Source organism: Acartia tonsa, chromosome 9 (genome assembly GCF_053477335.1).
Source record: "Acartia tonsa isolate MP-2025a chromosome 9, ASM5347733v1, whole genome shotgun sequence".
NCBI classification, from domain to species: domain Eukaryota; kingdom Metazoa; phylum Arthropoda; class Copepoda; order Calanoida; family Acartiidae; genus Acartia; species Acartia tonsa.
In genome coordinates this window covers 41,727,558-41,785,835 of record NC_137268.1, presented here as the reverse complement: position 1 = coordinate 41,785,835, position 58,278 = coordinate 41,727,558, and the positions used below count along the sequence as shown (strand labels likewise).

Genomic DNA, 58,278 nt, shown 5'->3' with positions numbered 1-58,278 from the left:
CGAGAAACTTGATGAATGAACTGACCAATAAATGATATCCATATTAGCCACCTAAATTGACAACAATTTTTCCCAGGTCAAAATATCCACGAATATTGAGGCGTACATATAAAATGACTTCGAAACCGATTTTCATCTGCTGGATTAGAACCGGTTCTCAGTCATGTTAAAAGATCACGTATAACATCATATTACAGACAATTTTCCACAAATATTAAAATAAAATTATAAATTTAATACCAATTTTGTTAGCCCTGAATCTTTATTTTAATAACCGCGGAATGTTGTCTATAGTATATACGAAGCGATAGACAAATTATTCTATGTAATAAAAATAAATATAAAAACACATTTAAAATTGTTTATTGAAACCATAACATCGATGTATGTTACAATATTACAACTAAAAAATAAATAAATAAAATATAAATGACTAGGCCCCTCAATAAATTATGCTAAAACAGTTTTTTTTCTCTCGAAATAAATCATAATAAATACTTATAAATGAGGTCAAATGCCCAAGGTATTAGAATGCCTTTATTCAAACCAGCATTTAAAATTTGATAAATTCTATTTGGTAACTATAATAAAGCTCAAAAATGAACTTTGTAATCTTTGAATTTAAGTCTATTAATATAAATTAGATAAATAATAAAAAAAGGTTTGATTTGCAGATATGGCAGTGAAAAAATGGCCGCTTTAAATATGGCTTTTGAAATATTTGTACAAAATAAAATTTTTAAGATTTTCTAAAAACGACAAAACAACGGCAATAAGGCGCCATTTTCCCGTCACATTGCCGTTTTTAGTAAATATTAAAATGTTGTGTTGTGCGGCTTTTGTAAAATTGGGTCGGCCGGCCGTTTAGCCGTTGAATCTGCCGGAGGGAACTGTGCAGGGGCCACGTTCATTCAGGGGGGAGAAGGTGAACTTGAGATGGAGATATTCACGAACAATCTTGGGCACTTTGCACCACCAGGGCTCGATAAAGGGGTTCAGGAAGGCCCTAGAAAACAATATTATAGATGAATCCTTATAATAAATTAACAGGATGTCTGTCTGTTTGTCTGTACCGAAGGTTCTAACTAACCGCTGAACCAATCGGGTTCTCCTTTACAGGGCAGCTTCTAATAGGTCCTGGGAAGGTATATGCCTATTTCGGGGAGGGTACCATCACCACCCCCCCCCAAAAAAGTTTTTATTTAATTTTTTAAATAAAAATAAAATAGAGGGGTCGTCAGCCCCCCTCCCCAATTTTTTTTCTTTAATCTAAAATAATATCTAAAAAATAGTTATCAAATTTTACTCCAACCGCCTCAAGTGCTCATATAGGCCTCTAGGGGGCGTATCCGCTAGTAGATTATAAACAAACAAGGATGACAATAGTCATATACATATGAACATTAACACTAATAGTAAAAATCAGATAAATAGGATAATTACTTCAAATAAAAAAATGTTAAAAGCTAAAAAATCAACATGGATGTACGAACCTTCTGGTAACGATTATAGAGTTGCTATGCTTTACAAATTGTACCTTATCATTGTACGAACCATCATAAAAAGTTAAAATTTATAAAAAAAAATGTCTAAATTAACGAAAAGAGATAACTGTTACGGACGGACGGACCGACCCTGATTACAAAATCCTCACTTTAAAAAGGATCTAAAATGTCCATCATAAAGACTTTGCTTCTTAATTAATTTTAGTCTGGTGTTGAATTTTTCTGGAGGGATTTGAGGATATTTCAAACCTCCCCTCCAACCCCCCGTAAAAAATAACTAACCTTGGATCGCCGCGGGGAAATGGAGCGAAGGCACCCACCACAAAGATAAGAACCAAACAGCTTATCAACAGTGTCTTATTCATCCTGAAACAGAAAAAATTGCTATCAGTAAAATGTAAATAAAACTCTGTTGATGACAATAACAGCATATTGTAGAAGCGCTAGAAAGTTTCATGTGTAAAAATACGTCTAAAAAGGAAAGAGAGGGAGAAGTTAGAAAGAACCCCCCCCAAAAAAAAAGAAAAAAGAAAAAAAAGATGGATAATAAAAGTATTTTTATGACGTCACACATGACTTAATAATGAACCACAAGATAAATAAATATGCAAATCAGAATTTTCAGATTAGCGGCTACGATATTAATATTCAATTACTGTACTATAAATATAACATGTAGATGTATCCTTTGGTTACTAATTTCCAATGTTATTCTTACTAAAAATCAATGCTATTGAAGCACAAGAACTAAAAAATCTTCTTCGAAGGGAATATAGGCGATCCAAAAAGATATGCAAATCCAAAGAAAATTATGAATGTAGTATTTTATAACTTATTCAATTTAAAGTGGACCTTCTTGGAAAATAACTAGAGAAGCTGCGATCTTTAAGCTTATTATGACCTTACTGGGACCTTTGAAAAAAACAGTAAGTGATCATTATCTATAATTAAGATGGATAGATAGGCAAATATATGGATAGGTAGGATAATAGATAGATGGATATTCAGATATGCAAAAAAGTGTTGTAGTAGTAGATGGATAGATGTACTGGGACGTCCAAGGGGGGGGGGGGGGCGGTTAAAGGAGTGACCCCCCCCCCCAAAAAAAAAATTTAAATTTCTATCCTCCCAAATAAAAAAACTTGGACGTCCTTGCTCGTCCCACCTGACAATAAAAATATACAAAAAAAAACAAGAAGAATCGACCCCCCCTCTCCTGGCAAAACTCTCTGCACGCCACTGGCTCGTGACAATAGTTTCTTGTCTACTAATTACAATGAATAATTATATGCCAACGACTAAATACATATGTCCATACTTTCAAATCTATTAATCATTAACTCCCCTATACTAATAATTCTTTGTTGAAATTTTGAAAGATTTATTGACCGGGCGCCAAGCTATAAACAATACAGCGTTGTTGGTTAGTATTCATTATTTTTCAGATAGATAGGTTTGGGATAATAGAATTATTATTTATCATTTATTGCATCGTATTATAAACAGCTTTACGTGGATATTTAAATTGAAAATTATAATATTAAAACCAGTTTTGCTAGAACGGGCCTGGGTCCCTCTTAAAATCTTGATTTTTTATTAAATCTTTGATTGGTCCAAAATTACAGTGTCCAAAATTTTCAACCATTAATACAAGAGACGAACAAATAAAAGTAGCACTGTTTCTTCATGATAATTACAAATGCCATTTTCATCTCATTTAAATTATACATTTAAAATATAAAACATGGTTTTTGAAGTACTTTTATTAGACTTGAGCACACATACTAGAGAACGGTTTCAAAATCAATGTAAATAAATTATTTGTTTGTTTATGTAAGTCAAATACATAGATATCTTACTTGCAAGATAGATAGATACTTACAAGGAAAGTAGATAGATAATTGTTTGTTTTTAAAAGAGAAGCTTTAATTAGGGTCAGTCCGTCCGTCCGTCGGTCTGTAACGGATAGCTTTTTTCGTTAATTTAGGCATGTTAAAATTGTCCTATCGATTTCAAACTTTGCATGGTGATTCCTGTAGTATTTAGGTACGATTTAGAAAGCGTAGCAACTCTATAATCGTTACCAGAATGTCCGTACGTCCATTTTAAACATGTTGATTCTTAACTTTTTTAACAACAAATTTGTATGTGATAAAATCATCCGATTAATTTGATTTTTGGAATACTGATTCCTAGGACAACAAAGTACAATGTTATAAGCGAAGAATCTCTATAATCTCCTAAAAACGTAAGTATGTCATAAAACATTATCCTGCATTAAAGCAGTTTTTCAACAAATTTAATTAAAATTTTGGTTCGACATTTATAATTACGTTCTGATTTTTCAATTCTGACACACTACAAGTATGAATGTTCGTTTGTCCTACCGTTTCAGAGCTTCGCTTTTTTGGATGTTGTCATCCTTGTTAAAAGACAAATTACCATATATATTTATATGTTTAAGAACTAATTTGGAAGTCCATACAAACACTTTTTACTTGCGTTTGTTAAGGTTGAATGGGAATTCATTTATTTTATTTTTTTAAAGAAATAAAAACTATTAGAATAGTTATATATCGCATCGTATTACAGACAGCTTTACGCGAATATAAAATGAAAAATTATAAGATTAAAACCAGTTTTGTTACCCCAGAGGTGTTTAAGAAATATATTTAAGTTTTCAAAATTTAGGTTTAAAAAATAGACTAAATTTTAGACTTTCCTTTGAAACAATTGTATATATCATACATATATGGTAATTCAGCCGCCGATAAGCCGCATAAATAACGTCATACTGGCCTACCATTGGTCAATTAAAATGTATACTGGCTTGTCATTGGTTATCAGTCTGTGTCGGTGCATATAATTGGTACATTTGTATTGAATGACGTCATTCTTTTATAGGCACTATAAACAGCTTTTTAATCTCTAGATGATAAAAAAAAATAGACGTCTATTTTCAAGTAAACCAGCGGCTGCAGATCCCTGATTTTAAATACAAATTGAATGTGTGAGAAAGCGGATATGATTATATCAATTTTCATGTGTATTTTGTATGTCAGACTATTTATATTTAACTATGACATATAGTTTTACAAGAAGTATAACAGTAAAGACTTTTTCACATTTTATATTTTTTAAGACAAGCGCCTTCTCCCCTATAGTAATCTTGAGGATATTGAAGTAACAAGGGTGGGGGGGGGGGTATAGACGTCCAAGGGTAGGAATAAAGGGGTGTTTACCACCTTCAGACTTTGAAATCGCTCATTTTACCCCCTTCAAAATTTTAAAAAATAAATAAGATTACCTACCTTAAACCTTTCATATTAACCTCGTGTAAATAAAGAGTGACCCTGCAAGGGGGTGGTGGGGGACTCGACCCTCCAATTTTAATTCTAGTTTCGGGAGGTTGAAGGTACCCTACCCCAAAATATCTATATAGCTTATAGACCTAAAATATGCTTTACTGAAAAGGAGGATTGTATCGGTTCAGATATAAGTGAGATCCTTTACAACAAACACACACAAAGAGACAGACATCCTGTTGCTTTTGTATAATGATTACCAATTGCCAATAATGTTGGAAAGAAATACATTTTTGATTTTTTAAAACTACTCTTTCATATTTTAATTCTATAATATAAATTGATAATGTTTTTTTCTGTCTGAAGCTTAAGTTTTCATTAACTACTGAACCAATTGCGTCTTCTTTTAATGGAAGCTTAAAATATGTCTTGAGATAGTTTTAGGCTATTTTATTGGTAGATTTAAGTATTGAGTGTTTTCAGGCTATTTTTTCTATCTTATAATGGAGTGCCCTTTGGAGGCAAATGGAATAGACACTTGTTTCAAATAAAACAATGAAGAAATAAATGATATCAATGGTTTTTAGGGTCATTTATAGTGTTAGAGAGTAAACAGGTGTTAGGAACATTGTTGTAAAATGTGAAAAACACGTAACATATGAAAAAAGTCCACACTTTTTAGTAATTCGAGGTTGCAACCGTGGAAAGGATTCATTATTACTTGGATCTTACACCAGATTATCATTGAATTGACAAATAAATGATGTTCATGTTAGTAACCTCAATTGACTACATTTTCCCCCCTGTTATAATATCCACTTATATACTACATCCAATAGGCGACTTTAAAACAGGTCATTAGATTAAAATTCAGTAAATTTATATCTTATTATTTTAAAAACTGAACATATTTCCATTTATTTAAAAGCAAAAAATGTATGAAATGATATCTTATGTAATAAAAATAAAATAAATCAAAATGGTTTTAAGTAGCTTATTGTTCGACACATAAAACTGGTGTAATGGTTGTATTGTATTCTTATTACATTATTCATTTCAAACAATATTGGATATACAATATGTGGATAATGTGGGAGATTCTTGCCTACCCTGATAAATGTTTCTACCAGCTAGCTAATATAACGACTACCCCATCCTCCTAACATTCATGACTTTACCCCATCCCCTCAACTGACCTTGGAGGAACGTATTGACCAGTATCTAAGGACTATATTGGCAAACTAAATTGACGACAAAAATTCCCCTTTCACATACTCCACTGTATTCTATATCCATTAAAACAAGTAAATGCTTGTCCAAAGCAATGTTTTCATAAAATTTAAAAATACATATTAGTTATTTCTCGTATCGTATTATAAACGGCTTTCCGCGGATATAGAATGTACAATTATAAGATTAAAACTAGTTTTTTAGCCCCGTGGTGCCGAAGGCACCGGCTAAAAAAACTAGTTTTAATCTTATGATTGTACATTTCTATATTCGTAGAAAACTGGATATAATACGATGCTAGACATAGTTTTTTCGTATGGATGAGAACCGGTTCCTTTCCACCGGATTCGAATGAATACGAGAAAATGTTTTTTTTGATCAACAAATTAAAAATCAGATACTGAATGCTAAACTATTTTTTAATATGCTATTGAAAGAGCAATTAGTTTTAAAGTTTGTATAAATTTTAATTGGGCATTAATTGGGCGTTACAATTTAGTATTTTAGACTAGATGCTTTGCTAAATTTTAAAGTAGGACAATCAAGATCTAAAACTCGTATTTTCTTTCTTTGTGATTTATTTTTGGGGAATACGTTGAACTAAAAAATATACGTGTTATAAACATTAAACATGTCTATATTTGAACTGTTCAAATCCTTAATCCTAAAGTAACAGGATGTTTGTGTGTCTGTGTGTTTGTGTGTTTGTATGTACCAAAGGATCTCGCTAACCACTAAACCGATCGGGTTCTCCTTAACAGGGTAGCTTCTCATAGGTCCCGGGAAGGTTTATAACTATTTTTTGAGGGGTGGGACACCCCCCACCCCCCTTAAAAATGAAAAATCCCCCCCCAAAAAACATTTTTTAAAATTTTTTAAAACTAAAATTAAAAACTAGGTGGGGGGGCACCCCCCCCCCAAAAAAAAAAAAAATTTCGCCCCCCCCCCCAAATTTTTAAAAAACTTTTTCTTTTAAAATCTGAAATAAGAAATTGGGTTATCAAATTTCACTCTCCTCTCCTCAAGTGCCCCTAGAGGCCTCTAGGGGGCGTAGCCGTTAGTTGATTTTTATGATACTAGCTGCGGAGCTCATAGCTGTGAATTCAACTGGGCAAGAAGAGGGCAGAAAAATAGCCTATAACCATGATAAAAAAATTACCCTAAAACAATCATGGGACATAATAAAAGCTTTTCTCAAAAGGAGAACTCAATCGTCTCAGTGGTTACCGAGATCTTCAGACGCTTCAGACGCACAGACATAAATAGTTCTACTTTGTATTATAGATTAATGCATTAAAAAAATTAATTCAATGCACACAAATATAAATCAATGACTAACCAATGTTTTATAGTTTTTCTTGTTAGTAAAGATGTAAGCTACTCTATTATTTTAAATATCCGTTTCACTGTCTGTTGTAAATAGAAAGCACCAAACTTTAAATTATTTCCATGTTTTTTATTTATGTACTTCGCTACTTATGTGTGTTATTATTCTTGTTTTAAATCCAGTTATTTTTTTATATTTGTTACAGAAAACTCTATCAAAATGAGATAAAACAATTTTATTGGGTTGTCAGAAAATGCATAAAACCAATACGATACCAATAAATAGTCTGTAAAAACATTCATTTGATCGACTTTAGATAAAAAATGCATAAAAATGAATGGAAATTTAAAAATTGATGATTCTTATAAATTATTTTTTGACTTTATCATAAGGAATTGATGGAGAATATAAGTAAATATTATGACAGGGAAATTGTCGTCAATTTAGGTTGCTATTTCCCCTAATATTCATTGGGTACTTCGTTGATCCAGTAGGAGGGGATGGAAGTAGCCAGCTACAAGTTTCACTTTATTAGAGTACATGATAATCAGGTGTATGATCCAAGTAATAATAAAATCACTCATAAATGTTTAATAAAGACAATATTTTTTTAAATCTGAAGTTGGGACAGACACACAAATACATCAAATCAGATAAAAGACAGAAAGACAGAAAGACATACAACATACAGATATAGCATAATATAGATATGCATACAGACTGACAATTACAGACAAATTTACAAACGGACAGTCTTACATAAAGCCAGACATAACAGAGATGGGGTACAATGAGTTGTTTATTACACTAGTACCCACAGTTTTATAACAACTTTTTTTTATTTTCTAGCTTAACAACTTTGGGGACTATAGTGAAATCGAATTGTTTGGTTTATCAAGTTGAGTGTTCAAACGTTTCAACCACTAATTTTGCACTACAGAAATGGTAATTTTGTTTATCATCATTGAAGATATATATCAAATTATCGGCTATTGTCTTATCCCTATAGATCCCTGCAGTCATAAACAAATTAAATGAGTCTTAGAGACAGACAAAAGCTGACATACGTGTTATAAAGTTTATTTGGGCAATGCCTAAAAATACATAACACATGTTAAAAGTAAAATATATTTTATTATGAAACATAAAAATCGTGCCATAAAGTTTATATCTAACACAGAGCAATAATCATAATTTTCATCAGGGCTCGGCAGCCGCGCGTAAGCCACTTGTAAAATTCAGGGAAATCCTATTATTCAATTTTAAAAATCGACTAGAAGTCTAAAACTGACCCAATTATGGCAATCCCCCAAAAAATTCTAAGGTTTGAACATGTTTATATTTGAGGCTTTGCTGCGGCTAGTTGCCTCTAGGTGAGGTGGTGGGGGATTAAATACGATCCTCCTATTTTTCATTTTTGTTTAAAAAAGAAAATGGAAAAACATGGACCCTCCCCTGAAATGGCTATAAACCTTCCTAGGACCTATGTAAGCTTAACTGAAAAGAAGAACCGTATCAGTTCAGTGGTTATCAAAATCTTTCGGTACAGACAGACACAGATCCTGTATCTTTTATATGATGATTTTTTAAAAAAATCTCAAATTATTCCATCTATTCATTCACAAAATTACTTAAATTTTGACGACTTTTGTTTTAAATCTGACATTGAAAAGAAACATCTTTTTATTCTATCAAAATTGAATAAAACCAAAAACATTCATATTTTGTCATTAATATTTATAGCATAAAAAATCAATTCGTGATTATTTATGGGTTTTTATATAAATTACACCATGGACTTTTTTGTTAAAGCTTCGCAAGCCCAGATTGCTGAAGCCAGAATTGTATTGCAAATTATGGGTGTTTAAGTTATTTTAAAAAAGTATAAAAGAACAAATCATTTAATATATTTCAAGATTCGAGCTTTTATCATTAAAATTTCAGCCTCTATGTACATATATCGCACCAAAATAAACCAATAATGAAATCGGATTACATTTTATTTTGCTTGCTCATATTATTGAAATTCCGCCAAAAATCCACTGTGCCCATTCGTTGTTCTGATAAAAGTTGTCTACATCATAGATTATAGTTTTGATATGTCCCTTTGTTTTGGTGCCAAATTCTATCAAAAAGTTTTCATTAACGTGTTCCATGACCCTGATAACGTTAAGATAACATTGTAATAACATGGTTATCAAAATATAAAAGATTATTGTAACAGTAGGAACTTTAAAACAATCCTATCAAGCAGTTATAAACGATAAAATTTTATTGTGGATCGTGTCATCGTGAATAATTAATGGTATTGAAATAAAAAGTTTTTGTAGTTGTCTAGTCGTATAAAAGAGAATCTATCTATACACGAAATAGCTCTAATCCCAAAGGATCCAATAAGAGTTTACATAACACTAGCTGTTATGCCCCTAGAGACCTCTTGTATCACTTGAGGGCAAGGCGGGCTAAATGTCCTTCCTCCCCTTCCAATACATATTTTTTGGAGGTATGGTAATTTTTTCTAATGGTGTCTTCTCTTAGGAGTGTGAAGTTACCCTCCCCTAAAATAGTTCTACACTTTTTTGTGCATATGAAAAGCTTAACAGTAAAGAACAATATGAATAATGCGGTTACCGAGATCTTTCACAACTGACACACAGATAGACATCGGATTACTTTTATATACAAATAGATTTGTTTAAATGCAGTTCAGTTGAACATACCTATAAAAAATAAATAAGATTAAAGTATAAAAATCAAATAACCTAAAGAACATAAAATCTATTTAAGTTAAAAAGCGTTTTTCATTTCGTAATTTAATATGTGATCTTAAAAAACTGATATTTACATATAAAAGTCTTTTGTTTGGGTGGGTTAGATTTTTTCTATTTCCCCTTCACTGTATCCCTAGTTTTAATCTAAGATGGGAAAATCTTCTAAGAAATGTTAATATTTTCGATGGATCTTAAGGGATAAGACAATGGACGATAAATTGAGGTATAGTCCCAATTACGACAAACATACATCCCATCTGTAGGTTTATAAAAGTTTTACTATGCTATAATTTATGTCCAAATGAAGATTAGATAAAAGTCATCAATGTTTTTTAGCCAATTGATAAAAAAAGATTATAAAACTTTAGCAACTGGTCTAATTATCAGTAAGTTATCCCATTCCGCCCTGGCATTTTTATAAAAAGAATTATTACAAGAAAGCTGTTTCATTTTGACCTAATCAAATTTTTGAAAGCGAAGCTTTTCTATAATTAGGGTCGGTCCGTCCGTCCGTAACGGATAGCTTTTTTTGTTAATTTAGGCATGTTAGAATTGTCCTATCGATTTCAAATTTTGCATGGTGACTCCTTTAATAGTAAGGTACGATTTAGAAAGCGTAGCAACTCTATAATCATCAACAAAATGTCCGTACGTCCATTTTAAACATGTTGATTTTTTTACTTTTTTAACAACAAATTTTTATGTGATCTAATCATCCGATTGATCTGATTTTTGTTATATTGATTCCTTGGACAACAAAGTATAATGTAATAAGCGAAGCAACTCTATAATCAAGTCCTAAAAATGTAAGTATGTCCATAAACATTATCCTGAATCAAGCAGCTTTTCAACAAATTTACTTACAAATTTGCTTTGACTCTTATACATTTTTATTATGATTATTCACTTCTGACACTATCAAGTGTTAATGTCCGTTTGTCCTACCGTCTCAGTGCTTCGTTTTTATGGATGTTGTCATCCTTGTTTTGTTATAATAAAACAAAAATGACTTGATCCTAAATAGCGCAGCTTTTTTATTGGAAGCAGTTTGTCGACTTACAATTAAAATTTTGAGTAATTTAGAATAATGAATATAAAAATCTGTATGTAATGACAAGGAAAAATTTATCGTCGACTTAGGTTGCTAATATGGCCCTCATATTATTCAGTTAGTTAATCCAGTACAGGGGAGGGGGTGTAAAGGGGTAGATGGGGTGATCGTTATTTTAGCCAGCTACACGTTTCACTTTATTAGAGTACAAGATAATCTGGTGTAAGATCCAAGTAATAATCAATCCATCTACATATATTGATAAAGATATTATGACTTTGTTTTATATATAAACACCACAAACGTCAATCCTTAAGACAGTGTGAATTATTTTATTTTAATAATTTAAGAACACAGCTTTACTTGCTATTTGCATTTTTAATTGATTATAAGAACACCATATTATTTGCATATAAACTTTACCTCTGCGCAGGGAGGTAAGGGATATTGGGCTGTTTATAACACTAGCCCCCAAAGTTTTAAAGTAACTTTTTCTTTTTCGTCACCTTAATAACTTTGGGGACTTTTATTGAATTTTAATTGTTTGTTTCATTAAGTTGATTGTCTAATTGCTTCAACCACTAATTGTAATCTACAATAGTACAATTTTGTGTATCATAATTGGGGTGGTACATTAATTAGCCATTATCTTATCCCTTTAGATCACTGCCTTTGCGGCTTTACTGAGCAAATTTGCTTACCATTTTTGGCCAGATTTGGGCAAAATTAGGCAACAATTTTAGGCAATTTGTTTTATCTAAAAGATTTTAAAGTTTATGTCTGTGAATAAGGATGATAATAAACATAATTACCTTCAAAAATAAATATAATTTAATTTTTCAAAAGAAACATTATTTGAAACAATTTCAAAACAAGGATGATATCCTATGAAGCGAAGCTCAAAAATCATACGAACATTAACAATTATAGAGTAACAAATTAATTATCCTATAATTAGTTTAATACAGGATTCTTAATATGGACATACTTACATTTTAAGACTTCAGTTTAGAGATGCTTCGTTTACATGTAGAGTTGTACTCTTTTTCTAAAACTATTGAGTAAATTTAAATAAGGTTATGCTAATATTTATTTTATGAAAAATATAATTTTAAAAATCTATATTTCTATGTTTTTTATCGTTGCTCGGCCGCCGCGCCTTAGCTACGCATTAGCCTTTAATTTAAATCGGTAGTTTCCGAAGAAAAAGGATTGTCTGTATAGGGACAGGTTTAGACAATCATTTAGTTTTAAAGTTATAATATGACGAATTAACTGAGGCTAACACGTGGCTGGCGCGTGGCTGCCGAGCCCTGTTTTTTTTTTATATTTTGTATTTTAAAATTGTTTGCCATTTAACAAAAACATTTACATTTTAAGAAAAGTTTAAATTACGGAATTTGTAATCCTATTGTGATAAAAATTAGTTATCTTCCAAAAACAGAATGTTTATAATAGCAAAAACATGCTTTACAAATGTTTATTTACTAAAATATTTGTTGCAAATTTGTTACAAGTCGAAAAAACTAGTCTGTACACTTGTCACTTCTACCTTTTACTTAAAACTAAACATTTCCCACAACCGTAGCTAAACACGTAGTGTATACGTTCATTGTTGGGGAGGTCATTGGTTCGAATCACGGACCGACACTGTGTCATAACTAAAGATGTTTTTTAAAATGGTTCCTACTGGTGTTATGTTAGGTACGCGAACTAAATAGTTAGAGATGGGGGAAAGCCATGGCCCGTAAACAGGCGTACGTTTCAGACCAAGGTCGTGCAATCAAAAGTTTGTTTGTCTGTTGGATGTTACTTAACCTAATATACTTGGGTGTTAGAGTATCGCAACCCATTACAAACTAATGATGCTCTGGATTCTCTAGATGTAAAGTAAGTAAAAATGGATATTCCCCTTTACTTAAATAAAATATTTTGTTTTATGTTTTATCTGTAAAAAATTATAATCCTATATGTAAATAAATCTTATTACTTCCTTAAAAGTAATTATTAATTTATTCTAATATTTCATTGATAGCATATAATGTTAGACTGAAATTCATCTGTGATTTCATATTAATAAGTGATATTAGAAACCATTTTTCTAAAGAAATGCGACAAAAATAAGTAGGGTCCCTCCCTTTGATAGATGTGTTAATTATATTCTAAGCAGCAAAGCTACTCTATAATTTGTTGAAATTTATCACCAAAACTTTATAATACATAAATTAGGCACTAGTCAATCGTTGAAACTACTTCCCCTATTTTTGATATAAATTGAAAATAAATGGGGAGGTATTTTTTGTGTCTCTGTTTATTACATCAGGTAAGGTTAGGTTATGTTGTTTTGGGTATTGGCCCTGGTTTTCCCCGCGGGGTTATAGAATTGCAGTCTTAGACCCTGCAAGGTTGGACCCACAACTTTATATAATGCCTGCATATTTCAATTTCTTCAAAACTTTATTTTATATATAAATAGTTCGTCTGCAAGCATCATTCTTTGAAATTTGACAAAGAATACAATTGTTTAATTTTAGCTGGATATGTATGTTAAGATACTTGTTAACTACGAATTATGGAATATTTGCAGGAATAAGGGATATAAGACATTAGACCTTAATTTCATCATTTAAATCATAGAAATCATTTTTAAAAATAGGGTGGGGGAGGAGTAATTTTTTCAGGGGGCTTCGGCCCATGTTGAAGGGAGGCCGTCACCTCCTAAGGGCCATGAGGCGTATTTTCCTTTTGGGAGTGTTAGTCTTGGGTCCCACACCTCAATAAAATAGCTTAAAACAAGCGGTTACCGATATCTTAGGCTTCAGACAGATGGACAGACGGACTGGCGAACGTAGATGTATTAGAACAATATGATCACTTTTGAAATAAAGTGGAATGACGGCGTAATGTCATCTATGACAACATTTAATGAATGCAATACAGTCGACGTCAATAACCCAGTAAAAATTGTGAATTTTAAGGGTTTATGTCGACAGATGGATAGACGGACTGACGAACGTAGATGTATTAGAACAATATGATCACTTTTGAAATAAATTGGAATGGCGGCATATGTCATCTATGACAACTTTTATTGAATGCAATAAAGTCGACGTCCATAACCCTGTGAAAATTGTGAATTTTAAGGGTTTATGTCGACTATGAGGCTTTAATAAAAAGTGGTGGCGGCTGATGTAATATCGAAATGCTATCTTTGTCTTAAAAGAATTTTCGACAATTTTACGTCGAATGACAAAATTCCACATCCCTTAATCCTGATGCATATTGAAGAAAAGTAATTATAGGTCGGTGACATTGAAAAATTGACAGACATACTAATTAAATTTGCATTAATTATGTACAAATGTATTTACATGTATAACATCTAACATAACAACTTACTTACAAGTATTATTCTCTATTTTTCGATTATAGAGCGTTAAAGAAAAAAAATTGACTAGAATAAACGCTAATAATTAACTATAACACTATAATCTGATATTTACGTCAACATTATTAATATCATCAACACGGCATTAATACTAAAATTCTATATCTACTATAAGTTGATATAATAAAAAAAACCAAAAGACTTAAAAACTTAAAATTTTTAAACTAAAATTTTTACGATGCCTTTTTCTGTTTCGCTCAAATTTCTGTTATAAACCCTAATTAATTCGGACGATATCCATATTGTTTTAAATTATCAAATATCCTGATATCAGATATCATAGATAATTATGGCGAACAAAGTTACAAGAAATGTAAAATTAAACTGAAGTAATTGATGGAGTCATCTGGGCACTTTTCTTGTACGACCTAAACAAGCCAACGAATAAGAGATTTTTTTTAGAAAAACATTGGGGACTAGTATAATTTACAGTCCAATGTTCCCTCCGTCCATGACTATAAATACTTGTATAAGAACATGCAAACAGAACATGCAGAGTCAAATGTCATGACCTATCAATTATTAATCATTCCGGGACCAATACTGGGACATTACTGTTTGTAAACAAATATTTTAAGACGCTTTATAGTATTTAGTAGATATAAGTGTTGATTTTTTATGAAATGGGTATCTAAGACCCCTACAAAAAAGCCTAATACCATTAAAAGACCACTTGGCATTTCCCTTAAAAGCACAACCTAATCGGTTCAACGGTTCTTGGAAAATTGATTTAACTCTTTGAAAATTCGTCAAGCTGTTTACAAAATTTAATACACTTACAAAAATACATCCAGCTACTATAGTCATAAGAGATAAAAACTTAACAGAGATAACGAATAATTAGTGCCACTAATTGTTAATCAATTATTAAACTTGTTGATCATTGGATCAAAACTAATATTTATAATCATATTTCTTTATATAATACTGGTAATATTACATCTTAGCAATATAGGTAGCTTTGGCCTATTTAAACAAGGGTTAACAAACAGGAATCTAAAGGGATAAGACCATGGTCGATAAATTGATGTACATTCCCAATGATGATAAAAAATTACCCTTTCGTTAGATTACAATTAGTTAATGTAACATTAGGACATTCTACTTAATGAACCAGCTAAATCAAAATTCAAGTCCCCAAAGTTGTTAAGCCAACGAGTAAGAAAAAGTTATTGCAAAACTTTAGGGACTAGTGTAATAAACCATTGTCCCCTCCCTCTCTGGTTAAAATGCCATTATTTTTTGCAAATAAGAAAACATTATCATATGAAAGGATGTATGTTGTGTATATTTGATTTCATATACCATATACTTTTTGGTACTTTACTCATTTTTTAAATTATCGTCTGGCTTTTCTACTATTAGATAAATTTTTGGCTGTTTTGTCTGCACGACATCTTGGGATCAACCAATATTTGCGTAATCAAATTCTCATAAGTCAACAAGATAAATAAACTTGAGTAGAGATATTTATTTGCAAAAATATGTTAAAATTTTGATGTACCTATTTATCAACGCAACTATGTACTAAGATTATTATTATGTCGATAATATGTCATTTATGACAACTTCAGTGCCATATATCCTATCATATAAATAGTAAAGTTTATTGTTTTTCTGTTAAGGTCTTAATGACCGAAGAACAATTTTAGAAAAGCTTTACAAACATCCAGAATGGTTTTAAGCTATTTTACCTTTAAATTGAAGTTTTGGGGTGGGGAATTATTCCACCACCTTTCTTCACTTTGACTAAGGCGCCCCTAGTTGCTAGGAATGGAAATATAATTTACGTTGCTAATATTGACCTCATTTGTTAGTCAGTTTCTTCATCCAGTGAAACACAGGAGATTGGGTAAAAGGGGTGTATAGGGTGTGGGGTTGTATCGTTATTTTAGCCAGCTGCGAACATGAAAATCATATGCAAATATAATAAAATATCGATTCTGCTAGATGTTCATCAGCAAGTCTAAGCCTTATCGATATCATAGAAGTATGTGACATATTTTTAACTTATACTACTATAACTCTCGTTTAGTTTTACATTTTTAGAATCTAAATTTGTATCCTTGGAAAATTAATTTATCATACCTTGATGTGGTTACAAATTTCATTTCAATTTTTGACAACAATTATGTCAGTCGGGGAAAAGGCACCGCAAAATATTTTTTTTTTATTTCAGACGGTAAAATGAAACAATAGTTATTAATCGCATCGGACTATAGACAGCATTCCGCGGATATTAAAATAAAAAATATAACATTTTAATCAGTTTGGTTAGCCATTAAAAGTGGTTTTAATTTTATGATTTTTATTTTGATGTGGGAAATTGTCTGTAATAAGACGCTTTACAAGATTTTTCACTATGGATAGCAACGGTTCTAATCCAGTGGATATCTAAAAGCCACACTGCAAAAGTTATTAATCTCGTGTATATTATGTCAAATTATTAAACAAATTTAGATTAGTTAAAGAGGAAAAAAAACAATCTTAAATCTTAAATGCTGAATACCAATAATCGTACCCTTTTATATAAAGTAGTAAGAGTTTTTTTTTCTCTCTGAATCTTAATAAATATAAAAAACACCTGAACCGATTGCGATCTCTATTATAAGTAATTTTTACATGGGTCTTTTAATGGTTTTAGGCTATTCTATTTTCAGACTTAATTCTAGGGATGGTTTTAAGCTTTTTTTCTTTTCCTTTGAATACACAGCATCTAGACACTAGGGGCTTTTCCGCCAGTATAAAATATAAATCAAACCTACAAAATCAATTCTTTAATTAAAATAGATATGTTTATCTTAAAATCTTTTGTCTCTGAAACAAACCAGAATTTATGTGGGGGCTGAAAAAATGTATAAAATCTATAAAACTACAAAAATGATGCTGTTTGAATATTATTTTGTTGTGTTGGCATGTTCATTCAAAACTACAAATATTGCTAGTAAAAATGTCAGTTCATAAAGAAAAATCTAATTTTTTGCAGAAAATTACATAGCATGCAGTAATTATAATCAATCCATCAGAAATTGATAATTCTAATAAATATTTGCTTTGGTATTTTAAATTGGTAAATAATCTGGGATAATACATTGGCCCCAATGATAATGCACAATATTACCCCTTCTGTAGATTAAAATTAGTGGTTGAAATGTTTGAAAATTCAACTTAATGAATCAAACAATCAAAATTCACTAAAGTTTTAGTAAAACTTTGGGGACTAGTGTAATAAACAGCATTGTCCCCTCTCTCTCTAATAATAATCCATTGACTATTGACTACTTTTTTGCTGTTACTTTTTAAAAGTTTTATTATAACACTTTTGTGCATATTTTTTTATGTGATTTGTAACCAAAACTTGATGTAGATGAATTATAAATGTCAAATCTGCCAAACACATATGTCCCATTGATAAATAAAATATGCACCAATAAAATAAATTGTGCTATAAATACACTGCCAAAAAACAAATGAATAGTTTTTTTATCGCATTGTATCATAGAGAGCTTTTCGCAGATATTAAAATGAAAAATTATAAGTTTAATACCAGTTTTGTTAACCGTTAGGGGCCGAAGGTAAGGGTTAACAAAAGTGGTATTAATTTCATAATTTTTATTTTAATGTTCGTGGAAAATAGTCTGTAATACGATGCTACACATGATTTTTCAGTAAGGTAAGTGTTTGATCCAATATATTATAGAAGGTGGAAGTATGTTTGATAGTAAAATCTCACAAACGATAAAGCCGATCAATGCCTGTTTAGGAGATCTTAGAGGACATACTGAAAAACTAAAATCCTTCTAAGCAAATACATTTTTTAGAGTGATGATTTTCATTCATTTTTTTTTGGTTGAACTAATATCGACCCCAATTATGTATGGTGATTAAAAAGTGATCTTTTTCATATCAAATTTGAACAAAAAATAACGTACAGATACAATTCAAATTCATAATGGATCAAACAAGAACGATTTTTGCGTGGTTGGTACAGCTAGATATGATTATATTAGGATTGTTGCAAGGAGTATCTAAGGAAACTAGGGATCTGAAGGGATAAGGTAATGGCCGATAAATTGGTGTACATCCCCAATGATGATACACAACATTACCACTTCTATAGATTAGAATTAGTGGTTGAACTGTTTGAACACTTAACTTCATGAAAAAACTAATAACAAATCACTAAAGTTCCCAAAGTTGTTAAGAAAAGTTTTTTTATAAAACTTTGGGAACTCTCTAAAGGAAACCCATATTGCCTTTAGATATTATCATTTTCCTAAATCAACAAAAGACAACCCTGAATTTATGATTTACTCACTAAAGGCCAGGGGCGAAATGCACAGAAATCTAAGTGTTTAAATTTCTTTTTCTTTATTGTACATGAAACAATTTTAATAGATGATACTTACATCAATTAAATGCATGATCAATAAAGCATCTTGTAGCAGGGAGGGAGGGGATATTGAGCTATTTATTACACTAGTCCAAAAAGTTACAATAATGTTTTCTTATTCTTATTTGTATTTCTAACTTTGGATGCTGCGGAAAATTGTACACAAAAATTGACGTCATATGATAAAATAACCAATGAGAGGCGAGTATATATTTTACCATTGGTCAATTACAATGTATACTGGCCTCTCATTGGACAACTTTATAGTATGACGTCATTTTTTTTGTACCATTTTGCGCAGCATCCTAACTTTGAGGACTTTTATTGAATTTCGATTTGTTATCCCTGCGATTTGTTGGTTCACCAGTTTGAATGTTTCAACGGCTAGGTAAATTTGTGAATCATCATTGGGGATATACACAAATTTAACAGCCATTGTCTTATCCGTTTAGACCCCTTATCTTAGAGTCAACGTTGTGTCTTAACTTCCGCTTATTTTGTTATTATAGTGTTAAATATTCGCCAGAAAATTATAATAGCAATTAGCTTGTTTGTTTGTTATTATAACATTGAAGCTGGGGGGTTAGGGGGATATAGACAGTTTTTGGTTTTGCATTAAAATGTAGTGATGGTTTAATTAGAGATCTAAAAGGATAAGACAATGGCCGATAAATCGATGTACATCCCCAATGATGATACACACAATTATGCCTTCTGTAGATTGAAATAGAGTCCTCAAAGTTGTCAACGAATAAGAAAACATTATTGTTAAACTTTGGGGACTAGTGTAATAAACAGCCTGATGTCCTCTCCCTCCTTGTGGTTTAATACTTTACATATTTTGCGGAATAAAATGCACACTGAAGTTTGCAACTAAACATTACATAATTTATATAAGCTTTGTTTCTTTAGTGATAGTATCGCAGCTATTTTATATCAGTTTTATTACGTCGTTCTGCTGTACGTCTATTGTTTTAAAATATATATTTTAAGTACCATAAAAGATATAGACTAATGAACTAAAAAATGACAATCTTTTTTTAGAATTTATTTAGTCATTTGTAACGCAGCTACTTTAAGTCTGTAAGTCTATATGTAAAGCTATATAAGATTAATTTTAAATAAACTGCTTTAAACTAAAGATAAAAATCTTTATTTGGGATGAATAAAGGACATTGTCAATTATCCTATCCCTTGAGATTCCTGCATATGCATATAGTGATGTATTTACAAAGCTTTCAAGAATAAAGATCGTTGTTTAAACTTGTTGTTTAAGTCAAGCTGTCTATGGACATAATTATCTTTGTTTAAATATATTCTAATCCATAATTTTTAAAAGTATAATAGCTCAATTTCAATTTTAGAATAAAATATATTCACATTAGTAACTATTATAATAGTACGTAGTATGTAACACTTTAAAAGCTTCTAACAAATTTATAATTAAAATTAAATCTCGAAAATTATGTTTCAGATTCATATAAAATAAAATGCATGCACATAATTTTGCTGATAGGATGCGCAAAGCGGGCGGAAAATGTATAACCACAATAGGAATTATATTAACGGGGTTGGGGTTGTATACACTCATTCACCACGCCCCTTCATATAACCTTAATTTTGTTTACCTGTGTTTATTCAAGCAAGTTTAAAATCAGACTAAGCTTACCTAAAAAAAGAAAAACATTAAAAAAAAAACAGTAAAGATACATATCTGTGGGGTTTTAATCAAGCGGATATAAATCGGTTTCGAAGTCATACGTGAAAAGACAGTAATATCAGAGGTGTTGGGGACATAGAAATAAAAATTATTTTGGTCTAGACAGTTTTATTTACAAGTTGTTTCATTAGGGACTTTCTTGGGTTGTAAAAGCTAGCTAAGTCCAAACTTTCCTACGAATAATTTCGTCTACAAAAGTGATAATTTTATTTTTCATAATTGGAGATGAACATTAATTTATCGTCCGTTATCTTATCTCTTAAAATATCTGGAATTTATAGAACATAATTGTATTTTAAATATATTTCAATCCAACATAAACGTACTTATATGATATTTGTCAGGGATTTAAAGGGATAAGACAATGAACGAAAAATGCTTCAATTCTCCAATATGATAAACAAAGCTGCCCCTTCTGTAGATTCATAGTATTGATGTACACTTAGTTAAGAACTAACCAATCAAAATTCAATAAAATACCCAACGTTTTTGAGCCAGCGTAATAGTTATAAACTTTGGGTATCACGATTCCTTCCTCCCTGATATTCTTGTATAGTATATATTATTGATTGATGATTTATGGAAATTTAATTTATCTAAGCGATGATTTAAATTTGCCTGTGCGCTTATATTTATATGTTTATGTTTATACAATATAAATAATATTCAGTATTAGCAAAATATAATATTAATTAGATCTTACACCAGATTTTTATGTTGTAAAATTGCAGCGAGCTAAAATAACGATTCCCCACTTTACATCATCCCCTTCCCTCTCCAAAATTGAAGATTGGCTATTTTGAAAATAATATTTTTGCTTAATTTTGATCTAACTCTATAGGTTGAATAATAAGCCCTATTACTAACTGGCAAATAGCCAATTTGTTTAAACCATTCAATTGATTCTAGGGGTGGTGTAATAAGTAATGAGATTCTAGATCTATCTATATATTTTTCTTAAATAAAATATGTTGGTTTTTCGTTTATTGTGTGCATGTCTGTGGGTCTTATGGATGTAGAATATATATGACAAGGGAAAAATTGTCAATTTAGAATGCTAACACGGACATCACTTAATGGCCAGTCCGTTATCCTGGGGTAAAGGGAGTAACTTGTGTGGATCGTCATTTCAGCCATCTACAAGTTTCTGGTGTATCATAAAGGTAATAATAAATCCATTAATGTAACATACTTCTAACTTTATTCTTGAAAATATTCTTGGATAATAAACGTTAAAATTTCTATTGTATTAATTCTGCCTTAATATGAGTATGGTATTATAATACATAATATTATGCTTTTATTATTATTTAAGTATTTATTGAAGATTATATGACCTGAAGCGTTATTGCTAATAAAAGTTACTAACAAGAACAACAATATTTATAAATGTAAAGTAAAGGTAATTGTTTAGAAATTTTTGAGAGGTTTGAGTGTTACACAAAATTTCCCCTTCTGTACTTTACAATTAGTTGTTGAAAAATTTGTACACTCAACTAAATGAAACAAAAAATCACAATTTAGTAAAAGTCCCCAAAGTTGGCGAGCCAACGAATAAAAGAGTGTTATCACAAAACTTTGGGAACTAGTGTAATAAACAGCTCAATGTTTTATACAAGTTTTTTTTCTCAATTTGAATTTTAAGAAAATTAAATGTCACTTACAAAATTTAATTCAATGTAAAAATTAAATATGCATGAATTTTAGGCAAAAACATTAATTTTCCCGTTAACAAAAAATATCTTAGTTTGGTAATTACCTTATTTAGATTTTCATAAAAAGCCTAACATATGTATTCATAATTAAAAAAAAACAAAAAACAATATCTTATTTTGTATTGACGTTTACAGTGTAGCTTCGAAACCGATTGAAATCCGCAGGATTAAAACCGGTTCTTAGCAAAACTAAAAATCATGTATACCGACTTTATTGTAAAATTATATTCTTTTTTTTTCATCCCAAATTTGGATAGCTTGATATGCTACATCCATAAAAGCAAAGCTCTGAAACGTTAGGACAAACAAACATTAACATAATTAAAGTGTCAGAATCATCACTGCTTTAATACAGGTTATCAATTAACGAAAAAATCTAACCGCTCCGTTCGAACGGATGGACGGACGGACCTAACCTAATTATACAAACGTATCGCTTTTTAAAAAAGCTATTTTAAAAAATCAATTCTTCTATGAATATATTCATTAATAACATAAAAAGTGTTTAGAATTTAAAAGGTTCTAAACACATTTGTTATGAATGGCGCTAAGCCTTTTAGTCTAGCGGCTCTATTCATACTTTTATGTGACAGTATTTTTTAAAAGATGTGTTTATTCCCTGTCAATTTTAAGGTTTATTTTTAGTTTATGTTATTGCAAATTCAATCAAAAAAATATTGAATAAGAAATTTTAATTTAAAGCTAGGTAAATAGTTGGGTTTATCTGCATAAGATAGGTCAGCCTAAAAGGTTTAAAGCATAAATAAAAGATATCTAAAATAATCTTAAGATATTTTCTTTTATCTTTTCACTAAGATTTTGCTAACAACGAAACAGATTGATTTTTTTAGCAGGGAATATATGTATACAAATAAGTTGCAAGAAAAATGAGCCTTTCATTTTGATAGCAAAGTCTCATAGTTGTAAAGGAATAGGCATAAAATATTTTTAATAGAAAATAAGAGATTTGATTTAGACAACTTACACATATATTAATATAAAAAGTGGTAATTTGCTTTATAATTGTGTCATCATTATATAAAAAAAGCTTATTTCTACTAGAATCTAATTAACGCTATTATTATAAAGCCACCATATTGACCTATTATTCCAGATAAAACTTTGAATGTATGTATTCTGGCTAGCCAAAAAACGAGGGATATGTATGTAAAAGAACTGTTATTATTTATATAAGGCATTCTATGATTTTAATCAATGATATTTTTAAATTGAGGAATAACACCAAAAACGAAAAAAAATTATATCAATAAGTAGCGCCGCATTTTCAAGAATGAAACTTTGCAATATTAAGACAGACTGACACACCTTATTCATGGAGAAGTAACACTGTAATAAAATGTTTTTATGTTATTACAATCTTTAGTAGTATCGACCAATGCATAAGCAGAATTCAGTCATTCATGAAAAATTCAGTGAATGTTTACATTTGGTAGGTAAACATCTAGATTTATTGAAGGTCAATTGACACTATTACTAAAACATAATGGATGTAGAATATACGTGGATATTATGACAGGATAAAAGTTGTCAATTTTGGTTGCTATAGACCATGTCAATTATTGGTCAGTTCGTTCATCCAGTAGGAGTGATGGGGATTAGGTAAAGGGGGGGGGGGGGGGGTTCGATTGTTAATTTAACATATAATTAGATGTTTTTTAGTTATGACTTTATATATCTAAAACTGATTCCAAAAACTTCTTTTTTTAGTACAAAGGATTCCCCAAATAACATCTAAAAATGAACTTCTATAATAAAACATAAAATATATTTGACGTAATATTATTTTATTTTAATAAACTGTACATATTTTTAGAATAAAGAGTTTTATAATATTTAATGGCCTAACCTCTGTAACCTTTTAATGACATTGTTATATATAATTTTATTTAAATCCTTCGTTATTACATTTTATATTAGTTTGGAGAGCGACAATTGTTCACAAATTTATTTTAGGCAATATATTTTTGCTTATATCAAAATAACATGATGTCAATGTGCGTGTCTTTACTTTAAGATCTCGCTAACTGCGACTGGAAAAATAACCCATCCCCTCCCCCCCCCAAAAAAGATATAATCAAAAGTGAAGATCGACCTAGATGCCTCAAGGGTCGCCAGCAGCTAGTCCGTTAATATAAAGTAGTAAGAATTTTTGTATGTCCGTTAATATCTCGCCAATTACTAAATTGATTGAGTTCTCCATTTTAGGGAAGGTTCGTTAATGGTTTTAGTCTATTTTTTTAGAGTACAAGCCATTGATTGGTTTTAGACTTTTTCTAATACAGGGGTACTATACACTAGAGGCGCAGCCGCTATTTATCGATATAAAGCTCTGTATGACTTTTGTTTGAGGGTTAATTTAATTCAAAGTATTATGGGTGTTTTGATTTTTTAAAAACCGCTATTAAACAAATCAGTATAGTTATTATGTCATAGGTTCCATAATTCCTTTTCTTTAGATTATTTATCCCCCCCCCCCCCCCAAATCCCTTTATTATCTATTTTTTTTTGTAATTGATCAAGACATAAAAACTCAATTATTGCATTATCAAATTTTAAATAGGACTCAATATGAACAATTTTTTTTAATATCTTCTTCTTTCACAAATTTATGAGCAAGGCAGACCGACAGACCAAACAATTACAGCTTGAAGCTACGCTTCGTCACAAAATACTAAAAAAATGTAATTAATGTTATCTTTTATGAACAATAACCAAAAAAGTAAATTACCTAAAATTTTTAGGCAAAAAGCGACAACTCATGTTATATAAAACATTCATTAAAATCTTAGATACCATACATTGAGGTAAGAAAATGTCTTTTTTTTAGCAATTTATCCCTCAAAAAGGCGTTGTAAGTAAATTACTAGATTCGCCCTTAGCCTCTAGGGATGAGCGTGGTAGATCAGAAAATAGGGTAAAACCAACCCAAGACAGTTATATATCTTTAGTATACTAATTCGGATCATTTTACCACCCTCAAATTTTCAAAAATACATTAGATTAACCCCCTAAATCCCACATTTTACCCCTCTAAAAATAAAAGCTAAGACGTCCCTGTCTACTCCAATACACCCTTTCTTGAAATTAATGTATTTTTTAAAAAATAGGGCGTTTCATTTCGTTTAAAAATATTGGATTTTGACAATCAGATATTCATTATCAAATTGCCAAACAAATCCTATTGCCCTAAAGCTAAAATTCTTTTTGGGATTTCAGATATAAGTTTGATGTATATTTGTACACTTTCTTGTACATAACCTTTATTTCAGTAGCGCAGCTATTCTAGAATTAGGTCAAGTACGTCCGTACTTCACTATTACCGAAAATCATACCAAACAAGCTTGTTAATTGGTCAATTTTTAAATTTCATGAGATAACCTTGAAAGCGAAAGGATAGAGGGGGCATGAGCTATAACTCTGCCAATAGGGCGGTATCATTGTCCCGATTTTGTATTAGGTCTTTGAAATCATCTAATAGCGTCTAAAATAAACACATAGCCGAGTTCCTATAAAAGAACAGAAAGCAATTTGCTAGCAGACGAAAAAGGTCTTCATCACTATGTCTAGGTAGTTGTCTGGATAATACATGTATGTTCATACATTCATTGGAAAAACTGATTGCTGCCAGTGATCCAAAGGGATAAGACAATGGCTTATAAATTTATGTACATCCCCAATGAAGATACACAAGATTAACCCTTCAACAGATTACAATTAGTGTTTGAAACGTTTGGACACTCCACCTATTATACCAACCAATCAAAATTAAATAAAGTCCCCAAAGTTGTTCGGCCAACGAAAAAGAGAACATTATTTTGATTTTTTAGGGGACTAGTGTAATAAACAGGTTAATGTCCCCTCCCTCCCCGGAATGCCGCGCAACATAAGGACATTACTATCCTAGTTCAGACCATAAACTGACTTTTTAATTTGCATAATCTGGGCTAATCTTATGACCAATCTTTATATGACCAAATCAGCTGGACATAATAATCTTTTTTAGAAACAGTTTTTTTTTATATTTTTTAAAGCGCAACTAATCCATGTTTTTGATATGTTCATATCCAAAGGAGGGAGTGTTTAGTTTTAACCCTTCTCAAACTTTGACATTTCATAATTTACCCAATCAATAAAAGCTAAGGCGTCCATGGGTATGTCTGTTTGTAAGTAACAATGTTACATTATTAGAATGATTTAAGATGAATATTCTCTTATCATAAAGTGATTTTAAAAATGTTAAAGACTTTGTAGCTAGTTTCATTAAGAAATATGCTTTTTTCTGGCTACATTTTTTTAGCAATATTGCATTCACACGCAAAAAGTAATTTTAAGAATTACATCTTCACGAATAAGTCTTTATTTTGTCTCATTTGAATTAATTCATAGATTTTTATCAGATTTTTTGTTATATTCCTCACAAAATGAAATAAACTTAATAGCTAAAAGAAAACAAATCTTTGGTGAACTGTAAGTCTTAGAGAAATCAACATTTTACAATAGTAAAAATGAGCTGGAGGTCTAAACCTATCCCAAATATGAAAAACCTCTTTTCAAAACATTTTTTCAAATCATCCCAACGGGTTTTAACTTGAGGCGTAATCTCGTCTGACGCGCGGCTGCCGAGCCCTGGAAAAAAGTAGCACACGCTTAACATTTAGCTGCGAGTTCTAACACTTATATAGATTCTTTATCTCAAACCGAATAAAAGTGAATAAAAGGGCAAATGAAAAACATTATATTTTGATTACTTACAATTTGAATATAATGTTATTCAAATGAACATAAGCATTGTTTTAATATTCTTATCAAATAGTAAACCTATTAAACTGTTGGCTGTTGTTATATCAACGTAAGACAACAGTTATAGTGCTTTAAGTCAGAAAGGGAGGGGACATTGGACTGTTTATTACTAGTACCCAAAGTTTTATGATTCTCTTACATTGGCTTCACAACTTTGGGGACTTTTATTGAATAATATTTGGTTGGTTCAGTAAGTGGAGTGTCTCTTTTAATCACACATTATAATCTACTAAATAGATAGTAATTTTGTTTATCATTATTGGGGATGTACATCAATATATCGGCCATTGTCTTATCCCTTTAGATCTCTGGCTTTAGGTAGTAGATCTTTAGTTAGACAAAAAGTGTAGATGAATATCAGCCATAACTACTACTAATACATTTTATACTGTTTGTAAAAGCGAAGCTTTGTACAGATAGGGTATTCATTCGTTTTTAGATTTATAAGGATATAAAGATTTATAGCAATAAGTTCTTTTATTAAAAACGTGCTGTATTTGTACTCAGTGAGGAATAAGACACCTGGATATTTTATACCATTTTCTAAAGCTTTATAAAAACGTTTTCTTATTCGTTGGCTTAGCAACTTTTCGGGACTTTTTATTGAATTTGAACCTGATTCAAACTAGCATTTCCCGAACTTTTTAGCTTTAAAGTAAAAATCCTACTACTTTATATTAAACTAACGGCTTCGCCCCTTTGTGTGGGGGGGGGGGGAGGGGGGTTAAATTTAAAAAAAAAAGTAAAAAAAAAAATTGGGAGGGTGTTGGTACCGTCCCCTAAAATAGTTATAAACCTTCCCGGGACCTATTATAAGCTACCCTATTAAGGAGAAACCGATCGGTTAGCGAGATCCTTCGCTACAAACAAACAAACAAACAGACAGACCGTATCTTCGCTTTCATGGATATGTTGTCATCCTTGTTTTAGTAATGACCAGAGGTATAATAAAACTAGTTTACCCAGAAGCATATCTACTCGTGAATCTTTTAATTAAACCTTTGTCCGTCTCGCTTTGGAATTTAAACGTCTAGTTTTTTTTTGTAGCGTAGCTACTCTATAACTTGTAATGTCCGTTTGTGTGTGTTGGCACGTAACGCGGCTTTAAACGGTGCCACTTAAGAGGAAGGTAAACATGTATAATGTTAGTTTGTCGGTAACGCTTTGGTGGACATGGAACTTCTATGGGGAAAATAAACTGATTTCCTGATTAAAATTCTTTCATTTCTTGGGAATATATTTTGGTTGCTAATATAGTCCTCAGATATTGACAAATACGTTCCTCCATGGTCAGGAGAGAGGATGGGGTAAAGTCATAAGGGAGGGGTAGGCCGTGGGTATCGTTATATTAGCCAGCTTAGAAAAACATTTCATCAGACTGTGCAAGAATCTCTCATAATATCCACGTATTCTATATAAATTTCTACACTATAATTAATCATCCACCTGTTTGGCTATTCTTAACATTTAAATAATATTTGTTTTCTATAGATGAGGTGTGCTTCGTGTGGATTAGGTCATACTTGTGTTTGTTTTTATTGCCACATGTTCAACAATAGATAAAGAGTAAGGGGAGGGAGTAGACCATGAGCTGTTTATTACACTAGTCCTCAAAGTTTATGTTAACATTTTCTTATTCGTTGGCTTAACAACTTTGGGGACTTTTATTGCATTTTGATTGGTTGATTCATAAAGTTGAGTGGTCAAATGTTTCAACCACTAATTATTATCAACAGATGGGGTAATTTTGTGTATCATCATTGGTGACGTAGATCAATATATCGACTATTGTCTTATCCCTTTAAATCCCTGTAATGAATAGGTCAGACAAGTCTGTAGTTTACAGACTAAACAAGCATTGATTAAGATAAAAAATGCAAGGAATACAAAGATAGAACCTTTGGATGCAGCTTAGAGTGCCTAATAAAAATGATGTCATGTAATACAAATGACCAATGATAGGCCAGTTTACATTTTACCATTGGTCAATTACAATGTATAATGGCCTATCATTGGTCATTTGTATTATATTACGTCATTTTTTATTAGGTACTATAAGCTGCTTCAGGACAGCATTGGCAGATAAATAATTAATTGTAATTAATCCCTTTACATAAAAGTAACAGAATGTCTTTCTCTCTATGTGTACCGAAGGATCTCGCTAACCGATGAACTGATATGGTTCTCCTTTGCAATGAATTTTCTCATAGGTCCTTGTAAGGTTTATAACTATATTGGGGGAGAGTATCCCAAAAGAACCCCCCCCCCAAAAAAAATTGTTTACTTTTTCATTTAAAAATCATTATTAAAAGTTGTGAGAGTCGACTCCCCCATCCCCAACCCCTCTTAATGGATGTTTAGAGAAATAGCAATAGATAAAAAGTATTAAAATGATAAATAAACATTGAAGAAAAGTTAATAAATCATACAAATTTTAATTGCCATGTATCCCTACTTTTATCTAAAGCCTCCACCATAAGTTTTAAAATCAAAGTTCATCTTAAATTGAAACTATTATACAGCACTTGCCACTAATCCAGGGATTGAGAGGTTGGACAATGTGCGATAATCCTTACTATACTTTTTGTAGCTGGGAAATATTGGCTGTCGAATTATATTAGCATTCCCTCCCAGGGATCTAAGATTATAATTAGTGGTCGAGACGTTTGTACACTCAACTAAATTAACCAACTGACCAAGACTTTGGGGACTAGTGTAATAAATTGCCCCTAATAGAATGTATTTTACAGAATGGCTTTTAAACCGATCAATATCCACAAGATTAGAACCGGCTTTCAGACATACTAAAAAATCATGTATCGTATCGTATTACATACAATTTAAACAGAATATCAGAATAAAAAATCATAAAAAATACCAGTTTAGTCCTCGGAGCAAAAAAAACTGGTTTTAATCTTATAATTATACATTTTATATCCGCGGAAAGCTGTTAATAATACGATGCGAGAAATAAATATTATTCCACTTGTGAGGTCTATTTGAATGAATGAATGTAAAAAGTAAGCAAAATACTATCTGTTAGTGAAAGAAACGCGTAACAAAACAACAGCGTAAATAATCTTACGAGTTCATATCTTCGCAGTTTTAACATACCTACAAAAAAAGAATAAAAATTATTGTAAAAAATAAACAAGTATGATTAAATACACAATGCACATTGGGGCAAATCAACCAAAAAGGGGATTTAATTATTTAGTACCCTTAAAATTCATCTCACAAAAAATTAATTTTATACTTTTTTGTAGGTAATTTAACAACAAACAAATTTGCTTTTATGTTTTTTTCTGTCATTTGAAAGGAACATGGAGATAAAGGTCATTTTATGAAGGTAGATAGAAAATTACCAGATTAACCCCTCCCGAAAATAGCCCCCCCTTACCCTATCCATCTATCTATCCATCAATCTATCCATCTATCTATCCATATATCTATCCATCTGTCTATCCATCTATCTATCCATCTATCTATCTATCTATCTATCTATCTATCCATCTATCTATCCATCTATCTATCCATCTATCTATCCATCTATCTATCTATATATCTATCCATCTGTCTATCCATCTATCTATCCATCTATCTATCCATCTATCTATCCATCTATCTATCCATCTATCTATAAATCTATCTATCCATCTCTCTATCCATCTCTCTATCCATCTATATATCGATCTATCTATCTATACATCATTTATTCATCTCTTTATCCATCAACTATCAATTTATCCATCTATCAATCTATCCCTCTATCTATCCATCCATCTATCCATCTGTCTATCCATTTACTTATCCATCTATCTATCTATATATCTATTCATCTACCTATCCATCTATCTATCCATCAACTATCTTGAATTTCGTGTTTAAAATGTCTAATTTGGGGTTTTGGTTATCAGAGCAATATGAGAATTTTTTAGTAGCGCAGCTACCCTATCACTAGCTTTTTGGGCCCTTTAAAGTGTAACTAGGTTAATTGTAGTCCGATTTTAGTGTTCAAAGTGTCAAATTTGGGGTCATGGAATTCATTTCAGTAGGAGGGGAGGGGATGGTGTAAATGGGGGTGGATGGGGATCCTTATTTTAGCAAGCTACAAGTTTCACTTTATTTTTATGTTTAATAAATCCATTATAAATGTGGGCATGATTAACATAAATTTTTATTAACTAATATCTATATCTATAATGATATTATGATTCTTGTTTACTGTTTATATGTATACTAGCGGCTTCGCCCCTAGCCTCTAGGGGATTTGCCCCAAGAGGTAATTAAACAAGGATGACAACATACATGAAAGAAGCAAAGCTCTGAAATGGAAGGACAAATGAACATTAACACTTGTGAAGTGTCAGAACTGAATATTAATGCATGTCTATACAAAATTGTAATTAAAACTGATTAAATACATGTTACTGTTTAAGGACATACTGACGTTTTTAGGACTTGATTATAGAGATGCTTCGCTAATAACAATAGACGTTATTGAAATAGGAATCAGTATTAAAAAAATCAGATGAATAGGATATTTTTAACATTCAAAACCATTATTTGTTGTCAAAAAAGTAAAAATCAGCTTGTTATAAATGGATGTAAGGACTTTCTGGTAACGATTATAGAGTTGCTGTGCTTTCTAAGTCGTACCTAACTGTTGTAGAAATCAGCATGAAAAGTTTGAAATCGATAGGACAATTCTAGCCTGTTTAAGTTAAGTAAAAGAGCTAACTGTACCAGACATACGGACGGACCGACCCTAATTATAGAAATATGAAAAAATATGAGGGGGATTTTTATTTTTGAAAAAGATCTTTAAACAACCACAGGACCAGTAGATATATTCCCTGAAGAGTAGAATTCAATCAGTTTAGTGGTTGGCGAGATCTTAAGGGATCTTAAGATCTTAAGGGATGGGCGGCCTCTAGGGGCACTTTAGGTATGAGGGGGATAATTCGACCTTTTCTCATTTTATATTTGAGTTTCAAAAGAGTAAAAAATATTTTTTTTTTGGGGGGGGGGAAGGGGGGTAAAGTCACCCTACCCAAAAATAGTTTAAAACCTTCCCAGGACATATACAAAGCTTCATTGTAAAGGAGAACAATATCGGTTCAGAGGTTAGCGAGATCCTTCGGGACAGACAAAAAACGCTTACTACTTTATATTTTTGATATTAACACTTAGGGATCTAAGGAACAAAACAATAAATGATTAATATGTACATCCCCAATATTGATACATATTTAATAAATTATATTAAAAATTATTTGTCTGTCGATGACAATTAGTGGTTGAAAAGTTTTGACACTCATCTTAATGAACCAACCAATAAAAAATCAATTGAATTTCCTGAAGTTCTTATGCTAACGAATATAAAAACGTTATTATAAAACTTTGAAGTTTGGGGACTAGTGTAATTAACAGTCCCCTCCCTTTCTAAATAAAACTGCTGACTTTAAACATGAATACCCTGTAACTACATAATTTAAAAACAAAGCATTACCAATAGACAGACAGATAGACTACTTGCTAATTCCAATTTAGAATGATTATAAGAACCTCACGTTATTTGCATATTACCTTTCCGCAGTGAGGTAGGGGACATTGGGCTGTTTATAACACTAGTCCCCAAAGTTTTACAGTTGTGTGTTCAAACGTTTTAACTACTAATTTTAATCTACACAAGGGGTAATTTTGTGTATTATCATTGGGGATGTACAACAATTTATTGACCTTTGTCTTATCCCTTTAGATCCCTGATATTTGTAATAATCTATAGAAACGATTATTTAGTTACATTAAAACATCAAACATAAAGAGGTTTAGATTTAGGTTTAGCCCCCCTCTCCTCCTTATATTTATTATTAACTTTAATTCTAAGTCAGAATAAATATTTTCCAATATGTCTATGTTTTTGTGTCTTTTATTTATTTGAATTATATCTTAAGTTTTGACTTTAAAAGTGCATTTAAACGCCTTTTCTTACAAGCTTTTCGTGCACCCACGTTCAGAAAACGGGCTAAAAACCCCTACGGGGGCGCGGGGGGGTAAATGAAACCAGTACTGGCGATTAAAATATGTCTTTGGGTAATCAAATATCATTTTTTTAGCCGGCGACACCCAGCGAAAACATGTTTCCTCTTACTGTCTTCTCAAATGTTGATTAAAAAACAAACAAATAAAAACTAAAATCTTGACTTCAACTAGAACTATTTAGGACTAATTTCTTCAATTTGTGTTTTTTTCTTTTATACTGTCAAAATATATGTAATGCATGACTCATCAGAAGTTATTTTGTCTAATTACGTTAATTCTAAGAGATTTTATAATACTTTTAAAATTGTTGGTGAAACACAAAAAGTATGCCTTTTTCTGTAAGAAAATTTTTGCATTTCTTGACTTCCATGCATTAGAATGCTTACTTAAAAAGCGTATTTTTACGATTCCTTTGAAATCTGATGTACATTGGGTATGATAATACTCATAGAATGTTTAAAACTTGATTTGGGGGTGGTGAATTGTTGCCCTTTGTTGCCCCTATGTGCAATGTAGTGAATCTTTTGTTGATAAATTTATATAATGTTTACGTTAAGCCATTTACACTTCAATTTCTATGTTGTTATTACATGGTTTATATAAAATTGGCCATTTCTGACATATTATTCAGTTATAAAAGCTTATATATATTTTTATTAAAGCCTAAGTTGATTTATTTCGCTACAGATAAGTACTGTTGCGAATGGACCCCAAAATGCAGAAAAACTTTGCTTTTAAAAAGCATGACGAATTTTAGAGATACTTTTTTTTTATTAAAGACAACAGCTAGACTAAAAGTTGTTCCTATACTTTTATTTACATACTGTTACAGCTCAATTTAAACCTATGATAGCCTACTATTATATTGTTATACCAAAAAAACATTGGCAGTTTAGAAACAGCACTAAATTGTTGCAAAACATTTTAGCTTAATCAAACTACAACGGAGAATAATTTCAAATTAAACTTTTTATAAGCTATGTACATATGTATGTATAATTTTTGAATAACATGGTTTTAAAAATAATAGAAGTCTCCTTTTTATAGTGATTCAAATAATGCAAATAAGTTGTATGATAATTGATTGTAATTGATGATCATTGATCGTTGATCAAAGGTATATTGACAGGAAAATTCAGCAGTCTATCTTAAATATCAGCCTTGAAATAATCATCTTTCCCCAATAGCGTTACGGAAGGACTGGCGTATAGACAGACAAAGCTTGGCATTATTAGAATATTGATAAAAATTGATTTGCACTTATTTACAAAAATGTTTTAATTTTTGAAAAATATGCGAAATAAAAAATAAAATCAAGTAAATTATCCTTAACACCGATTTAGTGATAATATGTTTATGATAATTGTTGATAATATAATCAGAAATTTGATATATACATTTAAAATTTTAGGTTAGCCTAGGCCGGGTTTAGGATCTTAATTTTACAATACATTTTTACGTCAGGTTTTAAAGGGATAAGACAACGGTCGATAAATTAATGTACATCCCCAATGATGATACACAAAATTACCCTACTGTAGATAGGTTGAAACGTTTGGACAATCAACTTAAGGAACAAACCAATCAAAATGCATTGCAAGTTCTCAAAGTTGTTAAGGCAACGAATAAGAAAACGTTATTATAAACTTTGGGGACTCGAGTAAATAAACAGCCCAATGTCTCCTCCCTCCCTGTGTTAACGTACATTTTTTTCAACTTTTACATTATTGCCTTCAGGGTTATGTTACCATTTTAAATCTAGCCATAAAAGTGGCCAAAATAGGCCAATGTCCCATTTTACCAAAGGGGTTTTTTTAAAGTCTAAATGTCAAATTCCAATTCATTGATGAAATAATTAAAGAACAACTCTTTGATGTTTTGGGTCATACAAAAATTTCATAATTTTGAGACCTTGCAATTTTTAGAAACACTTTCAATAACTATAAATCTATCTCAACCATAACATTTAAATTAGTAATTACTGTTGCTTCATAACTAAATATATTTTTAGTTTTTTATTCATTGGCTTAACAACTTTGTGGACTATATTGAATTTTGGTTGGTTGATTCATTAAGTTGAGTGTCCAAACGTTTCAACCACTAATTATAATCTAAAAGAGGGGTAATCATCATTGGGACTGTACATCAATTTATCGGCCATTGTCTTATCCCAATAGAGAATCTGTAGATTTACAAGTCTGACCATGAATAGTTTAATAAGATGAAATAATCCATTGTTGTACTAAATGGAAATCATATAATTACTGTGGGATAAAGGAAAAAGTAAATTGACAAAAAATAATAAGCGAAAATTTTAGCCTGCTAAAGAAACTATAAAAGTTTAAGGTTTTTAGGAATACTTTTACTGTCAGGGCTTTAAGAACATAAAAAATAAAGGAAATGTCTTGAAGCTAATTTTCTTCCCTTTAACTTACTCCCCACCCCATACATCCCTACTAATAATATGACAAACTGCCTTTAAGAAAAAGTTCCAGAAAATTCTAGAATTTTCTTTGATGTTAGGTTATTGACGCGTAAGACGTTTACGCATTTTAAAGTACGCTTTAAAGATAAAAGTATATTTATTTTTTATTTAACACCTTTAATTTTTAATTCTTTAATTACTAACTACCAACTCAAAAAATTGAAATAAAGCTAAGGATTACCCCAAACATAAGTAAATACATTAAAATCTTAATTATTTTAAATAAGTTTTAACCACATTTTCATTAAAATTGCATATTGTAACAAACAAAATATCAAAATTCATACCATTGAAATACTCCCCCTACTCCCCTCCCCCCACCCCAACTATTTTAAAAAATTTTAAATAATTTTTCAAAGATACATACATGAACAGCGTTTAGTGTCTAATAGAAGATACGTCATACAATACAAATGACCAATGATTGGCCAGAATACATTGTAATGTTCAATAGTAAATTATATACTGGCATATCATCAGTCATTTGTATTGCATGACGTCATTTGTTATTGGACACAGACGCTGATATAAGATACATTTTTTGTTATGATTTGTTGTTTAAAGAATTCTAACAATTCCCCCAGGGGCTAAAAAATCTTTCTGAATGAAAAAAAGATAAGGTTCAACTTCTAATTATAAGGATTTTACCCACAAAATAATGAATATATTGTTTGCTAATTTAGTATTGCAGTGCGAATATTCTTAATTTGCAACAGTTATAATTAGAATAAGTGTTACAATAATTGATATAGAATACGTGGATATATTGACAGGGGAAAACTTTTCGTCATTTATTGGTATGTTCGTTCATCCAGAAGGAGGGGTTGATGGAGTTAAGGAAGTGGATGGGGGTACAAGGACGTTCGAGCTTTTTTATTTTTTTTGGGAGGGGGGATAAAAAATTTAAAATTAAAATTTTTGGGTAAACGTTTTTAATTTTTTAGGGCAGAGAGAATCACCCCATTACCACCTCCCCCCCTCCTTGTACGTCTCGGTGGGGGATATCGTTTTTTAGCCAGCTGCGAGTTCATGAATATCTGTTGCAACATTCAGAGAATAATATATCGATTGTTACAAAAGACTATTGTCTGAAAATTAAAACTTTGTAGATTAAAGAATTTTACTTCAAAATAACAGTACAGCTGCTATAAAATTTATAAAATAGAGAAACTTTTAAATTCTAAATAAGTTATTAACAAAAGCATACATTTTTCATCTATTTCTTTACTGTTTTCATAAAAAATTATTGACATTACTGCACTGCTTATTATATAATCGTACTTGTATTCTTTTTTATTGAGTTTCTTAGATAACAAAAAACGTAAAATGTCGCTTTTTGTCTATTTTATGGGATTTCCAATGCACTGTGCATACTAACTTGAAAATTGCATAAAAATTACATATTCTAAGAATTATACGAATATATAAGAAAATATATTATATTAAAGACAGCTTTCTCAGATAGTAAAATGAAAAATTCTACCCAGTTTTGTTGACATCTATAATTTGAAACGACACAAGCAGACATCAAACGTTTGCTACTGTTAAATATTGTCTTTATTGTAAAATCATCTTAGAATCAATGTTGCTTTAATAATGGATTTATTATTACCTGGATCTTACACCAGATTATCGTGTACTCTAATAAAGTGAAACTTGTGGCTGGCTAAAATAACGATTCTCCCAATCCACATTTACCCCACCGCCTCCCATTTCCCATTTACGGGGAAATGCCTAAATTGACAACAAATTTTTCCCCGTCATAATATCCACGTATATCCTATATCCATTAAAATTGCATATTTTTAAGAATTGATAAAAACATATCTGTATGCTTGTATTGTCATAAAATGCAATAATTTTTTTACCAGGGAAAAAGAAAAAATTATAAAAATTCTGTTAGATTTATTATTTAAAAAAAATTTATAAACTTTTCAAAGTTGATTTTATTAAAATAATTAAATTAAAATTAGCCAGCACATTAGTAAAATAGTTTTTTTAACTCCCATATTTTTCCCCTTACTTTTCTGATATCTTTTTAGGATATTTTTGTGTAAATGTTTATTTTGAAAAGTCTTTATATGCATATTAAATGATCGGAGATATAAAAATGCATTTTATAAAATTTCAAAAAGGATTGTTAAGAGTGTTATACACAAGGATGACAACTTCCAGTTGCAACAAAGAAATCGATTAATAACCTCTGGAATATAACCAGTTCTCAGCCATGCTGAAAAATAATGTATAGCATCGTATTACAGACAACTGTCTACTAACAATACAATACAAATCATAAAACTAATACCAGTTTTGTTTTCTATTTTAAAATTCGCGGAAACCTGTTTACTATACAATACGATAAATAACTATTATAAAAATGAGAACATTGAAATTCTCCGTTGCCAAATGGACAGACAGACGGATATACCATAGATATATCTAAAGGGATAAGACAATGACCGATTAATTAATGTACATTCCGACGAAGCACAATCTGTCCCACTAACGAGAAAGACGAATCCCTTTTCTCCCAAGAGATTTTCTTCCCTTCCTTACCTTTTTCTTTTCTCTTTATATTACGTCATATAGGAATCGTCTTTCTCACAGTTGGACAGTTTGGGCTACGTCTACATTCCCAATGACGATACACAAAATTACCCCTTTTGCAGATTAAAATTGGAAGTTGAAACTTTTGAACATTCAACTAAATGAACTGACTAATCAAAGTTCAACAAAAGTCTCCAATTTGTTCAGCCAACGAATTAGAAGACGTTATTATAAATCTTTGGGGACTGATGTTATAAACAGCCCAATGTCACCTTCCTTCGTGCGGATATACAGGGCAGTTTCTGATTTATGTTATCCTTTTATCGATTGTAGCAGCCTTGTTCCATATCGAAGTGTAATATGACTATTAAATCAAAATTGTGTATATCTTGTGCACGGTTGGACCCTCAGATGTAAAAACTTTATTTTAGTGTTTGGCCAAAATGACTTAGCAATTGTATCTGTAAGTACGTCTAATAACACCCTTTGCTATTTTTAAAATCCTAGAAAAATTTTTTTGCAAGAAAATTGCATAAATTCGCAACCTTTTTTAGAACCACTACATAACTCGAGTTTTAAAACTTTTTATATAAAATCCTTTTTACAAAAAATATCAATAATTACTTAAAATTAAACCTGAAAGAAAAAAAATCTCATTACACGTGTAAATTTGCATGTTTTAGGTCTTTTTTTGAGGAAAGTATAACTTCCACATTTTTGACAATAATTATATTTTTTTAACATTTCAAAGTAAAATATAATAAAACTTAAACGATTTTTCTTGAATTATCAGTTGAAAATTTCATCAAACATGCAATTTAAGTGATGAAAATTTAATAAAATAATTTTTTGAATGTTTAGAATTACCAAATTTCTACATTTAAAACAAAATGTTAACAAAATTTAAAAACATTTTAACATATAACTTCAAAAATCAATAACATTTTATAAAAAGATGTTTCAAAAAATAAATCATTAAAAGGTATTAAAATGCATTTGAAATTACTTAGAATTAAAACGAGAACATCTTTTTACACTGTATTCTGTGTAATAGAGTTTAAATGACATGATTAGTGAATGAAATATTTCCTAAACTCATTAAGCCTTTTTGTGACTATATTAAAAATAATTTATTTTGTTTTATATTGTTTTTTTATTCAAATATTTGACAAAATTTTCCCTACGTCAATAAAATAAAGTCAGTTTTTTACTGTTTCCAGGTTTTTCTTTATAATTATAACAATTAAATATAATATAAATCTTCATTATCTTTTATTTGAATTATCATACACTTTAAAATGTAAAGTATAAGCTAGAATAGCACTTTTTTCAACGAATATTTTAATGACATTATATCAAAATAATTCCTCTTAAATATCACACAACATATGATTGGGAAGTACAGCCATTTCTTGGAGGTATAATATTTACAAAAATACCATTAATTCTGTTTTTATCAGAAGTTAAAAAAATTGAACAATTCTAAAACAATGGTTGGCTGTCTAGATATTGAGTACACTAAGACTACGGCTCTGTTCTATTGAAATAACATTGCAAAAAGAGGGGTTCTGAAAGTAATCTACCTAATTTTTTTTAAAGAACCAACAAGTACTGTCAGTATCTTTTTTCTTGTAATCTAGCAGACAATCAAATCATAACACAATTTTCATGATAAAATATTCAGGTTTCTACTTCACATTTTAAAAAATATACTGATCAATAAAATGTTCAAAATTTTACTTTGTACTAATTGAAAAAATATGTTGTAATTCTTATTTTAAAGTTACATTTTTATCCCTGACAAAATCATAGACGACTTTTAAAGGCATCTTATCTAAACTTTTTGAAGAAAAACTTATAAACGTTAATTAAGTATGAAAACTATTTTCTTCGATTTTTCTAAAGTTATTATCGCATTCTATGGGTTTTTTATTATCATTTACTTATACCGAAAGTGCCAAACATTGTACCCTAACTTATTCATTTAATAAAAAACCAACCGTGTGTGGTGAATTATGTGTTTTTGTTCTTTTGTTTACTTGGTGCTATAGTCTTTCTGTAGTTCAGATGTTCAACAATTTTATCTTCTCTTAAAATAGACTTTATTCATATTTCTTCCAAAGAAGTCAAGGATCTTAAGGGTTAAGACAATGGTCGATAAATTGATGTGCATCCCTTTTGATGATACACAAATTCAACCATTCTGTAGATTACAATTAGTGGTTGAAATATTTGGACTTTAAAATTAATAAACTAACCAATCAAAACTCAATAAAAATCCCCAATGTTGTTGAGCCAACAAAAAAAATAAACAGTTATTATAAAAATTTAGGAACCAGTGTATAAACATCAAATCACCCCCCCCCCCCCTCCCAAAGAAGAAGTACCATAACCTACATATAAAAAATAATATTGCTAGATAATATATGATAAATCGGTCTAGCTGTTTACAAGATAATACTGGACTTATATATTAGGGAAAGGAAATTTTGATTTTAAGAGAATAAAATTAGTTCATCATCCCAACTTTGGTTAGTGTTTATATTCCATACAAAATCAACATAGTACATTTAAATTGTGACCGGGGTTAGACTTCTGAAGATAGATTTACAGAACAATATAGGCATAGAACCCAAGGATATAAAAAGTTTTCAAATATGAAACTTTGCATAACGGTTCTAGAAGTAATTATTCGCCTTGTAAGCGTAGCAACTTTGCAATATTTACCATAAACATCATATTTATTTGCTGCTTTGACATCAAATATTATATATCAGAAATGTCCTATTAATTGTTTATAAAAGCATGAATTAAAGCGCGATTATCAGCAAATTTACGTTAATGTTTTAACAAGATGTTGCCATGATTTGTTTTTTAGATTAATAATCAAAGACTAAGTTATATAACATGGTTAATCATCTGGAAAAATCCGACTTCATTTCTTACACCAAATGAGTTGATTAACCCCTAAAAATATCTTTAGGGCTTTTTGCAAAGCTCTCTCAAACACCTTTAACAATTCCAAATTAAATCATTGAACTTGTTGAAAGTCCTATAATAAATTAAGGTTATATTATAATAATCTATCCCATTAACTTAGGGTGGGCCCGTTGGGGGGGGGGGGTGTTATGGGGGTTTATCCCCCCCCCCAAAAAAAAAAACTTGAACGTCCTTTATTATATCCAAAAATATTTTACAAAAAATGGCCTAATTTAAAGAATCATTTATTTAACCTTAATTGACTTATCCATAAATCCCTGTTTAAACTGTTTTTAACCTATTTTTTTATCATATATCAAAAATATACTATGACACCAGTAGAATCAGACTGCAGAGCCCAAATTTGAATTAAGTCCCCAATAAACTTTTTTTGGGGGATTTAAAAATCAATTTTATATGTTGCTGTGATCATTTTGATGGAAGCAAAAGCATTTTTTAGTTTGGGGTTAAATTGTTTCTTACAGAAAAATTTGATGTGATTCAGATAATATCAATACAATAATAAAAACTCTACTTTGTTCGATGCAAATAATTTTTTTCTAAAACAATAATTTACATAGAAGAAATTTAACATTAAAATAAAACATATTATTCTGAAGTCTGAACCAATTAGAAGCCTTGTTTCATTTCAGTTTTTTACAATTCAAAAAAGAGTGTTTTCACAAAGTGACTTATTTCCAATGTAGTTAAATAATTTTTATAATTTAAATGAAAAGAATGAAAACTATACACATAAAAGATACATGCTTTTGAAAAATATTTAAAAAAATAAGTTTGAATAATCTTATATTTTATCATATTTGTATATGTGACAAAAAAAAATTTGTTGTATTGCGTAAACGTTTGTTGTCATCTTTCACTATTTAACCCTTTACAGGCAATTTTTTGTGTTTTAAATAAGTGATGGAAAACAAGCACGATAAAGTTAATTCATTGATATATTGTAAAGAATTAAGTTTTTAATGAATTAATTTAGATGAAATCAAAAGGCCTAATTTTACTCTATACCAGAATACTATATATATGAAGCAAAACACTCTAAAAGCTACGAATTTTACCCAAATAAAAAAAGATCTTTTGCTCTGATCAAAAAAGACCACAGCAACAGTAAAATTAATTTTTAAATCCCATCAAAAAAGTTTATTGGGGACTTAATTCAAATTTAGGCTCTGCAGTTTAATTCTACTGGTGTCATAGTATATTTTTGATATATGTTTTAAAAATAGGTTAAAAACAGTTTAACCCTTAAAACTGTCCCGAAGGCTTTTTCTAAAGCTCCATAACTATGTATTCTGTGTTGAACTTATAAGTAACACCTTAAAGCAACTCTAAATTAAGTTAGTAAAAACAAAGGATTTATCTTTACTTGGGTGTTGCACCAGATTATCATTTACTTTATAAAAATAAACTTGTAGCTGTCTAAAATAATAATCCATCCTTTTTACCCCATCCCCTTCACTCTTACTGGATGAAAGAACTGAACAATAAATTATTCCCTTGTCATAATATCCACGAATATTCTACATCCATAAAAACGTACTTCAAGTAAAAGGATTGTTAAAAGGCTGGGACAAGGTACCAGGATTCTGATAACCAATTATATTTAAAGGTTTTTGTGAACCACTTCCTTTATTTCTACTTTTTATGCTATATTCCATCAATAAAGAAAACAATTTTACCCCTAGATTACTCCGTAATTTTTTTTTAAATTCAGCAAATATAAATATTATAAACAAATTGCGCAATTTTAAGTTTCTTTACATTTAAACATTTAATCATATATCATATATCTAAAAATTGTGCAAAAAATCTCCATGGCAAATATCGCCAACTAAAATTGAAATATCTGTAAATTGAAAAGAGTTTGTTTGAACTGATGTTGGTTTATTTTTGCTTTGTACAAAAATGCCCTTGGTTGCATAACAATTACATGAAAGTACACCTCTGATTGTCTGTCTTTTTTACTACTTTTCCAGACATCTTGCAAAAATAGAAAATATACATATTTTACCGTTTACCAGGGAGTGAGGGAACATCGGGCTATTTATTACACAAGTCCCAAAAGTTTTATGATAATGTTTTCTTATTCGTTGGCTTAACTTTGGGGACTTTTATGGAAATTTGATTTGTTAGTTCAAAAGGTTGAGTGTTCAAAGGTTTCAACTATTAGTTATATTCAGAAGAGGTAATTTTTGTATCATCATTTGGGATGTACATCAATTTATTGTCCATTGTCTTATCCCTTTAAATCCCTGCTTTGTACGCTACTAACAATAAATGTTCGTTATGTGGTTATTCTGGATAAGGCACGGACAGTGCTATGTCAACAGAAGAAAAATTATATTCTATTCCAGTTTAATATGTACCATAGTTTTAAATAATTAATAATAATTAATCAATACCTATAAAGTAATAAATAAAAACAGAAAACGACAACATCCATAAAAAAGTATTTTGAACAAAAATTTGATTTGAATCTGATTTGCTTTGATTAAAAAGACTTACTTATACATAAACTTGGTATAGTGACTAATCGTTCAGATAATCAGATAAAAATCCTCTCTAGGAATTAGTTGCTACTATTCAAGAATTGGAACTCCTTATTACAGGAATCCCCATCATTCAATGATGGATTTTTCTTTACTTGTATCTTAGCATGTACTAATAAAGTAAAACTTGTAGCTGGCTAAAATACAGATTTTCCCATCATTCCCCTTTATCCATCGCATCCCCTCCTACTGGATAAACAAACTGACCAAAAAGTGATTTAAATGTTAGCAACCTAAATTGAAGATAATTTTCCCACTGTTTTTAAATACATGAGTATTTTATATTCATTCTTGCAAGTTTTTGAATTTTTATGAATGTATGTCCCTGGTCTAAAGTGGTTGGCCTTTATTGTGTTGTTGTGTATTCGTAGTTTTGTATTTGAGATGCGTATTATGCAGGGATCTAAAGAGATAAGACAATGGACGATAAATTTGAAACCCGCATTTTACCTTTCAAAATATTAGAAATTTATTATATTAACCCTTAACGGTCGGGGGGGGGGGCGTTGAACGCCCCCCCATCCGGTTTTTTCTATCTCATTTTCTGTGTGTGAAAGATAAAGAGCCCAAACTGCGTGACTTTTTAAGTTTGGGTATGACACATAACTGAGAGTTGGAATTTTTTGAATATCTCCATCCTGGCGGGCACAGGATGCCAGCAAACCTGGCAGGGTCATCCAGGTAAAGAGCAAAAATATTTTTTTGACTTAAACAAAGTATTTTATCTTGCCAAAATACTAAAATATCCTCTAGTAGTACATCCTTATATGAAATACAGGTGTTCAAGTCACTTTCAGGTTCCAGGTATGATCCTGCAGGTCCTGATCCTCCAGGTCACCAGAAATCTTTAAAAGGCTCCTGTGGCCTCAATTTTTGACTTAGAGACTTCAAATTTTAAACTTAAGCTTTTCTTACATGTCTACATAACGTATTGAAATTTATATTTTGACATTTCAAATATAAAATTTACATAAAGATAAACATTTTCTGCAAAAAAATTGTTCTTCTAGCTTCAAAAATAAGAAAATTACAGCCGTTTGAAATTTTTAAGTAAAAAAGGACCTAAAAACAAAGGTTGTTAAATAAAAGGGTAAAGGAAGCGAAAATTGACTTTGACTTACTTAAGGTCGGAAATTCATCATAACACAGGGGACTTGTACAAAAAAATTTAGCCCTCTAGCTCTAACTGAGATAATATGGGGGGGGCGTTGAACGCCCCCCCCCCCCCCCCGACTGATTAAGGTGCGGTAAGGGGCCCGACTGTTAAGGGTTAACCCCTTCATTCCTTTTAAATCGCTCATTTTTTGCCCCTTAAAATAAAAAGCTTGGACGTTTCACACAAAAGGACCACAATTAGTGGCTTCAATCATGATTTCGCATTATTTTTTAGAAAAATCTTATTTTTAGGGCTAGCAAAACATTATTTGCTTCTGTGAAAGAACGCCTTTACGATGACCAACTCTATTTTGATAAGATCTTACTATGTTGGATACCATTTCAATGAATGCGTATCAGGGATATTAAGGGGTAAGACAATGGACGATAAATTGATGAAAGCAACTAAAATAAAGAACTAAGTACTTTTCAGATGTAGATCTGAGGTGGATTCTTAAAAAAAAATTTGCCCCACTAATCGCTTAGTGGGACAAAATTGTTTTCGTTAAAAATCCACCAAAATCACAATAAAAATCTACAACAATTAAACAAAAACAAAACAGAAGGGTTATTAACATATGATTTGTTTAATTTTTGCAGATTTTTAATGTGATTTTGGTGGATTTTTAACGAAAACAATTTTGCCCCACTGATCGATTAGTGGAGCAAATTTTTTTAAAAAGATCAGGGAGGGAAGGGGAGATTGGACTGCAAATTATAGTGGTACCCAAAGTATTTCAAACACGATTTAACATTTGTTGGCTTAAAAACTTTTGGTAATTCTTTAGGGCCAAAATAATTCCATCAATAGTTTTAAATCTACTGGAAAGGCAATTTTGTTTATTATAAATGGGTATTTAAATAAAATTATCGTTCATTGTAAATTTATTATTAGTTGTAAAAAGTCCCTCAAAAAATCAGCATGTTACGTCATAAATACGAAGGATTATCCATCTCTTTTTTAGGGGGTTTCTTTCCCACTCCTCCTCTCCTCATCCCTCATTTTTATGACGTCATTGAGGGTCTTTTTTCGTCTTCCAAACTTTTCCACTAGTTATTTAATCTACACAAGGGATGATTTTGTTAACCGTAATATTCCACAGATCATCTTATCAAATAAATAAAATCAACATATAAAATAACATAACATTCACTTACTATACAGTGATTTTATATGAAAAGGGACTTCAGAAACCACTCTAAATATATAAATATGTAATATGTTATGTAAGATTGATATCAGATTTTTGCATAAATTTACCAGGGCTCGACAGCCGCGCTTTTTTTCGCCTATAAGCCCCAGGGAAATCACCCTTTTACAATTATAAAAATAAGCTGGGTATCTAACCTAACCCAATAAGGCAATTCCTTCTTTTCAAATTTTTTTCATAGCATCCAAATGGGTTAAATTTGAGGCTTAGTCCCGGCTGACGCGCAGCTGCCAAGACCCTGGTATCTACGGTCCTTCGGACAAACAGTGGCAAAAACAAGCATTTACATCTGGAAATTGAATCATAGGGCAGGTAAAGTTTCAAGGTTAAGATTTGCTTGATTTTAAAACATTTTCAACAAGGTACAACGTTTTGGAGGTAAGTAAACATCATATCAGCATTAAATTCAGAAATACAAATATTATTATGATCCCCTCGTGGGCTAACAAAACTGGTTTAATTTTGTTCTAATTTTAATGTTTTTTATTTTAATATCCGCAGAAAGCCATCTATAATAATATGCAATGAATTACTATTAGATTATCGTATTATTAAAGTAATGTCTTTCCCGCCTTTCTAGTTTTCTAATTCCCAGTGATTTAAAGCAGAATTAAATAAAATATGCTTCTGCAGAGCTTGCAAATTTAAAAAAAAATCTTTAATTTTAGTTAGTAAAGTCGGTGTAAGACAATAAACAATAAATTATTACGTGGACGTTGCACCAGATTTTCATGTACTCTGATAAAGTGATACTCACAGCTGGCTAAAATAACGACACCCTCTATCCACCTCCTTTACCTCATCCCCTCCCCTCCTACTCCATATAAGCAAACTAAATTGACGATAAATTTCCCCATGTCAATATATCCATATATAGCCTATATCCATTAAGGCAATCACATTTCACAGTATTTCTTAAAAATTTCAAGATCTTGAATTCTAATTTCAAATGTGACCGAAGGAATTTGTAAAAGAATTTGTTTTAAAAAACATCCAATTTCAGAATTAAAGCCATATAAACATTAAACACTGACCATTTGGTTATAAAAGAAAGAACTGATAAGAAATGTTTACGTAATTGAGGTCAAATTTCGTCAGTTTTTTTATATCTAAAGTATGCAGCACATTAAGGCCAAAAATTGCCAAAAACGTACTGGAACTATTTAGAAAGATAAAATACATTTACATAAAGTACATCTGTTTATTTTGGATAAATGTTTTTTGTTTATAGATAGTTCATTTATATAGTATTTAGTAAGGTTTTATATGTGTAACTTATAATTTTGATAACTGATCAACCGATTGGGTTCTCCACTTAGAGATGGTTCAGATAGATTTTAGGCTATTTTATTTTTATTTCTTAGTATTTGGATGGTTTTAGGCTAGGGAAAGAAATTAATGGGAGCGACAAAAATAGTTATTTCTAGCATCGTATTATAATGTACAATTTTAAGATTAAAACCAGTTTTAATTGGATACGAATTACTACGAGAAAGTAATCTATTTGCATTTTTCAAAGACGTCCAAGCTTTATTTTATTCTATATTTGAGGGGGAGACGGTAAATCTAATGTATTTCGAAATTTGTTTTGCCCAGCCAACCGCCCCCCCCCCCCTCTCCTAGACGTCAAATCCCTAACAGCACAATGAATTTATTATTACCCGGGTCTTACACCAGATTATCATGTACTCTAATAAAGTGAAACTTGTAGCTGGCTAAAATAACGATTCCCTCCTTTTTTACTCCAACTCATCCAATAGCAGTACTGACAGACACACAGATAAAGGGACAAACAGACACAGAAACTTATAGAGTAGCCTCGCTACTACAAAAATAAGCAAAAGTTTTAAATTCTAGGAAAAGAAAAAAATACTGTAATTATTCAAGGAAAAATAAACCTACTGTAAAAAATGAAGAAAAGATGTAATTAAACTCGAAGAAAATTGAAATTGACGGTAATTTTTACTAGCAAAGATACCTAATAATTATTTTCAAAAAATAAAAATTTCGTCAAAAGTAATCATTTTAAGAATCAAAACTAAGCTGTAAATGTTATCAAAATGAGAAAATAAAGCGATATAAGAAGACAAGATTTTTTTAATTGACGTGTCCATCACAAATTAAAAGAATTTAAATGCTAGGCATTATCTTCATTTTGTGCTTTGAGTTATTTATCTTAAATTAACCACATATTTTAAGAAATCCATAAAACAAGTTTAATTTTATACATTTCTAAAAATGTTTGAATCATAAATTCGCCAATAAAAAAAATAAATCAATGTAAACGAAAATTTAAAAAGGAATTTACAAGTAATTTACAAAATATAATCTTACTTATACAAAAAGATCTTAATTTTTCAATTGAATATATCTTCAAATAAATAGTTAAAAAGTCATATATGCATTACTTGCATGACGTTCAGACGGACCCTAAATTACAAGTTGCTGCTTTACTAAAGATAGAAAGTTTTATAACTTGATAAAATTTATTAAATCTAATATGGAAAGGAAAAATTTCATGTTTATATGCAATTATCAATAATCATGTAATTTTTAGTTTAATCATTTAATTGAACAAAAAAACTTCAATATTCACACGTAAACTTGTATCATAATTTTATAAACAAAATACTGTTTTAAATCGTCTAAGTTACAATAAAATAGTATTTCTAATAATATTCTATATGTGTTCCTTAAACAAAAAGTAACAGGATGTAGGACCTCGCTATCAACTGGACCGATAAGGTTCTCCTTTAAAAGTGTAGCTTCTCATAGGTCCTGACTATATGGGGGAGTATACCACCACACTCCCAAGAGAAATCGTCCGTAAAAATTATGCCTTCCCCCCAACAATTTTTTAAAATCTTTCTTTTTATCATTAGAATGAAAATGTGGGGGGGGGGGGCGACTTTCTTAACCCATAAAGTGTCTACAGGACTCTGGGGGCGTAGCCCCTAGTCAATATATAATTTAGATAAAAAGTATGTCTGAAAAGATCAATAGAATAAGAGGGAGGGTGTTGGAAGGGCAACTCTCTAGCGAGAAAAATCCTCATTTTAATTCCCAAGAATGTATTAGAGGCAAAATCATCTGTACTTTTAATAATTATCAATTAAAATTTTACACAAAAAGATTTTACTTTAATTTATGGTTAAAAACTATTTGTTTCGATAATTCAAATAATTTATTTTGTAATTGAAAAATTGTTTTTTTCTACTTGGTTTTAATAAGCTTCAATTAGCCTTTGTTTTAAGTCATAGTTAAATATTTTAGTTAGTAAATTACTGTCTAAATTTAAATTATATTTTAAATATTCATATTTTAAAATCTCAATTATAATAAGAAATTTTACACTTTGGTTTTATGAATTTCGATAATTAATTTAATATATCGAATGGTAAATTAGTATCTAAATCTAAAATATATCTTAGATGTTTATATATCTTAAAATTAATATTTTGATTAAAGTATTATAATTAAAAACTTCTTCATTTGTGTTTAGGAATTTGTAAATTTTAATAAAAAAGGTGTTATCTAACATAAAGATACACTTACATATATACTTTAATATCATATATTCAAGGGCACTCTAATAGCGGTTTACAACTATTCTGTTGGAAGGAGTGAGTCATCGAACTAGTCAGTCAGTGATGGAAGAGGAAACTTATATAAAAATTGTGCAAATATACACTGCAGTGCAAATGTACATTATGTAAAAAATTAAAATCGTCATATTCTTGAAAAAAGTAATAGTACAAATTAACAAGGAGGGAGGGGACATTTAGATGTTTATTGCACTGGGAACAATGTTTGCTTATTCGCAGGCTTAATAACCTTGGGGACCTTTATTGAAGTTTGATTGGTTGGTTTATAAGTTGGGTGTTTAAACGTTTCTACCGCTAATTGTAATCTACAAAATGATAAATTTGTGTATCAACATTGGGGATGTACATCAATTTATCGTTCATTGTCGCATCCCTATTGATTCCTGACAAACTAATCCCCCCCCCCCCCTCCCTAATATGTAAAACTAATGGGAAAAGATTAATTATTCTTTCTCTACTAAAAAAAATAGGTTACTAACCTGATAGTTTTTGGGAGGTTGATTAGATATACTCTACTGGTTTGTACAGCTAAGTGTCCTGTTGTCTATGTACTCTGGATGTGTACTCTCTGTACTGTATAATGTACTGCTAGTACTCAGTACACAAGCAACAGATCTTCCTATAGTGACAAATACAGATATTACATGATTTGTATCAAAATTAAACAACTTTCCAAAAAAAAGCTTTTCCCCTGAATTCTAATTACATTTGATTTTTTTGTTTTATAATTTTATTAGATTAATTTGATTCCAATATATCCTTTTGAGAATAGCATTATTAAGCCAATATAAGTTTCTGGAGTAAAGATTTAAATGATTACTTATCCATAATATGTCGTCTATTGTCTATTTACTTAATTATGGCTTTTTTTATTGGCATTCAACAATTAATCGACATTAAAACAATCTTCCAGGATGGCTTTGAAACCGATTAATATCCGAAGGATTAGAAGCGGTTCTCAGCCATACTAAAAAATACTCATGTAAAGCATCGTATTACAGACAATGTTTTACGAATATTAAAATTAGAAAATTGATACCGATTTTGTTAGCACGGACCTTCGGTCACTCGGGGTTTAACAAAACTGGTTTTAATCTAATATTTTTTTATTTTAACATCCGCGAAAAGTTGTCTATATTACGATGCAATGAATAACTAATCTCGTAATATCTGTAGTTTCTCCTGCCTGCAAAACACGTGTGAGCGAAACGAAGGTTGAAGACCAACTAAAGATATTTCTTACTACGCAAAGTTTACGCTGGTGTTGTGGTGTTGTATTGATGTTGGCGGTTGTGGTGTTGTATTTGTTGTTGGGGCACGGTGTTTCTTCACAAACATTATCAAACCTTCTTCAGTCAATTTTGCGTCATTTAATACAGCAAAAAAAATGCACGAATCTAGCGGCTAGGGACATTTTTATCCACAAATGATATATCCCTTTATATAAAGTAATATTTTTTCTCGTATTCATTCGAATCCGGTGGATAGGAACCGGTTCTCATCCATACGAAAAAAACTATGTCTAGCATCGTATTATATCCGGCTTTCTACGAATATAAAAATGTACAATCATAAGATTAAAACCAGTTTTTTAGCCCGTGCCTACGGCACCTAGGGGCTAAAAAACTGGTTTTAATCTTATAATTGTACATTCTATATCCGCGGAAAGACGTTTATAATACGATGCGAGAAATAACTATTCTTCAACCACCACTGAATCGATTGAATTCTCCATTTTAGGGAGCTTTACATATGTCCTAAGATGGTTTTAGACTATTTCCATATTTTTTGAATTTAAGTGTTACAATTGTTTTAGACTATTTTTCTTTTTTTCCCCTAACCTTTGAAATAGATATTACACGGAGGCTAGTGTAATATGAAGTAGTAATTTTTGTTGTCTGAATCTAAAGATCTCGGAAACTTCAGGTTCAAATTGATTGTACTTTAAAGTATACATACTACAACCTGTCAAGGACCTATGTAAAACTCCCCTTAATTGTTTAAAACGTCTTGAAAGTTAGCGAGGTCTTAAAGGACGGAAAAAACCTTTGATGTAGAAATTGAACAGGGAATAAATATCTAACACACATGGTACCTACTGCTTTACAATAAGTTGCTAACTTTTAATTTTATCCATTTTGTAGATGCACCAAAAAATGTTGATATTATATACTACTTCACAGGGCAACACCCTTCCATGCACCTTCCACTTTTTCTTCTACTGTGAATGAATACCCCCCTTCCCCCCGGCCCCCTCCACTGATACGCATTTCTTTGCGTCATACGCAAAGGTACTACTAAAGTAGTATAGACCTATATTACAGGGATCTAAAGGGAGAAGACAATGTTCGATAACTTAATGTACATTACAAATGAAAATACACAAAATTACCCCTTCTGTAAATTATGATAATTGGTTGAAACGTTTGAACAGTCAAGTTAATGAACCAACCAATCAAAACACAAAATAGTACATATAAAGCTTTGGGGACCAGTGTAATAAACAACCCAATGTCCCCTCCCTCCCTGCCTATAATATAATGCTGAAGAATGGCCTCAAAAAATCGTGAAATATGTATAAACTAGCGGCTACGCTCCTAGAGGCCTCTAAAGCACTTGAGAATGGGAGAGTCGAATTTGATAACCCAATTTAATATTTTAGATTTTAAAAGAGAGACAAACACACATCCTGTTACTTTATCATAAGGATTATTAAGAAATTTTTAAGAATTTGTTTTAAAATGTAAAAGTACAAAAATGACAAAATACATAAAGACTAATGTGCTTGAAAGTAAAAAACAAAAAGATCCAGCGGTTACCGAGATCTTAAGATTGGAGAGAAGACCTCGTTATACTTTGTTAATAGATACTTTAGAATGTGCTATTTGTATTTGTGTTTCTTAGTGTGCTATTTTGGCTTGAAGGATCTCAAAAACGGCAAGGTGAAGAGGACTACAATAAATAGAGGAGCTTTGTATTGATCATTATTGAATTTTAGCTATCATGCGGGGAAAGGTCAACTAACAGAAAAAGCTTTCCCCATAAAAAGATATTTTTTTTTCCAGAGTGGCTTCGTAGCCTATTAATATCCGCTGGATTAGAACCGGTTCTGAGCTATACTGAAAAATCATGAATATTAATAATAAAAACCATGTAATAATAGTTTTAATTTTATAATTTATTTATTTTAATATCCGCGGAAAACTGTCTGTTATAATACGATGCGATATATGTATATCTATTCCTTAATTTAGGTTAGATTGTATATTTATTTTAGAAGTTAAGATTGTAGTCATTATTGTTACAAAAGGAAATACTTGAAGATAATTGTTTGAAAAACAGATATCTTTACGCCTATAAATAGGTATTTACTTGTTCTCAAATATGTACTTACATACTTGAGTATACTTGCCATGTAGCGATACTACTCTTTAGATTATGTTAAAATCGTCTGTACGTCAATTTGTTTCTTATCCAAGCTCTTCACCTTTTTAAAAAAATGCACAAGTGCATCTACTCTAAAAACAACATGGTTCGTCTGTCTCAACGGACCATTACCTCGTAAGATCGGGATTCTCCTTCGATTCTAAGTTATCATCTTGAGAATCCAGGGCATCATCCACGTGTAATGGGACACAATACTTTAACACCCAAGGATATTAGATTAATTAACATCCATCAGACAACCAATTCTTTGATTGCACGACCTTTGTCTGAGAAGTCCTAACTGTGCACGGTAGTGAGTTGCGCCTGTTTATGGGCCAAGGCATTCCCCCTACTCTTACTATATATGTCGCGCACCTGACAGAGCAGCAGTAGGAATCCTTTTTAGCGTCTTTAGTTATGATGCGGTATCGGCCCGAGATTCGAACCTATCAACTCCCCGGCGACGAGCGGATGCGCTACGTGTTGAGCCACGATCGCGGGTTTCGTCTGTCTCAACTACTCTAGAACACATCATATATGATTTCTTTTCTTATTCTTCTTTGTTTTTCGTTTTTTTGAGTCTTGCTACTTACGGATGATGATATCATTCATTTGCAACTAACCCATTCTATCTAATAATACAAAGTAGCTTGATGTCTGTGTCTGTCTGTCCATCCGTCTGTCTATCCGTCCGTCTGTCCCTTAAGATATCGGTAACCACTGAATCGATCGGATTCTACTCTTCAGGGTATATACCTATTGGTCCTGTGATGGTTTGGAGCTATATTTTGGGGGGTGGGACACAAAAATACTGGCGAAACTACTTCACATAAATTATGGGCAGCAGCAACAGAATTTTTATCTTTTAATTAAAAAAAAATTTAATTACCTCATGGGGCAAAGCCCCTAGAGGCTAGGAGCGAAGCCGCTAGTAGTAGATATGTTATTAATGTTTATGTTTTTGATATAATTATAAATATATGTTAAATTATGAATGATATTCTAATGTTTTGTTGGTTTTAATTTGTATTTGATTGCATCTTGGCGTGTTATGGACGTTTTTGGTCTTGTTTAAAGAAAACATTGTTTCAAATTTTTATTAACTTTATATAATTCTACATATTTGCTATCCAGCTTATTTTTCATTCAGTTAATTGAGCTTGATTATATGAACACCATAAGAACTGGCAGACGTTGTAGTATAATTATTATTTGTGACCTAATAATAACATACGAGGTTGCCTGGTATTAAAATCAAAGTTGCTTTAAAAAAAAATTGGAGTGGGTGATTTTATTCTAGTGATGGGACTCATCGAATATTTCCTTTCCTTAAAAACAGCTGCACATTTGAAAACATAAATCTAACAGAAATGGATAAAGGATATATTGACCGGGAAAAAATTTCGTCAATTTAGCTTGTTAATATGGACCATATTCATTGATCAGAGTACGCGAAAATATGGTGCAACAACAACTCCCCTCCTTCTGAATAACAAACTAACTACCAATAAATTAGGTCCATATTAGGAAGTTAAATTGACTAAAAATTTTCGGCTGACATTATATCCACGTATAACTATATCCATTTCTTCTCCCTAATTGTCTACTTTTGGTGGATGTGTTAGGGCGTCGTTCTAGTATTGGTGTCTTCTGATAATGGATATAGAAAGTACATGGATATTGTGACAGGGGGAAATTTGTCGTCATTTTAGGTTGCTGGAATTAACACATTTATTGGTCACTTCGTTCATTCAGTAAGAGGAGATGGTATAAAGGTTGTAGATTAACAGAATAGTTATTAGTCAGGAATATGGTATAACCAACAAGCGAAATAAAGATAAAAAAATATTTGGGGGGCAAATGGAGAGGTCGTCAATTTTACGATGTGTTGCCCCCCAACGACAGCTGAAAAACACGTATAGGTTTCGTGATTTTTCCCCGAATTAATTTCGTTATTGGTAGAAGCTGGTTATTAGTTGTTTATAAACTTATTAGTGTTTTACGTCAAAGTTTCTGTGGAGCACATCCCCCCTCTGAAATAAAATTAAATGAAAACTGAGTAGCCAAAATTACCGTAGAAAAGCCTGCGGGGTCCTTACCTGTGGTGCTCTAAACCTTAGAGGCAGCCAATATAACCTAAATATGATGTGACCTAAAACAACAAAAAAAAAACATACAAAAAGCTTTCCCCCTCCATTTTTTTTTCAAAATAAGAGGGAATACCAATTTTTTTTATAATCTTTTGATTTGACAGAAAATCTTTATTAAATAAAAGTGTGCAAATTTATAAATTTAAACTCTTAAACATATTCGTTTTTGTTTTTTATTTATCTAACTTTTTAAAGAAAGGTTTGGTGAATTTTAATTTTGTATTTAGTACTTTTAAAAAATAAAAGCTTTTCTTTAATTAGTGCAATTCTGTCCGTCTGTAACGGATTAATGACGATTAAGAGCAATTTACAATTTTAAAGCGTTGCAACTCTTCAACCATAAATTCAGGATGTCCTATAACTAAGGTTTTTCTATGATATTATGGGTATAATCTCTTTCGTGGCAACGCTCCTTATAGGGCGATTCTTAATTTTTTTTCACTGTAGCTTTTCTCCTATTTCTAGCCCCTGCGGGGGGCTCTAACCCTGCGGGGCCAATTGCCTAACCCTGTGGAGCAATCACCTAACCCAATATAATCTAACCTAACCTAAAATAACCTATCAACGAAAGGGACTATTCCCTATATTATTACTAATGAATATTAACTTTTTTTTCTATCTAATGACGCCTTAGTTAGTTAAAATCCCCCCAAAAATATTTTAAAAGCAAAGCTTTTCTATAATTAGGATATGTCCGTCCGTACGTCCGTCACAGAGATTTATCTCTTTTCGTTAATTTAAACAGGTTAGAATTGACCTATCGATTCCAAACTTTGCATGATGATTCCTGTAGTAGTTAGGTAAAATTTAGAATGCGTAGCAACTCTATAATCAATACCCGAATGTCCGTACGTCCATTTGAAACATGTCGACTTTTTGCCTTTTTTGACAACAAATTTTTGTATGTTACAATTATCCGATTCTTCTGATTATTTGAAAACTGATTCCTATTACAACAAGGTACAATGTTTTAAGCAAAGCATCTCTATAAACAAGTCCCAAAAATGTAAGTATCATCTATTTATGCAGTTTTGCAAAAAACTTACTTACAGAATTGTTTGTACTGATACATTAATATTCTGCTAATTCAGTTCTGACAATCTACAAATGTTAATGTTCATTTGTCCTTCCATTTCATAGCTTCGCTTTTATGGATGTTGTCATCCTTGTTTTTTTTTATCTTTTAATATGTATTTAATTGTTTCTTCGACATCATCCCAAAATTTAGTATTTAAAATATAAAATTTGGTTTATTTTTTCTTAATTCTTTTTATCATTAGTACAAAATAGGAATATTAGAAATTTAAAATATTGTATTAATTACTAAAATGAAAATCTTTAATTATTATTTAATCACACTTAACTGTATATATATATTTTTTAATATTGGTATAAAATTTTTTCTCGTAATGTAGCTATTGTATAGCTTATTTTCTGTTCTATTGAAGAATATAAAGGAATAGCCTGGATGATAGTCTTCATAATGAAACTATATCTGCATTTGAACTCAACCATGCATTTTAGACAAAGCTGCAACAAACTGCGCATAATCGTAAATCTGGGTGGCTACTAGGAAAAAGCAGCCATTCTAAAATTGAGCAACCCACAGTCGCAGCCACCTTTGTTAGCCACAGCCAACAGCTGCGAATTTGTATTCATCCTCAGCCGCGCAACTAAAGGCTTGGCTGGTTTTTGTTGCTGCAATAGATACAATAAAAGAAATATTTGTTTCCCCAAAATATATACAACTAGTCAAAGGTTAAATATGGAAAAACAAGTATGACAACATCCATAAAAGCGAAGCTCTAAAACGGTAGGACAAACGGACATTGACACTTGTATAGTGTCAGAACTGAATTATCAGAATATAAATAAATAAGAGTCAAAGCAAAATTGTGAGTAAATTTGTTAAAAAACTGTTTAATGTTTATGGACATACTTACATTTTTAGGACTTGATTATAGAGTTGCTTTGCTTATTATAATATTGTACTTTGTTGTCCCAGATATCAGTATTCCAAAAATCAGAACAATCAGATAATTAGATCACATAAAAAATTTTTGTTAAAAAAGTAAAAACTCAACATATTTAAAATGGACGTACGGACATTCTGGTAATGATTATAGAGTTACTACCTTTTCTAAATCGTACCTAACTACTACAGAAATCACTGTCTCAGACGTACGGACGGACCAACCCTAATTATAGAAAAGCTTCGTTTTTAAAATTTTTTGTATGCGTTCGAAACCGATTAATATCCGGTGGATTAAAATCGGTCCTTATCCAAACGAAAAAAAGTATGTCTTGCATCGTATCATATCCATTTTTCTATGAATATAAAAATGCACATCTTAAGATTAAAGCCATTTTTTGGCCCGTGCCTTCAGCATCTCGGGTTAAAAAACACTGGTTTTAATGTTGTAAGTGTACATTTTATATCAGCGGAAAGCTGTCTATAATACAAAGCGAGAAATAACTATAAAAATATTGTATATTTAAGGAATCTAATATATAAAATCAATACAAAATAATTTATAATAATTTTATCCTAATATGTAAACTTGTAAAGATACTAAATAAGTCTTCAAATCGTTAAGTCTACAATCATAAATATTAACTTATTTTTGAATATTGTCAATCTGAATAATTTTTGTTGTGATAAAACTCTCAGCCGTATAAATGAAAAAATTGATGTCAATAGAGAAATTTCCTTCTAATTTTAGAACCTCGCTTTTACAGATGTTATCATCCTTGTTTTGTATTTATTTATCTGGATATTTGGGTAATTTTTCAATAAATAACTTGTTCTTTATTTTTTA

General features: G+C 30.8%; 1 long non-coding RNA gene across 1 annotated transcript; it reads right to left on the bottom strand.

The window, feature by feature from the left end:
- Nucleotides 1-347: 347 nt before the first annotated feature.
- On the bottom strand, nt 348-51,173 carry LOC145327885 (uncharacterized). The gene is made up of 4 exons (XR_013882270.1): nt 51,070-51,173; nt 50,363-50,502; nt 1,788-1,871; nt 348-1,006 (listed from the first exon to the last, which is right to left on the bottom strand). It is a non-coding gene; the product is annotated as an uncharacterized LOC145327885 (long non-coding RNA).
- Between the last annotated feature and the right edge of the window lie 7,105 nt (nt 51,174-58,278).